Genomic DNA, 70887 nt, shown 5'->3' with positions numbered 1-70887 from the left:
CTAGGTAGGAATGCTCTCACTACCAAATGACACCTGTTTCCCATGGGTCTCTTCAGCCTGTAGGAAAAATGTTCTTTCCCCCTAGCTCAGCATGTAATTTTGCTGGTTTTTAGCTTCCTAGGTAGGGATTCTGTCACTACCAAATGACACCTGTTTCCCATGGGTCTCTTCAGCCTGTAGGAAAAATGTTCTTTCCCCCTAGCTCAGCTGCAGGCAGGCATCTCCTGGGGCCAGTGGATCAGGCAAGCAGCTCCCTCTGACTCAGTTCTCCTGCTGAGCTCTCAGTGCTCTCTGCCTTCTGCATGTGCCCCGTTGACTACAGACAGCCACAGGTTGACAGCTCACACCTGACCAATGGTGGATTTTGAGACATTTAGAGGTTAGGAGGTGAAATGGGAACTTGTTTCCTATTGTTTGCCTCCCGTGTTCTGTCAGCATCTCCCCCTCAGCACCCACCCCAAAGTCTCTGCCTGCCAAGCCTCTGCTGTATTCTCTTTTCCCTCTTGGGCAGCTGCAGGTTTAGACTCTCCCAGCCTGTTTTCCTCCAGCAGGAGACAAGCTGATGTGCATCCTGCACAGCCTGTGTCCCTGCAGCCCATCCCACTGCTGCAGGGCACTGCCCAGTGCTGGGTGCATCCCTCGGGGTGCCCAGAGCCTGTTTGCAGCTGAGCTGTCTGGAGAGAGCATTAGCATTGCTGCATGGGGACAGAGGGCAGGCTTGTGGTTGCTCCCTGAGTTGTTCTTTGTGGCTGCTCACTCTGCCTTCATGCCCCAGAGATGTGAGGTGTGTCCCGAGGCCAGACTTTCCCTGTGGAAAATGGGGCAATGGTTCTCAGAGCCTGCAATGGGAATTTCTCTGGGGCATGGCAATGATTTCACCTGGCTGAATGCAGACTTGTGCCAGGTTAAACCATCAGCCTTGAATGCCTCCTCTGTTCTTGTTCCAAAGCAGCTTCTAAATTAGAAATCCTACCACCTGCATTTGATATGGGCAGGGATTTTGCAATACTGGGAGGCTGAGTCAGGCACAGAGGCGAGAGCCATTCCTGCTGCTGAAAGGTTCTGTTGCATTCAGTACCCACTGCAATCGTTTCCCTCCTCACCCCATCTCCCCAGGGGTTGAGCAAGACTGGCAAAGCTGGTCAGCTCAGCACCAGAGGAGCAGCCCTGGGGGCACTGGCTGACTCAGCAGGGACTCTGCTCCCTGCCTGCTCATGGCTTTTCCCCTGTCAGCAGCAGCATGGCCAAGGTAAATTGCCTGGTTTTGGAACAGCTTTGGTTCCTGCTGCTGAGATTGGCAGCCTCTGAACCTTTCTGATATAGCAGCAGAACACCATCCAGGTATGGAAAACAGGCTGACCCTCTCCAGTGGTCTGCCACGTGTGTGTTACATTTACTGATCCAAATTTCCCTAGACGGTACCCTGAAGGGAAATCATCTGATTCCTGTCTTTCAGATCCAGGCCCCTTTGCCAGTTCCCACTTTTAAAGCTTCCCTGATAAAATCTAATGGAGCACATTCAGGGGTGGCTCATTCAGCTGTGGGAAAGGGTCTTGTAAAAAAAAGAGTGCTTAGACTTCTGTTATCCTAAGTTTCAATGCTTTCTGAGCCTGGTCTGTGACTAAACCATGCTCAAGGGATTAGTTAAAAGACTCTTATTCATTTTATTGATACTTCTTCTAGCAACTTGTTAGTAATTTTCTGCTTTTGACTCTGATAAATGGGAAATCAAAGAGTTTTATCAGTACAACACATCTATGTTTTGTTGCAGCAGAAGTTCCTAACTGAAGGAATTGTTCTGAGTTTTGTTCAAAGCATTGCTTTGAGCCAAGCCCAGTGAAACCTCCAGCGGATTGCCTGATTTACCTTCCACTCTCCATACACTGCTACACCTGGGATTTCATGCTCTGCTCATCCTGGGCCATAGCTTGATCGCTTTTCAGGTGGTAAGTCCTGCAGCTCCATTAAGGTATGGCTGCTCAAGACAGCCCCTTGAAGCAGTCCACGTGGCTCCTCAGCAGGTCTGCAGGCTTAGAGTCAGCCAAAGAAGGCTCCTGGCACATTTTCCTCTTGAAAGTGGGTGTGAGGGAGGAGGAGGCAGCAGTTATTGAGCTGACAAAATTTCTTGTCTCCTGCCTGAGTCTCTGTGGGCTTCAAAAGAGGGTTGAGAAATGCCAAGTCCTTGGGCTGGCCCTGTCCCATGCAGGGGCTGCCTTCCAGTGTGGCCCAGGAGCCTCTGCTCAAGGTGATTTTTTTTTCAGCTTTTACACCTCTTGTTTGGGTGACTGACATTTTTCTGCTGGCTTGTGTTTTTATGAGGATTCTTCTCACCCATTGGGCTCTGATGACTGGCCACCTTCCCATTGCTGGTGTCCAGCAAAGCCGTGGCAGAGCTGAGCTCAGCCGCGGTGCCTGCGCCTGCTCCGGCCCTGTCCCGGCTGCCTGGAGCTCCCCCAGCAGCTCTGCTCAGCCTGTTATGGCAAAAGCTGAGCTCTCATTCCTTTTCTGAAAAGCCTCCAACCCTCTTGATTCTTTGGGCCAGCTTTGAGCCCAGTGGTTCCTCTGTCTGGACAGAAATGTTGGCCCTCAGTGTCCTCCTTGGAGGTGACATCCCACACCTGAGTCCAGCACTGAATCATTTGTCCCAAGCATCCTGGGAGTGTCCTGGGGCTCTCTGTGTTCCTGCCTGTGTCCAGTTCCTTTGGCTGCATTGGAGATCTTCTGTGTGCTCTTCTTCCCTCCCACCAACTCCAAAACCATCACCATCCTCTGGCTTCGCATGAATTTCTTTTGATTCTCTTTCCTGGACAAGGCCTAAACATCTCCACACATTTGTGCCAACCGATGGGACCCTGGGATATTTGTAGCCTTTATTTCTCTTTATCAAACCCATTTGAATTAGGCAGTGCCCCCAAAAGAAAAAAGCAAATAAGGATTATTGAAACCCTCTCCTTTACCCCATGCAAACAGCCCTGCCTGTGAGGGCAAACAAGTCTTTAGTCCATCATTTTGCTGTTCCACAATGATATCCCCTCTCAGTTTAAAATGTTTTTGCCTGGTGGCAAATTATTAAACAGCTTTTTGAGCCGACTTGCACCAATTTCTTTGCCAAACTCCTGCCATTCCTACCCACTTGGGGCTGATGCTGGTGGTGCTGAGCTGCTGGAGGCAGGGATGTGCCTGATCCCTCAGTAAAGCCTGTCCTGGCATTGCACAACGTGCCCGTGCTGGGGGGCCATGCGCAATCCCTGCCTGGGACAGATGTCTGAGCTGGATCCTGCTGGAATGACGTCAAAGGCTGCAATATTGTCCCTCTCCCTGGGGCTGGCAGGGCCTGGCCTGTGGGGCTGCCACTGCCTTGCCCCTCCATTCTTCTGCCACCAAATGGCAGCACAGGTGTCCCCTGCCCCTTGGCACGGTGGGGATCTGCTCACACTCCCAGGTCTTCCTGCAAATTCCTGCTACTCTGGAAACCTCTGACTGAAAGCAAACAGGGCTTGATTTTAAAGGGAGCATCCTCCATTGTTGACCTGTGAGCAGATAAAAGTTCAGCAAACTCACAGCCTTTGCTGTGCCTGGGACACAGACTGGCACAAACAAATGCCACTTGTCGTGGAGCTACGGCAGCCAGCACAGCAGAGGGGATCAGTAAATCCCTGGATGTGACTTGGCACCGTCTCTGTGGCACTGATTAGGAGGACAGGAGTTATCTGTGTGCAGCTATTTTGGATGCCTGTGTGAAAGGCTGCAGAAGGCAGCAGCAGCAGCCTCAGCTGGTACCAAAAAAGCCGTGGTGACATGGGGTGACACACACTGCTGCACCTGACCCTTTGCCACAGTGAGGTTTCCCAGCACTGCAGGGCAGGAGGAGACTGGCACATCCCTGGGGCAGGACTTCCCTGAGGCACCCAGCTCTGCCCTCCCTGGGGGCTGTGGCAGGGCAGGGGTTGTGACAGGACATGATCTATGGTGACCTCCTGGCACCACTGCCAGCCCTGCCTGCTGCTGAGGCACTGCTGGCATTCCCCATCTGCCAGATCCAGCCTGCAGTGGGCTGCATCCAGCCTGAGCTCCAGGAAATGCTCTTCCTGATCTGGTCAGCTACTGGCGCAAGTCATGGTCCATTTTGACAGGAAGGAAGGAAGGAAGGAAGGAAGGAAGGAAGGAAGGAAGGAAGGAAGGAAGGAAGCTTTTCAATTTTTATATAAATGCCCAGACAATTCTTAGAATCTTCTTAAAATGCTGATGACAGATTAAGAACAGCTCCCAGCTTGGGGTTTTCAATTTTTATATAAACACCCAGACAATTCTTAGAATCTTTTTTAAATGCTGATGACAGATTAAGAACAGCTCCCAGCTTGGGGTTTTGGAAATATTGAGGTTTTCCAAGTTGCCAGTCCAGCAGGAGGAGTTCCAGCATGCCTGTGGCTGTGTGCAGCATCCTCTCCTTCAGCCAGCTCAGGGCTGCTGGTGGCAGCTGCTCCCAGGATCTGGCCACATGTAGGGTATGACCTGGGGAAAGTGAAAAAGGAGTGTAACTTTAGCAAGAACATTTTTATTGGCTCATGAAATTAAATAGCTATAAGATGTAAAAAGCTATTAAAAAATTGCTAGCCTTACAAAAATGGGGGAGATTGGTTTTTAACATATAGGTGCAGAGGTATCTTTAAAAATCTGTAATTTTGAGCTAGAAATATGACTGAGACAAGTCTTGAAATTAGGTATTTAATTACCAAATCAATTTTGCTAAAAAGATCCAGAGTTTGCAATTGATTTCATTATCCTCTGCTGAGCCACCAGAGAAACCCCTGGTTAGAACTGGTGCTGCTGTGTTGGTTTGCTGTGGGTCCCATCAGCAAATTATTGTGATTATAACAGACTTTGCATGCTAAAAGTGAAGAACTTGACATTCCAAAAGCAACATCCTTTCTGTCTTCTCTGATAGAGATAACTAGTTTATTCCTAGGTGTAAAAGCAAAAGCATTTTGTGTTGTGTTGAGTGGTTGTGTTAATGTGGCAGTGAGGAGAAGGGCTGGTGTGCAATGCTTCACACTTTGCAGGGCAGAAATCAGCCAGTATTTACCTTAGGGGCTGTGATATTTGGACAGGAATTCCAAAGAGAACCACCACAGTGAACTTCTGCTGACTCTGACATGTTTGCAGGATCAATGCCTCACTGTGGTAAGAGAGATGCTGCTTGCTGATGGCCAGGAGCCCTAATGGTGTCCAGGGAAACCCGACTGCCTGCAGTAATTCACAGGGTGGTCACTGTCACATGCAGGAGTGTGCAAAACCATCTACGTGTGGCTTGATCTTTGGGGTAAATTTGCTTTAGAGCTGAGGGCACTTGCTGTGCCAGCCCCTGCAGCAGACAGATTCCAGGTCCACTTGGACAAAAACTGGGTGATTTGCAGTGGTTTAGAGATCTCTTTTCCCTAGGGAAAAGAAGAACTAGCATGCCATTAAGTAGAAGTTGTGGAAGAATTAAAGCACTCAATAAGATGTGATGTTCTCCCCAGCTCAGTGATTACAGGCTCTTCTCATAAAAGCTGCCATATTCCCTCTGCCTCTAGCACAATTCAGATATCCTGAAAAAAAGCCTTTCTCATAATCTTTTTTCTATATTTTCTTCACTGGGCTCTTGAAATTCATTTTATGAACATCAGTTTGTTCTGTATTGTACTTTGCCAAGATTATTATCCTTAAGGAACAGGAGGTGAAACCGCAGAGCAAGGAGATGAGGTGAGTCACTTCTGGCCATATAGACATTTAAATAGTTGCAGAATTGCAAGGGACATATTTTCCTCTCAACAGTATTTGTGAGGAAAAAAAATATATGCCAGTAATCTGAATTTAGCTCTCCATTTCTGCTTGTAATGCCACCAGGGGTAAATATATTGCTCACAAACACCTACAATTAAGAACATGGGCATCTTTAGATTGCAGGATATGTAATTAATCTTCTCCCAAACTTTCAGACAATATAAGGTGGATGTGAATGAAAACACTATGATCACATCTGTATTTTAAGAAAGAGTAACCAGGTCTGAATCAGAGGTTTTTCATTGCTTACATTGCTACTAAGGACCCACTAGATGAGAAAATAGAAGATTGCATCACAATGGATATTTTTTTATATGAGTGATCCAGTTGTTTGGAGTTTTTTTTCTGTTTTTTATTATTAATTATTCTGCTGAGAATATCTGCCCTGGGACAAACAAAGCAGTCAGCTCTCAACGGCAGCAAAATAAATCTCAGTCCAAGGCAACACAAATTGGGAAGAAGCTCCAGAGAGTGGTGCTGTTTGAAATAAATTGAGGAAATATTTTAAAAGCTTGCATAGAAAAGCAGGGTTTTGCCAGCTATTACAATTGGACTTCAGAGTAACTGCTGAGTGGGTAATTAGTCCCACGGGAACACAGGAGTCTGGACAAATGTAAAAAGGAACAAGAGGGGAAAAAAGCGTATGAAGAATTAACTTTGGAAAACAAGCTAGAACATTAGTCACAGGAGAGATATAACTCAACTTCCATTTAACATTTATTTCTGTGATGAACAGAAACATTGTTTTTAACCCTGTATAGAAGCAGGAAATACAAACCTTGCTGTTTAAGGCAGCTGGAACTACTTTATTGAAGTTCATCTCTTTGATAAGAGGGTGAAGGGGAGGGTAAAGAGATGCTGAAAATACTGCAAACCCAGCAAAGAGGAATTATGTTCAGGTGGAGAAGGGAAAAAACCAGTTGTGGAACTGGTCAAGATATTAGGTGGGGTCTGTTTTGCTCTCAGAGACTTCCCCATCATGAAGACAGAGCAATTAGTCAAGGTTTAAAAGATCATGTCCCCACCAACCTTTGCTCACAGCCTGTCTACAATGCTGGGCTGAGAGCACCCAGCTGGAAGGAGGTGATTTACCTACCTGACATGCCAGAGGATAGCTCTTTGAATAACTCTTTGCTGGGTTTAGAAAGACTTGGTGGAACACAACTACAAAGAAAGCCTGAAGCATGTGAGACATTTCTGAGTTATCTAGTGCACATGTGGTTGGTTCTGCCATTCCAGAGCTCCTGATCCAGTCCTGTGCAGTAACTACTGAACCAGAGACTTATTTATAGAGTTTGTGCACTTGGCTTTTGTGGTTCATTGCTCCCATTATTATCTCAACAGCGGTGATTTGCTAATCAGTCCTTTGTAGGACAGGACTAGTATTGCTTTGGCTGTTTGATGTTTAGAAAAAAAGAAGAATGTAATTCCAGCGTCCCGGAGGAGCAGGAGGCTTTGCAGAATCTCCTAATATATCTGGGTGTGAATCTATGTAAATGGGTCATATTCACTGAACTGTGTGCCTGGAGCAGTAACAGTAACATCACAGCTGAAGGTTCAGGACCAGGCACCAGACCTGCATCTTCCTAATTTTGAGGACTTTTGTGCTTTCTCTGCTCTACAGCTTCCAAGGAGGTTGAGTTGACCTCCATGCTGGGCTCTCACGTTTCACTGGCCAAGTGATGGGGTCCCAGCTGCCAGTTCTGCCCAGGGACCCACAGGAGCTCTGCCTCTTGGTGCCATGGGGTTGCATTTCTGACCTGGTGGTGCTGCAGCTGTGACCCGAGCCAAGGTTTCTGTGTTTGCATGTAGGCTTTGTGTTTGCTGTTTAAGGTGAGCGAGAGGCTCCGAATTCCCTCGGTTGGGTCACCCTCTCTGTTTCCCAATCCAGTGCAGATGGCCAGACAGGCGGGCAGCTCTTCCTTGAAGACATTACAATTCTCCAGAAGTGTGCCAGTGTCTGGCAGCCGTGGTGTTGGCAATGCACGGTGGACACAGCGTGGTCACAGCTGTTCAGTCTGTAAACACTGTCCTCAGAGCCACCAACTCCTCTCAGCACCTCCCGGAGCCACTGCTCAGCACAAGGATCCTGCACGAACGCGCCCAGCCCTGGCGTATTCCTTCCAGGAGAGGGCAGGGGAATACAGTTTATCGCAGATCCACTCCTGAGCTGGAGTCAACCTCCATCCAACCCCACATCTTCCTCTGCGTCTTTTCATTTTGCTTTCCTAAACTTGGATGAGCAGAATGGGTTCTGACTCTCCTGCAGGTGAGTCAGTGGGTTTTGTCACCTTTACAGACCTGCCTGTCCCTGAGTCATCCTCGGGAGGGGCAGCTCGGGCTGGGCTGTGCCCCTTGCTCTCGAACCCCTTGCCATGAGCCTGGTGTGTTCCACTGAAGGCATCGCCTGCTGGGCAGCTTCAGGAGCAGGATGTAAAGAACCGAGCCCCAGCTCTTGTGCTTCAGCTCGCCATCAAGCCAGGGGAGGCAGTGACGGGACAACTCGTGTATCACACCCCCAGCACACCCCAGTCCCTGCAGAGGGGTCTGATTCCCTCAATGTCCAGGGTGTCAGCAGGAACAGCTCTGCTCCGTGGGTGCTTTTGCCAGATTAAAGTTCAGGGCTTGCACATGGAAACCCGAGGCTGGAGCTGGACTGGCTAAAGATGGCTTAGAGAAATGCAGCCAGAAGGTCAGCTAACATTTTCTCTCTCAGTATATTAACGAACAGAAAGTTTGGGAGAAAATCAGAAACTCTCCCCAGGTCCCCCCACTGTCTTTAACAGTCAAAAGCCTAATAGCATAAAAAATCCTAAAATTACTTTCTTCCAACTTATCTCCCCCTGGACCTATGATGTTGACTTGAAAAGACAACATAATTTCCAAACCAGTGGAGGAAAGAAAAAAACCCTCAAATCAATAAACTGTTGGCCCTGGAGCACAGATGCCCTGGCAAGGCCAAAGAAATTAAGTCCTGAGATTGCTGTTGCTGTTTCCACCTTGTCCTGCAGAGACACAGCCAGGGATAAACATATTCTTTGTGTCAATATTTCTGTAGTACTGAGAGAACTTACAGTCCTTATCTGTGAGTGTCAAGGACTGCTAAGTTAATGTGATCATAACATTACTGGAGAGTCTGACAGGCTTTTTTGTTCCCTGTGTAACTGTTCTGGTGCTGAAAGCTGAAGCCCACTAGAGCTCAGCTGGATGTGACCATGGGCTTTGTGGCACATGGAAGGGATCCATCTGCAGGAGACTAACTTAAAAAAACCAAAAAAACCCTCAAACAACACACAAAGCCAACAAATAGAATTTGAAGTTCCTTTTTATTTATTTATTTTTCTACTCTGCTTGATTATTTTTTTTCTTTTTTCAACCTTGATTTGTAAATCAGATGGAAATGTGTGAATAATCAATTCAGGCTGACTAACCCTTGTTTTGCCAGGTGGCTGGCTGGCTCATCAGATTACTAATAGTTTGCTGCTGCAGTAAATGGGAAATGGCAGGGGCTGGGGCAGAAATACCACAGGTGACCTCTAAAGACAGCAAAGCACTCACCCAGTGCAACACAATCCTTCTTTTTGTCCATCCATGAAGTTCACTTTTCTTTCAAGTCCCCTTAAAAACGAGGAGTAATTTGTAACTCTGAACTGTGCAAGCAACATACAAAAGAGGAGAAAATCCGAGGCAGGAAAAGTCAGCTTCTAGAGCATGAAAGGAGAGGCAAAGCATGAGCAGAGCCAGGCAATTCTAGGTGTAAACTGCTGAGTGTGGAGGAACCTTTGCTGCCTTTCCCACCTTTAAAGGCTCTGTGCTATGTGGCACAGAGCAACTCATGAACAGCTCAGCCTATGGCTCCTTTTTAACTTTATAAAGCAGGGCAATTATTATCTTCAGGAAAATTTTTTAAAGCTGGAATGCTGAGGCTTATCTGCCTTTCCTGGCTAGATCTTTAGCACACAGCCGTCAGAAAAAAGCCAGTTAAAAGGACCTTAACTCTGTGTTATCACCAGTGTTTGACTGGGCTGTGCCAATGCCAGAAAGGCTGTCTGAGCAGGGCAACCAGTTTGACTGAAGTTCTCTCCTGAAAGGTGGCAAAAGAGAGAATGGAAAATGCCCAAGTAATACCAAGGGACAGAAGCAGCAGTAGATTTCCAAAGGAGTTGTTGAAGGGGTGAAAAAAAGAAGGAAATCTCTTCCTGATGCACAAAATGGATGGGTTGGGAAAATTCACGTGTATTTCACAGCATGGAATGAGGACTCAGTTGTGCTGCAGTACCAAATGAAGGACGCTGATATGAGACATCAGTCACAGATGCACAAAAATTCATTCCCAAAATCTTGTCCCAGCCATTGCTGGTTTTCATGAAAAGTTGGCAGAAAAAAGGGATCAGAAGTAATTATATTTGTCTAGATCTGTGCATTTCCCCTGCTGTTAATAAAGACTTGTAGTGTTTCCAAAGCCTTGAGCAAAACTTAGATGTGTGTCAGCTTGCTTTCACTGTCGTGGGGCTCAGAGGAATTAAGCAGTTCACAGCTTGAGAAGTGCATGCAGAGATCACGGAGGGGTGGAAAAGGAGCTGAGTCAGCTCAGAGGCTGGCACCTGCCACTGCAGCTTGCAATCTTCAGGTTTGGGGTTAGGCCCCAAAGTGGCCTGCAGACCTTAAAACCAGGCCTGCAGTTTGAGGCACTCCCAGCAGACGTGGATAAGAAAATATGTTCTAGCTGAGAATGGAAGTTTCTCTGTTAAAATGTTTGCTCAGGAAAGATGCTGTAATGGATGAAGCTGCAGGGATGCTTCAGCAAGGACATCCCCAGGCTGGCATTCCATGAAACAGTGACTTTTGTGCATTTTCCCATTATTCTCTGTTGTAAGGTGACAGGATTGTGCTGTAGTGCCATCATATATCCTGTTTGTTTAGTTTTAACATGTCCTTTTTCTCTGTCTAGAAATTCTGCCTGAGCAGAAAAAGAAGACTTTGGATATTTTTCTTGGGTGTATTGATGTCCAGCAGCCTGGTCAGGGCAGCAATTTCCACAAGAGCTCTGCACACGCAGGAATGCTGAAGGCAGTCACTGAGCCTCCACACAAGGGCCGTGCCGAAGATTCCCATGGATTCTGTGTGCACAGCAAAGGGGATCTGGACATAGGTAAAAGGTGCATCCAGGACTTGTCACACTGTGTGTCAGTGAGCTTGGGTCAGGGTTCATTCTGTGCTCTGCACTCCCTTCCCAGGTGCTGTGCACTGCCTGCCTGCATTTCTAATATTTTTTTTTTGCTGTTTTTTTCCCCCACAGGGAAATCTCAGGGAAAATTACAGATGCCTTAGTTACACTTTCCTCATATTTCCATTACATTTCACCTCCCAGCAGTATTGAAAGCCTGAGATGCTCAGTAGGGTTCTTCAGATGTGAAAAAGTACCAGGTCCCTCCTCCATCACAACATGCAGCCACACGGGGCAGGTGCTGCCACAAGGGATGGAGGCTGTGCATCCCCTCCCACAGCAGCACCTTTGGATCTGCTTGAGCCCACTGCAGATTCTCACCTTCCTATCTCCAGCCTCAGAAACAGCCAACAGCACAGCCCTGATGCTGCACAGTGGGCAAAGGACCCAGCCTCCAGTAGTGCTTTTAGGGAACTGAAAAGGTTGTGGGCCCAGTAAAACAGATGAAGCTTGTAAAGCAGAACTGGGAAAACACCGTTTTATTTCCACATAAGGTAAATATGGGACTTCACTGCACCTCTAGCAATTTAAAGAAAGTTCAGAATAACTGTGACTAAAATATGAAGACGTTGCCTTTTGCAAGTAAAAAAATGCAAGTTAGAGAAATGTCTAACATGTCCCTGTGCCTAGGTAGATTATAATAATGGTGAAATTAAGATTGCAACTTTTGGTTGTTTCCATATGATAAACATTACAAGGGAATTTTGTATGTGTTCAAAATCCATTAAAGCCTGGCCTTGTTGGCTCAGATTTTAGCTGTATCTAAATTTCATGTCCTTTGCATTGCTAAATCACACTAAACTTCACCTACTCAGGAAACAAAGGGGTTTTAATTGAGAAGAAGCAGTAAAGCGAGGTTTGCCAAACATCTATTTTGGGTAAAAATATTTAAGGCCAGCATTTTTACCAACGTAATCCTTTTTACGTCAGTGAAGTTACACTAATGCAGAATTTGGCCCTGATGTATTTGTACAAATATAGAATCTAGGATTTTGATGAGTACGTATTCATGCATTATTCATTGAGACAATGTGGAGAGGAAGAATGAGGTCTGTGCATGAGAGCAGAGCCCTGAGCTCCCCCAGTTCCTTTGATGGTCCCCAGCAGGATGAAGGAGCACCTGTAGGGTCACCCCTGTTCTGCTGCCTGGTCAGGACTTGTTGAGGCTGAATGTCCTCTTGGGAAGAGACTGGTTTATGTTTGCCAGGTTGTGGGGTGTGTTACTGGCAATTCTGAAGAAATGCAGATGGAGGATATTTTTGTGAGTTTAAATTGAGCTGGATTTGAAAAGAGATGAGACTGCATCTTGGTTCTGCCACCTTTTGTTTGAGCCTTTGTGCCTCTGTTTCCCCATAAAATGAGAATAGTACTTCATTTTCCCTTCAGGACAGCAAGGGCTACTGTGGGGAGAAAGGAAGGGTGTGCTGTCCCATGTGCCCTCACAAAAGGATGCACAGACCTGTTGTCATAGGACTGCATTCTGATATCCCAGGCTGCACGCTCCCAAGAAAACTGAAAAAAGGCAAAACTGCATTTGGAAAACCACTGATTGAGCAGAAAACCTGACTGCTGCTGCAGCTGGCCCCACTGTGAGCTTCCTCTGCAGGAGCTGAACATAGATCCTGATCCATACCGAGTATTGCATAACTATAGTGTGTTTGTGTGTATACGTATGTGTATATATATTATGTGTGTTTGTATGAAGAACTGGTGATGTCTGTAGTAACAATGGCGTGTGTGTGTGGGACACACATCCAGTGTGTTGGAAATCCCCCATCAAGCTTTGGCAGGCAGGAAAGGGGCAGGAGAGAGGGCCGGGGCTCCTCACACCTCCCCAGGGACTCGCTTATCTCCAGGAGATGTCCAGAGGCTTGCACACTTACAGCCTCTCACGGTGGTTTGGGCTGGAAGGGACATCAACAGGCCACCCAGCCCAGCTCCCGGCAAGGAGCAGTGACGTTTCCAACCCGATCAAATTGCTCCGAGCCCAACCTGACCTGGAACGCTTCCAGGGATGGGGCATCATCAACCGGCTCTCGGAGCAACCTGTCCCGCTGTTTCATCACCCTCGCGGTAAAACACCCTTCCCCACACCGGGGAAGACCCAGCTCAGACCCATTCCCGGTGCCGGGGCGGCAGGTCCCGGCTCCGCGGCACCGCCCCGGGGCCGAGCGCGGCTCCCATTGAGGCCGGCGCCGGGCCGGCCCCCGCCGCGCCGGGGCCAATGGGGGCGGCGGACGCGGTCGAGCCTCTCCCCGGCCTCCCCCGCCGCGGCCGGGCTGCCGTCATGTGAGGGGGATATAGTACTACGGGAGCGGGGCCGCGCTCCGCACCGCGCACCCGCCTCCCGGGGGAGCTGCGCCCGCCTCCGCCGCTCCGCGCTGCCGCCGCTCTGCCTCTGCGGGCCGCTGCTAAGGCTGCCTTGGCTCAGTCCCGCGCTTCACTGCGCGCCTGTGGCTTTTTCAATTTTTCTTTGATTTTTTTTTTTATTATTACTATTCTACAGTTATTTTCGCCCTTTTAATTTTTTAAATTTTTTTCTTTTTTTTTTTTTTTTTTTTTTTTTTTTTTTTTTTTCGTGGCTTGGTCGTGTTGTTTGGGTTTATTTCCCCCCCCACCTCGTTTTCGCTGTTGTTGTCGCGTTCTTCTGGTCGTGCGTGGCCTTTGCTGCCCCCCGGCTCGCAGAGGAGTTCAGGTAAGGGCGGGATGGGGGCTCCGCAGCCCGCGGGGCCGGGCTGAGCCCCGCTCCGCACGGCCGAGGCGGCAGATGGAATTCCATCCCGGCTCGGGGCTGTTTTCGGGCGGGAGCGGTGCCGCGGAGTGACAGGCGGCGAGGGGGGGTTTGTTCCCGGTCATCGCGACCACGCTGGTGGGGGGAGAGAGGGAGCTGGGACCCCCAGAGCCTCCTGAAAAGGGATGGGAGGAAAAAGCAATACATAAAAAATAATTTTTAAAAACCCTGTACAAACGGAACAAACAAACAAATAAACCACGGTTAAAAATGCCCCAAACAAACATGTTTTGCAGCCATGGAAGCCTGGCTGTGCTCGTGCCGGAGTGGGAATTCCGTGTGTGTGTCCCGGCACCCTTTCCCTGCACAGCCGCTGGTGCCACGAGTTTTTTCGGGGCGCCCTTCGCTGCTGGGGTGCAGAGGCAGCGGGGTGCTCACTGCCTGTGCCCGCTGCAGGTGAAGGGCTTCCTCCCGTGGAAGCCAAAGTTTGAGGCTGGAGCGGGATAGTTTTCGGAGAAGAAAGCTTTGGGAATGTTTCTGCAGCTTCCCAGGAGCAACGGGTTTGGAAAAAAACAAACCTGAACACCCCACTGTGTCCGGGGAGCAGCACAGCCACCTTGCGGAAGAGATGAGAGCAAATGGATTTACTCCTGGCTCACGGCTTCTTTTTATTATTATTATTTTTCTCCCCCTTTGCGTTTCTCTTTTAATTTCTTAGAAGCTCTGGGCCTGCTTCATTGCCTTGTTTGTGGCTCTGTCTGTGAAGCAGAAGTCAGCCTGAACAGATTTAGAACAAGAGAAAACCCTGAAGAGATTAGTCTTAAAGTAGAAAAAGCTATGGCAGTAAACATAGGAAATGACTGTCAGAGTCTCATATATGCTGTGTGATCAGTTGTGCTGGGCTGACTGTCCAGAAATGACAGGCTGGGAAAAACATCCCCGTGTTTCAGCAAGTTCCCAGCACTTCACATTTTAATGTTTCTCTGCGTCAAAATATGTCTTCTCCGATTTGCTTTTTGTCATTATTTTTTTTTTAGCTGGCAATTAGATGGTCAGGTTTTAAAGAGAACAACATGTTTTTGGCAGAAAGGACATCATAACAACCCAGGGAACTCTTAAAAAAAAAAAAAAAAGTTGGAGCCGGTGGTGTTGCTGAACAGCTGCTGTATTTCACTCCAGAAGTGGCTGTTTCCAGTGGCTCAGGCTCTGCGGTCCCACTATAGGTGCTTACATTTCTAACGTGTTTTCAGCGTTCCTAGAGATGAAAGTGTGTTATGGAAACAGCATCATTAGTTTTCACAGCCTTCACAGCCCCGGCTTTTTTTGGTTTTGTTTTCTAATCTTCTGTTTTTGGCTGTGTCTTCAGGCAAAGTAAGGATAAAAGTATTTTGCTTGTTAGCCTGGCCTTTAGGAAAAAAATATAGCCAGAGCCCGATCCTGCATTCCAGGCATTCTCCAAAATCTTCTTGGCTGTTCTGCAAGCTTTGAGAGTGCACAGAAAGCAGAACTGGCCCGTAATGTGCCTGCATCTATTTGGCTCTGACAGTCCTCTCTTAAAAAGCCTCTGGTTACATCGAGTGACATTGTTCCTTGTCAAAAGAGATGGGAAACAAGCCTGCTGGCTGTTTTCTGCTGAGGTAACCGGCCCACAGCAATTGCGAGGGGTTCATTATTGTTTTTTTCCCCCCTCATTTAAGTCCTTATTCAAATTACAGTTTAGTTCTATTCCCAGGGAAATATATGGATATTTTGATTTTTGGCTTCCCAGCTCTTGCAAGCATTTAAAGAAACCTTGAACATTTTATTTATTTTTTTTTAAGAGAACTTCACCAACTGCTTTTGGTGCATGTAGAGCATGCCAGCTTTTCTTAGAAAAGCACATGTTGCAGTCCAGATTTCCCTCACAGCCCCATTCTTCAGAAGTTTAAGCTGGAATAATACAGACATTGGAGGAAGAATCAGAAACCATCTGAGGGCAATTCTTCCTTTCTGCCCTGTGTTTCTCAAGGCAATCACCAGTTTTTGCTGCAAGATAGAAACAATCAGCTTGGGTGAATTCTTACCAGATGCCAATACTAATTTGTCAGAAGCAGATGGTGCTTTCTGTTTCAAAACTGGAATAGCTCAGCTAAGGGACTTCTGCTGGGGGAACTTTGCATCAGCACAGGGATTTAAAAAAAAAAAAAGTGTGTTAGTTCATTTCTTCTGACTCTTCGCTTTTACTATAAGACATGATTATAGGCTAAGGTCACAAAACAGAGCCACTAACCTCTGTTTGAACTTCCTCATGCTCAGCACAGTAGGTATTTCATTATTGGTTCAGAGGCACAGCTGACTGACAGGACACAGCAGGATGATGTGCAATCTTTCTTTTATTCTTTATTTCAACCTGTCCCTGTTTCCTCCATGTGTCTATGAAGGAAGAAGCCATATCTTTAAGAAAAATGGCTTCCCCCCTTCCTGGGAAATATTAATAAATGTTGCCAACTGGACAGAGCTCTTTAAGGGTGTTGTGTAAAATACCTCGCTCTGTGTTCTGCATCACTGAGCATACACACACCTTCTGATTTTTCTCCAGAGAAGGAAAGACGGGGTAAATTTTGGAGATGAGGCTGCAAAGATGCTCTGCAACAGCAGTAACAACCATCCTCTCGCCTGCACAAAACTGGGAGCTATTGACTATTCATGGCAAAGCGTCCAGGGCGCAGCGGCAGAGCCTGTGGAAAATGACAGCGTGTAACAAGATTGACTGGCATTTCCTTCACGCCGGGTCACATGCCTCCTAATTCACACACACACACCAGCTCATAGGCTGATCGAATGACTTCTATCTCTGCAGTCCACATACCTTCCACAGAAAGAGTTGTTTTATTGTGCACATGTACAGCTCTGTTTCCAATCAGTCACCTTGAGCGAATGACTGAGGGCCAGTGTTCGCTCCATGCCGAGCCCTCTGCCTTTGCTCTCTAAAGGGTATAATCTCCCTCCGTAAGCAATTTTTGTTTTTTTCTTCCCTTGGGGAGGTGGGGAAACAAAATCCACGCAAATGTCCCTCCTGCCTGTCCCTCCCCAGCAGCCTTTCAGGGAAGTTTTCTTGTGTTAGCGGGTGAGGCGCAGGAGAACCGCGGCTCTCAGCAGCACTGGGCTGTGCTGGCCAGGGTGGGCTTTGCTGGGGGATCAGGGCCCACGAGAGCCTGGATTTGCGGGATGCTGCCCCTCTGGAGCAGGTTGGGATGCCGTGGCCGTGCAGCTCAGCCCCTGGAGCCGAGGGGTGAAAGCAGCCACCAGCTGGCTGGCAGGGCATGGTAATTAGCTCAGTGCAGTGCCAGCCTTATTAAGGACAGTGCAGGTGATGATGACGTTGGCACACTGATTCATTACATCTGGAGGGGAAAATCCACCTAGTAAATGCTGAAGCACAGTAAATATTTTTGGCTCCTGCCAGATTGATCCTTTCATTATGCTGAACAGCCTATATTTGTAGAACTGAGGAAGTTAAAAATAAGGTTGGTGGAAAGCTACAAGATAGGGAAAGGATTTGCATTTTATGGTCACCAGCAATAAACTTTTTTTATTTGTTTCTTTTTGGTGGTAAAAATTTCAACACTTTATTTTTTCTTTCTCATTCCCTTCTTTGGCTTTGGATTTCACTGCTAGGTGAAAGCTTGTTATTTATTTTCTCTTGCTGGTAATATTCTATAAGGGAGCTGTAAATCTGGAGCACACGCGGTTGGGAAATGATTTCTGACAGCATTCTTTTGCAAATATGTGGTGCAATCCTGCAAAACGCTTCAGCCCTGACAGTCCTCGGGGGGTGGTGCAGACATATCAAAGCTTGTAGCAGCCTGTGTACCCAGGGAGGCTGGATGCACTGGACTTTCCTGTGGGCTAGAGGGCTTTACGAGTTTCAGTTCATGGAGATAAATGATTAAACCAACTTCTGACTGCTGCTGTTTTGTTTTTCCTGCACTTAGGCTTTCACCTGAACTTTGGCTGCCTGGTATATGCTGTTGGGATATCCATAAGAGATCATCCAGGAATGGTGGATCACTTGCTGCCTACTGATGAATCCTTTTCATCCACAAGATCTTCTCTTGGATACTTTGGGGACATGACAGCAGGCGTGAGGTCCTACCAAATGCTGCCCTCTCCTCTGTCAGAAGATGACAGTGACTCGTCCAGCTTTTGTTCTTGTTCCAGCCCTGACTCCCAGGTCCTCAGCTCCAGCTATGGAAGCACATCCAGTGCAGAAAGTCAGGACAGTATCTTAGACTATTTATTGTCCCAGGCATCTTTGGGGAACACCACTGCATCATGGTGGGACAAAAGGAGACTTCAGCCAATAGTGAAAGAGGAGTACTTTAGGTTGCCTGAATTTGCCGTGGATATGGAAGACTCAGGACCATTTCAGCCCACGCTTGAGGAAATTGAGGAGTTTTTGGAGGAGAACATGGACTTGGAGCTCAAAGAAAGACCTAAAAGCGAGACCAAGGACTTGAGAGCTTGCAGCCAGGTTTCTGTTGCTTCGCTGCAGCAAAAAGACCATGTGTTACCCAGTACTAGTTTAAAAGAGAGTAAAAATGAGCAGTTAACTAGCTCAACGGAAGGTGGCCAAGCTTCAAATGGAGCAATGACCCTGGAGAATGGAATACCAGTTATGCTCCAAATTCAGCCTGTGCAGATCAAACAGGAGTCCAGCACGAGCCCCACTTCCCAAGGACCAGCACAGGAGAACATTAAAATTGCACAGCTCCTAGTCAACATCCAAGGACAGACGTTTGCCCTTGTGCCTCAGATAGTTCAGTCGTCCAATTTGAACTTGTCCTCTAAATTTGTCCGCATTGCTCCCGTCCCCATCGCCGCCAAGCCAATTGGGCCAGGAGGCATGATCCAGGGGCAGACGGGAATCATCATGGGTCAGAAATTTCAAAAGAACCCTGCAGCTGAACTCATTAAAATGCATAAATGTTCTTTTCCTGGTTGCACCAAGATGTACACGAAAAGCAGCCATTTGAAAGCCCACCTGAGGAGGCACACAGGAGAAAAGCCCTTTGCGTGCACGTGGCCGGGCTGTGGATGGAGGTCAGTATTGGGGTGCAGCTCTCCGTCCCCCTTCCCCTTTCTGCTCACTTGGCCTAACTTGCTGAGCAAGTAGGTTTGTACTGTGATTTATAAACTGTTTCTATTGCCAGAACTTGTTTGGTTGGTTTGACAATGAAGACCTTTTTTTCTTCCTGTTAGGTAACCCAGGGGTTTTGATACATTAAATAGGACAGCATCACCTGCTGGCACCAGCAGTTTTAGTGTCTTAAAAAAAATAAAATAGTCTGTCATAATTTGTATTTCATTCTAGAGGGTCAGATTAAGCTTGTTACCACAGGTAAGAGCTGGTGTTTGCGTTGGTGTGGTTGCAGCACAGCAGCCCCAGCAGAGCCGTGGCTGGCACCAGCTGAGGCTGAGGGAACTGAGTGGTTGAGGGCAGAATTGCTGTGCACAGCCCTGTGTGGGACTAAACGTGGCCAGTGAAAGGCTGTGATAAGCAAGTATGGTTAAAAGCAGTATTCTGTGCACTTTCATAGAAAATGCACTCCATCCCACTCCTTCTTAAAATGCTGGCAGTGACACTCTGGCATACTCTGGGTTTTATTCTCCGTCTTGATTCAGAAAAAATGCGTGGGTGCCACTCAAAGTTGCAAAAAAGCTGTCAGATGTAACAACATAACCAGAAGGCTGAGGTGGAGTTAAGCATTGCTTGAATGAAAGATTGCAAGTTTGATTGAGAAAATGTTTGGCAGAGGGATTTTTAAAATATTTTATTTTATTTTTAATATGAATTGAAAAATTTAGTCTTTTTTAAAAATATCAGCTTTTTATTTTAAGGAAGCTTTGACAGGTGCCTTCTTCCCTCTTTCCACTTAGCTGTGTTACTGGCTTGCCTGCTGGCAAGTGCTAATGTACAGCACCACAAATGATGATGGGAGAAAATATAATCTTAACTACCTTGTGTTAAATTAAATTGAATTTCTTGCAAATATATACTGCAGAGCTTCAGTGAGCAATGTGTAATGAGAAAATGGGTTGTGATCATGGGCAACAGATGAGGTAAAAAGTAACAGGAGAATGTTGTGTAAAAATGCAAGTATGTGAGACATGCAGCAGTTAGAGATGGCTGGGTTGGTTTGAGGGAAAAGGTCACAATGGAGCTGAACCCTCTCTTCTCCAGCTGGACCAGTCTGAAGTTTGTTTCTCAGAAGGGCTGAGAAGATCAGATGATGGTGGCTCTACAAACTGGTCATGATTTTTTTCCTTTTGCCCTGGCAGCACCTCTCATGGGCTCAGTTTGGTGAGAGGATACCCTGAGGTATCCTCTCACCAAAGCTGCATTTTTCAGCTGGTTGGTCCCAGAAACTGTGGGCTGGTTGCTCCCAACCTGCAGGACAGGCACCTGCTGCTTTTGATTTGGTTGCCAGAGTATGTGTGCACAGGCAGCAGATGTGCCTGTGGGTGTCATGCTGGCTTTCCTTGCATGTGAGCACGGCTCTCCTTTTTGTGACAAATGCATGTGGCACGTGAAGGTTTGTCTAATCCACACTGAGATTTGTACCAATGCTCCCAGGGACTTCTGTGGCTCAGGATCAGGAGCCTGAAGCATTGCCTGTGGATGACCTTCTCCAGCTCTGTCTTATCACAAAGCTGGTGTTCCCCAAGATATAAAAGCAAGGGGAACATTTAGGAAAAATATTAAGTGATAAAAGTTGATTAAATTTACAACAGGTGCCTCTCTTCTTGAAATGTTGTGGTGAATGATTTGCTTCATTGGCTGCTGGTCCCACAGCCTGGAGCACCCTGAACTTTCAGCCACCACAACTTTTTAAAGATGAACCCAACAGGAAGGAGAAATTAATCACCTTCATAATGAAGAACATGTGTCTTGTCCACAAACAGCTGCTGCAAAGGGCTTTTCAAACTCTTGTGCTGTTTGTCATGTTGAGTTTCACAGCCTGGGCTGTAGTCTCAATCCCCAAAACCCCCAAACTTTGGAAGTGCTGTGCTAAAAGATTCTATAGCCAGCAGGAGAGGCTGTGTTTTGGGGAGAGGCCTCCCGTGCTCACAGCAATCCTCAGCACCAGCCTGAGATTGCTGCACATCCCCTGCGTGCTGCTCCACATCAAAGGCCAGACCCAACTGAGCATTGAATTACTCAGTCCCCTTTCATCAATAAACCATGTTTACCTTTTCAGAAGTTCAGCGAGAGCTGTGACTTAAGTCTCACATGACTTAAGTCCACTGCATCTGGCCACTCTGTTTGCTCCCACTTCTACATAATCTCAAATGAATTTAAGCACTAAAACACTGCTGGACTCTGCTTTCCCCCTTTCCCCCTGCATTCTTGTGCTTGTGTATTTATTTTTTCACTGAAGACACTTAAGAGCTGATCTCACTGGAGATAGTAATTTCAAAACCAAAACAAAGTGTTGCCTAGCACGAAGTGCCTGAGCTCAGTGGGAGGGTTAAAGGTTCCTCAGCTCTCTGTGCATGATGTTTTAAATTCGCCAGGGTTGGAGTGTGCACCCAGCAAACCCTTTTGCCAACCCCTAGGATGGCTGGAGACCCCTGGCACCTCCCTGATGGAGCTGAACCCTGCTTGCTTGTGCCCTTCCTAGACATGGGGCAAGGGCTGGTTTTGGCAGTCTGCAGAGTGGTGCTCATCTGGCAGTGGCCAGTGACCCGTTGTGCTCCCTGGACGGGTCAGGGCACTGATCTGTGTCCTGCCACCTTCTACCTTTGGCACCCCAGCCTCTGGTTAGCACTGCTCAGGCCAAAGAGCTGAGCTGCAGGGCCCAGCAGCTGTGCTATGGCACAGAGCAGGAGCAGCTCCTGCTTCCCCTCCCTGGCACAGCCCTGTGCAAAGCTGCAGCTGCTGCAAGGCTGGGGGATGAGGCAATCGCCTTTAAATGCCCCACTGCATCTTCTGGCTGGTGACAGCATGAACCATAAGCTCTGCAGGTTTGGCAGGGAGGGTTTAAGGGCTCGTAACACACATGGCCATGGGCAGTACCACACACGGGGCAGGGCAGGCTTCTTGCATTGGCTTTTCTTGCTGCTGCTGTGCAAGGGGATGGCAGGTGCACAGGAGCTGTGCTGGTTCCTTGTAGGAAAGGACTGGGGATGGGCAGGAGGGATCTAGAGGCTTCCTCCACTGGAGGAGAGGTACAGCCTGAGTTGGCATCAATGGCTGGTGGCCATGGCAGGGACAGGAGTACCAGACTAAAGCTATTGACCTTTCTGGCTCCATGAGCCACATAGGAATGTCCCCATATGTCTGGGAGACACAGGACATGTCCTACACATCAGGGAGCTCTAGGACTTTTCTTCAAGGGAGATATAGTTACAGTCCCTTGGGGTCCCGCCAGATAGAAGGATGAAGAAGGCTCTTTTAGCTGCTGTGGGATTTCCCAGATCACTTCACTTTTCTTTTGAAGGAGGAATCCTTCTAGAAATGGCAGTGACAGAATAGTATTCATTGGTATTCCTTTTTTTTTTTTTTCCCTTTTGAATTTTGCATTCCACAGTGGATTATTTTCACTTTCTTTGGGTTGATCTCAGTGCCAGAGTGTGTTGCAGATATTTCACTGCAGAGCCAGACCGCCAGATCCTCCCAGCTTCCTTGTCCTAACCTTTGCGTTGTTTTTTTGTAAACACACAGACAGCTTGAGGTTTATTTCTGTGGGCTCTGTAAGTTGATCTTTCCGTCACTGCTGGGGAACAGTGTTGCAACATTCCTGCCTCTTCAGCTAAGGACATGGTTATGAGGCAGAGTGTATTTTTATCGGATGAACTCATCCGAGCTCATTCCTGACATGTGCCTCTTTCTCCCCCACCATCCATGCAATTCCCCTCAAAATGCACTTGTGAGCTCTTGTGCAGGATTAGCCAAGTGCTACTGCACTCCTGGTGCAGATGGTGACCTTAATGGCCAAGGACATAGGACAAGGCAACCCAGCCACATCTGGTTTTTCTTCTTTGAAGTCTGTATGTAAGAGGATGGCTCTTTGCAGAAGTGCTTTTCCTCTTTTCCCTGGATGTGGCACAGCTCTGTTCCTTGTCCAGCACTCAGTCCTGTTGAGGCAGTCTGCACAGGCAGCATCCTACACTCTCCAGGCCCACTCACCATAGCTCTACAAGAGCATCCCTGCAGGGATGTGGCACTGGGACTAGCTCACTGCTAAGGACCTGGGAGAAATCCCTGACCCTGCTGCTCCTGGGTCCAGACTGTGTTTTTGGGAAGCTGTGGCTGAAAGGACCAGGGGTTTTAGAGAAAGCAAACATGCAAGTAGAAGGCGTGAAGAGAAACTTCTGCCACAGCCTTTATGAAGAAGAGTCATCCCAGACAAGGAGCAGGTGGACAGTTCCATAACAGCTGCCAGTTCATCATGGAGAATTTGACTCTTTAGCCATGAGGATACAGAGCAAGGAAAGGAAGAAAAGCAAGTGGATAGGTGAAAGAATCTCCCCTAGAAATGCCCCTGGGACAGATGCCCACACCACACCTTACCTGTGGTGAGTGCCTGGATCAGCTTTCCAGGGGCTGAGTGCTCTCTGGGGAGCACGACCAGCCTGAAGAGCTGCAGCAACTGAGGAAACCATTACCAGCTTTCCCAGTGCCTATGCCCTGGTCCTCAACTGTTGGCAGGAGATCAGAGCTAATTAAAACCTTTATGTGGAAACTTACTTTTCTTGCATGAGGGATTTATTCATAGGAGCCCAGCAGTCCTGTTTTCTCCCTTTCATAAAAATAGCGTATTTGCTCTGTTGGTGATGTGATATTTTGCTCCAGAAGAGCACATTTTTCTACATGTTCTTTCCCTGATTTGTTCAGCTAGTGCCCATGACTTCACTTATTTATTGTAAATAAACAGCTGATACCATTTCTTGCAAGCTCTCTTTCTGTGCTGCTCTTTGTTACTGCTCTGGCAACAAAACACTTAATTGCCCTTTGTCAGGCAGCAAATTTTTTGTACCCATCTGGACAGGGCTGTTTTAGCGTGACATTGTTAATTAACCCTCTGTCTCCTAGTCATGTCCAAAGTGGAAATAGAGACAGCCCTGCCCTTAAGGCCAAAGGATTAGCTCATTTGGGTTCAATATAGTCTGTGGGATTCATGGTGGCTATTTGGGGATTTTTCTATGGAGATGGAAGGTGGAAAATATCTAAAATTCAAAAGACTATGGAATACAGTTTTGGTAATTAAAGACTCATTCTTGATTTAATTTACCCATTCTAACTATGCAAATTACTATGCAAATGACCATTGGGACCCACCTGAATTTCAGCTGTTGGGATGCTGAGCATCTCTGGTACTATTAATGACTCTTTATGTAGCCTGCAGGAGCACACATGGAAGCCAATTTTTCATCTGGATCTAATAAGTGATGTTGTTTCTAGGTATCTGTGGCTGGGTTTATCTGGAATCCCTCTCAAACTGGGTGCAGTTAGGGGTGTCTGTTGTGCTTGCGTCAGTGGGATCTTGAAATAGACCTCACCTGCAGGACAGTGGTTGTTGTCTGTGCTGGAGGAGCCTGTGCTTGGATCTGCAGGGAGAGATGGTGGGGGTGGCTTTGGAGGGACTGCAGGGGGATCGAGGGCAGCACTGGTTTTGTCAAGCCATACCCATGTCATGGGGTCCAGGATGAGGCTGCTACCAATGCTGCCTCCGTGCATTGCCCTGAGTCCAGGGCTGGTAGCTCTGTGTTCCCATCACTGCTGCTTCCTGTGAGCTGCGACCAGCCCAGCCTTGCTGTGTGTCCCTTATACCCCCTCAGTGTCCTGAGGGGACTTTTTAACCTCGCTGTGACAAACTTAGCGTAATAAACCCGCATTTATCTGAAAAGGCTTCTCCTCTCTTGCAGGTTCTCCAGGTCGGACGAGCTGTCCCGGCACAGGCGCTCCCACTCGGGGGTGAAGCCCTACCAGTGTCCAGTGTGTGAGAAGAAGTTTGCTCGCAGTGACCACTTGTCCAAGCACGTCAAGGTGCACCGGTTCCCGCGCAGCAGCCGCTCCGTGCGCTCCGTGAACTGAGGGCTCTGCCTCCCCTTCCCGCCGGCCGTCCCGCACCAGCCCACCACAGCACTTTGCTCACGATGGTTCTAGTGATAATTTATCTGTCACTACGTTTCTAGTGATAATTTATTTGTCTCCACAGAACAGTCAATGCTGTTACTTGACACCACCATGTTTGAGTGCCCCATGTCCTTCAAAGATGATTTGGGAATGAAGCTCTTTTTGGGTCAGGGGAGCGGGGCGCTTCTTCTTTTTTTTTTTTTTTTTTTTTTTTTTTCTTTTAAGGATATTATTTTCCTTTCCTTCTATCTGTCTCTCCTTTGCTGCTGCTGCTTCTTTTGGAAATTACAGTGTTTTATTTTTAGCTGTTTTCTGCTGCACAGGAAAATGTAAAAGTTGCTTGCTGCTAGTTAATTATAGCCCGGCATTCCTGAGGGCTTTGCTCATGTACAGGCCACTCATTGTGAGTTTTTATTAAGCTGCTCTATTTGTCCAGTTTGGAAACAGCAAATTCCTTTTGAAATGAAAACAACTTCTTTGTTTTTGGGTTGCCTGAGCCAAGGATTTGTAGGAGCTGGCCATAGGAGGAGGAACAGTGGGAGTTGGGGATAGGGGGAGACAGGGCTTGGAGAGCACTGGAATGTGCCTCCATGCATCTCTGATTTTCCCAGCTCGCATTTACCTTTCCCTTGGCTAGGGCTATATATAAATATTTATGTATACATATTCATTCATACATACATATATATATATATATATTTAAGCAAAGACACATCCCAAGCAAACCCAGAAGCTCAGGCTGGATGGAATGGCTTGGAGTGAAGCCTCTGGAACTGTGTGCGTGCTTCTGTCCTGTGCTGCTGCGGGGTGAAAGGATGCCCAGGTTCCAAAGGACACTGCTTTCCTTTGAGGCTGGTTTGCAGCATCACTGTCTTTAGCAGAAGAGCTGTTGTCTGCCCACAAGGCAGCACAAGGGTGTTTGTGAGAGCCTCTGAGCTCTGTTCTGTCTCTGCTCCTGCCCTCTCGTGCGACCTGGGGCAAGAACGCAGAGCCCCAGCCCTGGGGGTGCCTGGTGAGCACTGGGTACCCCCACACCCACTGGGAGTCAAGGCTGGCTGGTGCAGCTCAGGCTCTCTGGGCTGGCAGGGTCTGTAGGGTGTGCCTGTGCCCAGGGAGGGTGGGAGGAACCACGACCTGGTGGGACAGCGCTGTGAGACTGAGGTCTGGGGGTGATCCTCAGTGCTGGTCCTCTCCCTCCCGACAGCCATGTCAGAGCTCCGTGCAGCTGGGGTGGGAGAATGGGTGAGAACAGCAGCCAAAAGAAACAAATTTGTGTGATAGCTGGCTAAGAAGGGAATTAAAGCAAATAATCAGATGGTAGCAGGCAAGAGATTTTATTTCTGTTTCTTCTTGTTTTGTTTTTCCTTTTGAACTCTGGCGATTGTAAGAAGCTTTAGAAGAAAATAGGATTCAGTAATTAGGAATGATTTTATAATGGATGTTGCATTTCCTTTCCATTCGCAGACGGCATCTGTTTGTCTTTTCTGTTGGCAAAATGGGAAGTAGGAAAGTGTGATCCTAGAGCTGGGCAGAGCAGGAGCCCGTGCTGTGTGAGAACAGCAGGTCTGGCTAAAGTGAATGCATTCCTTTTGTCCTCTAGAAATTAATATAAATGAACTATCATCTATTGACTGGTTTATATCACATCCTATGAATGTATGTAAATAAAACTGTACATAGATGCATATCTATATAAAATATCTTTTAATAACGTATCAAATTTGTGTAAATTGGAAACAAAAATACCTATAAAGCCAGTGTACATAAGTTACAATTCTGTATATTTTCTTTTGTTCTTCATAAAAATATATTTACTTTGACAATAAAATGAAAATGGAAATTTTAAATCCCTCCTTGAAATTATTATTCATTAATTTCCTTTATAGCCAGCTCTGTAATCAGGACACTTGAAATTTTGATTCACCTGGATGTAACTTTTCAGGTGCTGTGTAACAGGGAGATGATGGATCAGTTCTGATGTTTTTCTCATCTCAGAAAGTTCTTGGGAGGCAGGAGATGCCTCAGCTGTCTCTCTTCACTGGAGCCCTCACGCCTTGCTTGGCAGCCACGCTGGGACACAAACGCCTTCCATGGCTCCTGACTGCTGTGGAACAGGTCTACAGGTGCAGTAAATGGTGGTTCATAAAGTAGAGCAAGCAGGTTTCAGATGAATTCCAGCTTTAGTGGTTAGTGTGGAGAAGGAAGGGCTTCAAATTCTGCTTCAGACTGTGGCTGACCCAAGACAAAGGACTCGATTGCCTTCTGCAGTTCCTTTTCTTGTAAAACGGGGATAATAACACATGAAAATTATACTGTGGGACTTAATTTGTGTTTGTATGATCCTTGGATGGATGGAGCAAGCAATGAGACTGGTAGTCACAGGATTAGGTTGTTAAAGAAAGGTCCAGCATGATGGTCTTGGTGCCAGGGCACCTCAGTTGGCTCTTCTGTAAATCCCACGCCTGAAAGAGTGATGTGGAGGAGCTGTGCTAGGAAGAATTGCCTCAGGCCTAAGGAGAAGAACGCCCTGTTCTGCAAAAGCCATTGCTTCCATTGTAACAACAGGGGCCTGAACACCATGCTCTTGTGACCTGCAAGCTGGGACATGCCTTGCACTGTGCTTCTGCTTGCCTTGGCCTCCGCTGGAAGAAGAAACCAGCACCACGACTGGTGTTAAAGTCACTTCTGAGTCTCCATGGGAGCAATGGTGCAGTGGCTCCAGATCTTCTCCCAGCAAGAATCATTCTGAGACTAACAAGCACTGAGGGATTAAAGTCTCTCCCTGAAGAACAGCTACCAAAAAGCGCCAGCTGACGAGCCAGGGCTCTCTAGACCCCTGATTATTTTTCCCAGAGAATCCCTTTGAGTCTGGCAAGAGGACCGAGGGATGAGGCAGACTAAGTTCTGTGCAATCCAGGTTGTTGTTACCTCCTCAAATGTAGTTTGAAGACCAGAGTGCTCAGGACAGTGGTTTTAAGCTCTAATTAGCAGGCCTGCACCAAGAGGATCTGCAATTCCCTTCTGTTCTCACCCTATCCACTTCATCCATTAAACCAGCTGCTTTTTTTAACCAACATCTGTCTCTTCCCTGTCTCACCTGGAGTTCTGATATTGCTGTAAAGTTGGGCAATTCACCCTGCAAGGCCTTTGGGGCAGAAGTTGCTATTTTTCTGCAAGAGGTAATACTTAAAGCTGAAGTGGAGTAATGCAAAATGCCCACTGTTGGAGCACAGCAGGGCAGAAATCCAAGATCTAAGTTTTGTTTTAGCCTGTAATATTTTCCATGAAATGTGTATTCTCTCTCTCTTTTCCTTTCTCTCTTGTGTGTTTTAAGTGTGGGTTTTGAGTGTGAATTGTGTGGGTTTTTCTAGTTAATACCTAAGGAAATATAAGTTTATATAAAAATTGCAATATTTTGCTGAAAAAAGTAGGGCCATGTTTGCTGTGAAAGCAGAGTTAGTTCTGCTTGAAATGATTGACATTTTCAGAGTTTTGTCCCAAAAAAGTAGAAATTTTCAAAACAGATTTTGATGTTTGTTTTGTGTGGAATTACTGGCTTGGCTGGACTTTGCGGATTCATGAGGAAAACGTGGCCCTGCCTTAAGCCTGACTTACTCCACCTGAAGATAAACATATATTTAAGTGTTTTGATGCCACAACTGGATAAGTTGTCCCAGCTTCAGCAACTCTACACGGCAAAGCACAGCATTGCATGATTATACATATGCCTGTCTCATTGACTTCAAGCCTCTGTAATTTGGTTTCTGAGGTGTGAGTGGACATGTGTGCAGAGGAACAGCCTTCACAAAATGATCGTGATCTGGCTCCTAATGCTTTGTGTGTTTTTAAAAAGTTTGTGGTCCCTTTGTCAGAACTTTGTCAGAACTCTGGTGAAGGAGCAGTGTTAGGGCAGGTGAGGAGCTGTCAGCTGGGGAGGTTGTACTCGAGGTAAGGACTAAGCAGGAGGAATAGGAGTTAAGTGATCTTTCTGTGAGGTGACCGGACTTGTGTGACCTGTGGCTAAACATAGTGCAGTGCAGTGATGTGTCCGAGACCACAGAGCAGCACGGAGGGGAAATGGGAGCGGAACCAAGATGTCCTAAATCTCCTTTGCCCCAGACAGTGGCACAGAGCACATGCCAGGAACACACAGGAGGCAAACAGTAATGGCACACGTGAGACATCAGATAAGCAAAGAAGGATAAGGACAGGACATAGGTAAAGTCAGGTTGCACTGATAATGTGTGCTTTTGGAAAGGATGCCAAGGGGAGAGGAACGAGATCTTGCTTGCTGGTGTGCCACACGTGGGAGTCACCAAGGTAAAGCTCCCTAGGAAGAGTTCTGCCCCCCTGACCTGTGTTGTGTGGGGGCTTTTTACCCTGCTGGTTTTGAGGAGAGCTGCACCCCTGTGGAAAGCAAACCAGCCCGTGGAGCAGGGTGTTGGGATGGAAGGCAGCAACTCTGGCTCCCTGGGGGAGTGCTTGAGTTTAGATCCTGTGATATTTGCAACAGTCTTCTGCTTCCCACCCTCCCTGGGGGTTGTTTTCACTGAAGTCCTTGTGCCCGGAGCCTTCTCCTTGCCTAAATGGCCACTATACATTTAATCCAAACAACCAGGTGACTCCAGCACAAAGGCAGTGGCAGTAATCCAGCGTTAATGATTACCCTGGGCCCTTGGGTTATGTAAGCCTGGATGTGCTGTACTCGGCTCTCGGCTGGGACCTGCCCTCCCTGTCTGGCAGAAATACCAAGGACCTGCCAACACACATAGAAAGCTCTTTGGAGCCAGCTGGGATTTTCCTTTTGACAGCACCTATGAAACCCGTTATTCACTCAGTTCAGCGATTGCCATGCCATGCTTGCTTGTTATTCAGAGACGTTGCTCTTAAAGAATGAGTTGTGCTAAGCTCCCACTGGCTTCAGCACAAGCCAAAGACAGTGACTGCCATGGCTTATCCAGGGGAAAAATTTCCCAGCTAAGGCAGGAACTGCAAATCCCAACAGGTCCTTGGCTTCCCTTGCTCATTCCTGCTGGGACATTTGTGTTTTTGTGGCTTTTAATCTCTTGTTCCATGGGTCTTAGTTTTTGTTCTTGGCTATTTTTCGGGGGGTGTTGTGGGAGGGANNNTGGGTGGGGAGGTGTTTGAAGGTGTGTGATGTGTGAAAAATAGGTATTGAAGAATATTCAAAGGGTTAAGACATAATGCCTCTTCTGGTTAAATCATCCAGATCATGAGGTTTGCAGCTCCTCAGTGCTCAGTGTTTCACAGGTCTAAGCTTTCATCTGCTCTGCCAGATCAGTGCAGGTCTTCCTCCAGCTGGAGCAGGAGCATATCCTTCATCTCTTGCCATGTTCCTTACTATGCTCTACTTTTCTGGTAGTCTTGTGGTTAGGCTGGCTCAAAGCACATGTAAGTACTTGATGTCCTACAGAGATAAGGCTGGAGGAACCTCTTAGCTCTTGTAGAAATTGTTGCAGAGAGCTTTCATCAGCTCACCCATCCTGCCTGTGGAACGGGTGTGCCTTGGCCAGCACCTCACTGAGCCCCAGACTGCTGTTCAAATCACCCTGAAGACTAAAGCAGCATCTGACAAGGGCTTGGCCATCACGAGAAGAGGGCAGCATTTGCATCTCTGTCCAAGCACAGCAAGACAAGGCATCAGGTGGGGTGGGAGTGACATACAGGAGTGACAAGGGACTGTTGGGAAGGCCAGCTCTCCTCTTGCTCACACTGGTGTGCATCTGGTAACCCTTGTCCTGCTCGTGTTGGATTCAAAAGCATGCTGAAAGGGAGAGAAAATAGAGGTGAATGTGGCCTATAGTTTTTTGTAAGGGAGCTGAGGAAGGAAAACAGAAGCTGGAGCAAGTTATGGCATAAGAGGCACTGTTCTGTCTTTTCCAGTAAAAAGAGAGTGATGGGCTCTTTTTGCAGAAAGGGCTCTGCTGGCAGCCAGCGTCAGAGCAGCTGCTGTGCACTGCTCTGGGGCAACAGCAGCTTTACATCAGGAGGTCTAGTGAATAATAACCAGAGGGTTGTGCCTTGCACTGTTGGCAGTCACAAAGAGAAGGGTTTGGGATTGCTTGCTCTCGGTCCCTCAGGTCCCTTCCTTGTATGATACTGCTTTTCTCCTGAATCTGTAGCTGATTCTCGGAGTGGACTCTGGGGATTCTTAGCACTTTCCAAAGCTGACATATTATTTATCCATCCAAACCAGGAACGTCCATAAGCAGTCCAAGGCATTCAGTAGAAGGATCTACCCAGGAATTGTTTTGCATGTGACTGAGGGTGGAGTCCAGTGGCCCACAAAAAGAGAAGTAAAAAGAATTACTGTTATGTATCTAAAAAAGATTCTGGCATCTGCTTTCCTACTGAGTCCAGTGGGCCCCAGCATAAGCCCTGTTACTTGTTCCAACATTTTGGTTGCAAATACAGGAATTGGGCTATTGGGCTGAAAAGCATCCAGGCATTTAAAAACTCACCTTCCATAAGGGAGTGATGTGAATATTTGAGTTTGGCTGCTGACTGCTGACTGTTTCTGAGAAGTCTATAAACAGCAGCCAGGTAGTCTCTCACTTTTTGTTTCTCTGGTGTGTGTTGTTTTTCCATGGACAACATGTTCTGGACCTCAGAGAGTTGGCTGGAGCTAGATTCATTCAGATCCTGTGTCCCTGGTGGCAGATAATGCATCAGGGAGGGCAAAGGGCTTGGAAATTTTGTTATGCCAGAACAGTGATCCTGCAGCCAGCATGGCTGCAACAACACCCAGGCTGTGCTGACGGCGGCAGCGCTGGAGCAAGAGGCCCCATGGACCCCTGCCCGTGCTGGACCTCAGCTCCCCTGGGCTGGTTCTCAGCTCTGACTGGGATTCTGTGTCCCCATGGAACTGGGAAGGGCACGTGGGCATCCAGGGGCAGGGCTGATGTGGGAAGCTCTAACGAGACCTCTGCCTCGGCTGATGTAGGAATGGCCTCTGGTGTGGGCTCACCACTGCTGCAAGTGGCAGATGCTCCTGGGGCAGGTCCACTGTGGCTGCAAGGGGAGCCCAGGATGATGAGAAATCTGTGCCCTCTCAGGAAACCGAGTTAGTTACAGCTGACAAGTTTGCTGGTAGACTCTCCCACTTGCTCCTTAGGAATTAATGGCACAACTGGAGGGTGTTCATTTACCTGCCACCCAGGACCTTTAGTCTCCTTGCAGAGTATTGGTATTCCAACAACTGATAAATAAACACACATTAGTAAGGCATTGGGTGGATTTTGTTTGGTATTGAAGCTCCAATTGCCCTTCTCCAGCACGGCCCTGCCTGGGCTCCTGAGGACTAAGCCCCCACTCAGTGTCCCTGGCACTGCCTGGTACATAAAACAGGCTTGAGATCAGTAATGGCAATGAAAGTTTAATGTGAATCAGTCTCTCTCATTCCTAAAGGAGAGATTACCAAATTAGAATTGGTCCTGATGACTTCATGCAAGTTACCTGATACCCCGTGACTGATCCCTGGAGGGTGGAGAACCGTGAATCCATTGAGAGCTGGAGCAACCTCCTAGCTTTGCTTCTGCATTTTCACGCCAGTCTCATTGTTGAATCAAATTTGCTGTTCTAAATCAATAATGGTATTTGTCAGCTCTCTAGCATCTTCCAGCTGAAGAGCTGAACACACTTCCCAGTGGGAAATTAAGCCTTTTCTGCTCCTTGAAGAACAGTTGTCACTTTCACTGTACAAAGTCAAAAAAATAATTTAAATTATTTGACCAATAGTCCTTGGGGAGCTGTTGAGGAAGTCTAAATGTACCAGCTCCTCCTCAGACCCAGACATCAACCACAGCTGAATGATTTGGAGTGATTTGGAGCCATCTACACACTGATGTATAGATGCACACTGGGGGAGAAGTGGGGATGCTTTGTAGACCTCTGGATAAGCTTAAGACTTGCATGAGGTGAAGTGCAAGAAATGAGAAACATTTATTTTGCTGATGCAGCAGGAGTGATGTTGTGCAGGTGTGGCCCTTGCAGCTTGTGCAGGACCTGGGGAGCAGAAGGGGAGCAACTTGGCTGTATCTGCTTGTGACTTTTGAGTCATTGCAATGGCCCTTGGTGACTTCTGCAAGACAGGGTCATGTTCTTCATCTTCTGTGGAAACCTGTTGGCTCCCACAGCAAGTAGCAAGAAATTAATCTCAGGTTTTTTCCTTGCCTTTATCACCCCTTGAAGCATTTCCTTGCTGCTGAAGCTGTCACCCTTTTGGTGTGAGCAAGAGGAGGCTGATCAGCACCCTCAGAGGTTTCCTTGCACTAAAATTCAACCTGCACATTCTACCACCTTCCTAAACATCTACATACACTCTTTCTTCCTTAACTTTGATACTTTCAGCTTACTGTTCTCAAGCACATTTGTTCTAAAGAAAATTACCTGCTGATGCACGAGCTGTTATCTATTAACCCAAACATTTTAAATTGCATAAGAGTGCATTTAGAGTGCATAAGATAGTACAGAAGAACTACTCCAATGTAATCTATGTTGTTTATCCTGCTCTTTTATTCAACTTCTGGAACTAGATAATTTGTGTGGGAATTAATAAACTATACTCCTTGTTGTGATAAGTTCTAATTATTGCTTTCCAGGCAGTTTGTTTGATCAACAAATAACCAGTCACTAGCTAGGGCAATATGCTGTTGGCAGAGAGAGGTTTCTACCTTTTAGTGACTAAGGAGGTGTTTGTAACCCACAGAGAAGCCTTGCAAATAGGGTCTCTGCAGTACATTTGCAAAGCTAATAGCCTGAGTCAGCTGGCAGTCTAACAAGATGCACAGGACTTATAAAGCACATTTGGGGCTGTTGCGAAAAGAAATAAATTCTTTCTCATTAGAAAAAAAAAATTGAAGTGTTCACAAAAGAGCAAGGGAGACAAGAGGACTGGTATGTGGTGGCAGGCAGTCCCTGGGGGTGCTGGCTGTTGGTCCCTCACTGTGGCAATGTGACACCCACACCTGCCTGTGTTGGGTGGTTTGAGGTGGTGCTCCTTCTTCCTCATTTTCTTTCCACTGAGGCTCCCCTTGTGAAATGAAGAAGTTGTGATTTTGCCACAAGGGCTCTATGACTGAGCTAACGTTAAAGACAAATAAAGTTTCTAGTGTGAAACATGGCAGCCAGCTGGGGATTCATTTAAGTGAAGTGCTGTTTGAGGACTTGTTGTGGCCACACAACTGTGCAGAGACAATGAGGAGAGGAATCTTCTCTAAGTTTGTCCTTGAAGACTCCTCATGAAGCCATAGCTAAGACTACATTAGCAAAGAGAAAAACTCTGGAGAGAGGAGATGTTTAAGTATTCCAGGTGATATTCCTGGTCATTCCTGAGCTCGGTCATTCTCTGCCATGCTTTGCTGTGTTTGCTCAGCTGTATCAACGGGGCAATGCAGAGACATTTGCTCCCCTAATTTTTTGGATGGGCACAAGGACAGAGGTGAGCCTCCCTGCTAAAGCTGGAACAGCAGCTTTTGATGTCCTGCCTCATGTTTAATGTGGGATCCTGACAAGCAGCAACACATGGATTTGGAGCCTCTCCTGTTCAGGCTTTGGGCCTGTGTTTAGTCAGAGGTCTCAGCTGAGGAGCTCAGGTGAGGGGTGGGATGGTGTTGGGGTGCTCGTGGCTGGCTATGGAGGGAGTGTGGGTGCAGAAACCTTCAGGGAGTGATCAAGGAGGGAGACTACAACCAGGAGCATCTGGCCTGTGTGCTGAGATGCTTTGAGGAATGAGCCTTCAGTAGATGCTGTCTAGGGAAGGCTGAGATTGATACGGTTGAACCTTTTGGGGTTTTTTTGAGAAAATGGGTTCCATTCAGGTGTGCAAGGGGCTGAGGCTGGTGGATAAAGCCTGTTTGCTGGTGTTTGAGCCCAGGCAGTGATGAATTGTGCTTGGCTGGCAGGAAGTCGTGGTGCTCCCTCAGTGAGGTGTTTGAGCTTAGTGTCCTGTTTGTGTTTGGCTCTGCCCAAGGGTGTAGGATAGGGCCCTGGCTCAGCTCAGATGGCTGAGCCTAGGCTGTGCCAAAAGTCATGACTCAGGGGATCGTGCTCCTTTCTGGACCTGTTCTCATTTTTCTTCTCCTGGCACAGAAGAGAGGGCTTCCTCCTTCTCCAGTGTATTTTCTTCTTCTCTGGATTAAAGAGGCTGTGCTCTGAACCACAAAGACAAGCACACAGGCTGTTTTTTTGTGAGGCAAGGAGGAGCAAACACAGTTTTGCCTCTGAGCTAGAGAGTTTCCTAGTACAGGGCACGGTCCAGATTTTTCCACGTGTGGGCTTGAGCCCAGACATCACCCTGACAACATGTGGGAACATAAATACAAACAAAAATAATTTCCAGATGAGGGATGTATGCAATGTTTTCTTTTACTGGCATTTATGCTTGCTTATTTGGCTGGAGTTGACAAGCAACTCTGCTTGTTGCAACAGGGCAGCAGGAGGATGCTCAAAACAGTGAAAGTGCCTCTTCAGCTCTGTCTGCATCCCCAGAGGGATCCAAAACCCAGACACCTTGGGGAGGCTCTGTGCAACTTCAGAGGGACACAGGGTCCAGGAAGCAGCAAGAATGGTCTTGTCAAAGCACAAGCTTTTGGGGGACCCCGACTGACCCATAACCCTCCAGCAGCTCTTGCTCTCATCAGTGTTTCTTGTCTGGCTGTGCTGTGTTAGGCCCCCTCCTTGTGGTGTGTCCTCATGGGTCTGGGTAGGATTCCATCCTCAGGAAGGGAAAACAGTGCCCCAGGAAAGGAGGTTTTGCATTTTATCCTCTTTTACTTGTGAATGACACAAGTGGGTTGTTCAAGGGGGTTTTTACTGCTGGGAGAATCCCTAAGCAGCCAGGTCTCAGTGGGATAAGGATTTGTTTGGGTTGAATGCCCAGCATCTCTCAAGATGTCTTATGGGGGAAGAAGGGGAGAGATACCAAGGGCTGCAGCCCCTTGTTTTACATTGGTACCAACTTCTCCTTCCCTTCTGCTTTGTGTGGCTTTCTCATGGGCTACCTGGTCTGCTTCTGATGCCCCCTGAAGCTGGGGATACAAAAGCCAAATCTCAAGCTCCTTTTTGTAGCAGAAGATGAAACCATGGCCTCTCACATGTGTCTGTATGTATTCCCATAGACAGTACAGAAAGTTGCTGCTCTAAGCAATGCAATCAGGATGCCCAGACATGATGCTCCACTGCAGCCCTTTGAGGGGGTCCTGGTATACCTAGGCACTGAATTTCTTTCCAGCTTATCCCCAGGGCACCATTAGGAAAGAAAATAAAGACAGCAACATTAAAATTGGTGAGTAGAAAGCAGGGCTGATTCATGCTGGCTGCCATTATAGCTACGTCTCCCTTTCTTTTCTTTTTAAAATTTTTTTCTTTGCTCTCTCTGTAAAAATCAGTCTTGAATGTAGCTTCAATATATTACAATAGTCAGCCATTAATGTTGCTGCTTTCAGGCTGTACAGCTACCAATTCTAAAAATAACTAAATAAATCACTCAAATGAGGCAGTAAGCAAATAGATTTGCCCACCTGTTTATTAATAAACACATGCACATGAACCTATATTTCTATATTAGAACATGGCTCTGCATCTCCTCTGGGTATAAAAAGAAAAACACCTGGCAAAGAGCGAGGGCAGTAAGGCAAGTACAAAGTTTCCACAGTAAACATATTTGTGTTTGCTGAGCAAGTGTTGCCTTAGGAAGGCAGCGAGGGCAGCAGCTCCTGCTGCTTGCAGAGCCTCGGATTACCAAGCACAGGGAGAGGGATGGCTCCCTGACAGCTGCAGGTGTGCAGGCTGCAGTGGGATCACACAGGGCAGTGTTTCAGAGATGGGACAGGCAAGAAATCCTCCCCAGCCTCTCTCCATGCTGACTGTACCTGTGTAAAGTCCAAATGCATTTCCTCCTTGGAGTGTGCAGCTTGGAGAAAGCAGCCAGGAGATACCAGCACCACAGCTCACCTTTGCTGTAGCGCTTTGTTTTGTGGAGGATTTTTAAATTATTATTTTATTTATTTGTTTTGGGGGGGCTGTACCTTGGGAAGGCTCAGAGCATGCCTTGCCCTTGCAGAAATATCTCTGCTGACTTGCAGAGCACTCCTTTAACAGCATCACTGTAAAGGTGATTCAAGCAAATCTCTCCTGGTTGGTTTCGTGGTCATTTCTGTCAAAGCTGAACAGAGGGATAAAGGATGAAGGAGACACAGGAGGAAGTTGGGAGAGGAGTGTGCCCAAGCCATGCCAGGCCCTGGCAGAGGATCTCTGGGAAGGCAAGATCAGGGTCTCATGATGACAAGTGTCATTCCTGTGCTGTGAGGTCAGGGCGGCTGAAAAAACTCTGAGTGGAGATGGATGCATCCATCACCATGGCTCCTGCTCTTCCTTCCCATTCCTGTTTGCAAGCTGTGGTGTGCCACCCTGCCAGCCACACTGCTATTTCTGCTCCATCACAGGGTCAGCTGAAACATGCTGAACAAGGGGCAATAGGATAGCAAAAAAAACTGAAGCAAGGTACTGTCTAACTGGGACACGTTGAGACGTGTGGGTGGGTGTCTCAGGTCTTTCTACACTGCTTTCTAGCTCTGCAAGAGACCCAACAGTTTAATTAAGGATGATGCCTCTTTAGAATTAAACAGATAGTCTTGCACTGGATTAAGACCTAGCCTCCCACCCCACTGCCTCCAGCTGTCCTGGTGCAAAGGCAATGTCAGGTCCAAGCCTGAAAATGGTGTGAGCCCAGGACAGGCAGTTACATCTGGGCTGGGCTCCTTCAACATATTTATAAAGCTTTGAGTCCTCCCACTCCATCATTAGTGGCAATAAAGATTGTGAAGCCGTTGGGTAACATAATCAGCTTCACAGCTTTACTTAAATAGTGATTTTGCTGACCACTAATGTGCAAAACCTGAATGTTGGATTTATTTGTGTGGTCTTCACTCTGGATTTGACACCTAGGGGAAGGAGGATCAGAAGTACAAGACAGTGCTGTGGTTCAGTGATGTGTATGTCACTGCACTGGGTTGCATGACCTGCATTCTTCTGTCTGTGATCTGCTGCTGTTTAATCAGAATTACAAAATTATGTTCAATTAGGTCACAAATGGCAGTGAACTGTCATTTCTTCTGTGTATTAAAAGCCTTGAATAGCCTGGAGAAATCCCATGAGGTAGGCTTCCCATCTGTCCTGAGAAACTGCCTTTACCTTGGGACAGGGCAGGCTTGAACATTACTGTCCAAATAACTTCTGGTTGTGTGTAAATGAGTTGTATCAGCAGCTGCTACCTGCAATGAGATCTCCCAAAAAGAAACTGTAGGCAGAGAACACACCCAGAGCTGGCAGAACCCTTCCCTGACCCAGGACTGCTGGTAGGAAGTAGAGAGGCATTTTTTCCTTCTAGAGTTTTCATTAAAAGTTTTGTTCAGTAGGGATGGGTGTTGTCAGAGACGTGTGGGACCTGGTCTGGCCATGAAGTCACTGAAAGCAATGGTCTGCTGGGGTGCTTTGTCATCTGTGAACTGAAGAAAATGTGTATGTTCCTGAAGTAGGAGCTGACCAAATGAGGGCCATCTTCAATGTGTTCTTGCTCTGCTGGTGGACAAGCCTAAAGCAGCCCCAGTTAATAGGTCCTTCCTGGCTGTCCACAGATGCTATTCCATTGAAGAAAACCAGCAGCTAGCACTGAAAGCTGTGCAAAGAGTGGCCTGCCAGGCACTTGAAACAGCAGTGAGGAAGGCTAGACATGTTTAAGCAATAGTAGGGGATGGGTCATGTAATTTTGCCACAGAAATCTATTTCCATTTGGTTCTGCCTGCTGGGCCCAAGACAAAGCATAACTCGCCCCTGGAACAGTTGTCCAAAGCACAGAATCTAGTGAGGCCAAAAAAGGATTATGCTCCTTTTCTTCAGCTCTTAAAACAAAATAATGTATAATGCCAATAAACTGTGGAAGTCATTTGAGTGACAAGTGAGTGTCAGACACAAAAGATCAGAGGAAATAGGTCTCTACCTAAGCAAGTTGTTGCATGATTTCCGATAGGAAGCAGCTTTCAGAGCCTGCCCCATTGAGGAACTGGACATTATTTTGGGACGTGTATGAAAATTTTGGTCATCTCATGGTTCAACATTTATTTTTGCAGTAGGTCCGTGAGGCAGCTGCTAATACAAGTGAGATGCAAGTTTTTAAACAAATAAGAGAATTTAGGTTAAATATTAACTTTTGGTCATTTCAACTCTGATAGCTTTGGCCTTCAGGCTGATCATTTAATGAGCTCCTTTCTGTTGCTACAGCAACTGCAGCCCTGGAAGACCTTGATGTTCAAGTCAGGGAAAAAAAAAAATTAAAACTTGTTCTGAAATTTGCTTAGGCTTCTATTGATAAGTGTCTGTGCTCAGAGTCAATTGTTCAGACAAACAAGGCTTGGAAATGTACCACAGGGCTTAATGCAATCCTTGCACAACCCCATTCCAAGCCATGGGCTCTTGTGTGCTGTTAAAATAAAAACAACACAACAAACCAACAAACCTTAAATTTTGTGCCCTCTTCTGACATGCACAAAGCCATTCAGTGGTGTTGTTTTAAGAGAGCAAACAGACTGGTTTGTTCTTCTTGCAGAGTTACCTTGGTCCACCCTGCAGTTGTGGCCTCGTGTGCTGTGTCTGAGGTGTGGCACAGGCTGACTCCTGCAAGGACAGAGCTCCTTCCTCTGTGCTCTCTTTCAGCACGTGCTGAGCATGGCACACAGCTCCTTGCCAGATCTCAGCTGCTTCTTTTCAGTCCCTTTCACATGCAGCTTCTGGCTAGAAGGTCCTTTCTTCTTGGACCTCTCCCAGACTTAAAATATTCCAGTTTCCCCCGAATGCTGGTTCTATTTTACAAACACTTTTTGTGATGACTTCTAAGCAGGTGTAAATCAATATCACCTGCTTGAATTCACAGCAAGTATGCCACTTAATACCAAATGAAGTTCTGGCCACTTGTTTTTGCAGTAATAGAAACCTCCTCAGTTCTGTTTACTTCTTTGAATGTTTGTCTTTACAGTGTTGTTTGAATTCTCTGATTTTCAAGGTAATTTTTTTCTTTGTCTGAGCAATTGCATCTCCATCCCTGATATATAGGCAGAGGTCTAGAATGAGACTGTGAGCACTACACACATTTTTCTTTCTAGGCAGAATGTTCCCACTCTTTCTTAGAGAGGTATAAATATTTTAATGAAATGTGGAGTGCAAATGTACAGCTGAGTGCTCATTGAAGCTCATGACAGAGCTGCTGTTGTCTTTAGTGTGCAGCCCCGAGGGCATCTTGTTTGAGTCATGTTTCCCAATTGGTTTCAAATGTAAAGCTTTATGGCCCAATTTAAAGTACAGCTGAGAGGAAACACTTTTTCCTATCCTGAAGAACACTTGAAACCTTCAACAAATAGTCCTGCTCCATGCTGAGATGGACTGACAGCTCCCAAGCTGGAGAGGAGAAGCAGCCCATTATATCTAGTTAAAGCCCCAGTAATGTGGACTCTCTTGGAGCAGCTGAGAGGTGTTTGAATCCACAGTCTGAACCCGACTCAGCCTGCTGCCTCGGGGTGGATGGCCTGGCCAAGAGCACTTTGCTACTTCATGTTTTCTCTTCCAGCTCTGGTTCTGAAAAGTACATCGTGGACCTGAGATAACAACAGCGTTTTCACTGAGCTGTCACTGTGAAAGCTATTCCCAGGAACTGGTTCAATTTTAGCGAGTCTGCATTTTCTGTCAAAATAACATTTTGTCAAAAACCTCCAGACTGTTTCTCATCCAAAGCCTGCTCAAGTCAATGAAAAACATATTTCTTCAAGAGAATTTAATTACTATTAAGAGTACCAGTATAAAAGCATAACCACATTAAAAATTTGCTCTCTTGATGGAGGTTTATATTGATTTTTTTTGTTTTTCTGGATTACTGAAAATTAGGAATGGGGCTACTGGATAATGATCTAGACTTCTTCTTTGAAAAATGGAAAAATGGGGTATGAGACCAGTCCATCCATGCCTGCTAGAAAACATGTGTTTCTTTTATTGCTGCAGCAGTCTAGCGAGGGGCAGGCTGTCATAATGGACAGACATGACCACAAAGCAATACCCTGGTCAGATGTGTGTTAACAAAAATTCACTGTCTTTTCTTTTTTTTCCTTTTTTTTTTTTTAGCAAAGCAAAATAAACTATCAAACAGGAGCACAGCCCTTTCCTCTTCCCTTGAATCTTTTGGCTGATAGAGCATCAAAGATTTTAAAGATGACTGAAAGAAATTCAAGAGGAAACAGTTTCAACACCACGGGTTTTTTTTTTTAAAGAGTATCTAGTTAAGAATGCATGACAATAAAAGACAAATGAAATCACCTCTCCATCTAACTCCTTGCAGAGAATGCATGTGTGTGCTCACACAAATATCTTGGTGAGTTATTAGCCTGGAAGTCACTCAAGTCTTAGAACGATCCAATTCTCTTGAAAAGAAGAAGAAAGTAAAGCTGCCAACTTCATGCTTCAAGTGGAACAATAATCCTGAACTAAGAGAACAGCTTCCAAGTCTTCAGATGGCAAATTATTTATCTGCTGACACAGAACAATGCACACTTTGTGGTTGATGTATGAGGTTCTCTATGTGCACTGCATTAGAAAGGAAGGGGGTGTGGAGTTATACAATTATACTTTTTTTATTAATGGGGAAACACCCGCTCCCTCAACAGCTTTAAAATCTGTAATTAGTCACAAGGGAATCCAAATGCCTTTGGCAGTCCCTTTTGAGGTGTTTGACTATTTTGTTACTCTGACCAAAGGATGCTGCTGGCAAAAGTTTTCAAAGTCAAAGCTCTGGGATTATCTGCCAGTCCCCAGGACAGCTCTGGCAGAGTGTCCCAAAGGACCCCAATCAGTGCACTCCAGTTGCTTTTTAATTTTTTCAATTTTTTTCCATTTTGTGTTCTCTTATTTCTTTAGCTTTTTATTTTGACTGTACGTCTTTAATGTGGGGAATCTTGTCTCCAAGACTGTCTGTGAAACACCTTTTTACCACTGTGCTGTTGGGAGGATGGCAGAAACATGGTTTGTTTCTCAGCAGGGAAGAGCCATTTTTGAAAGCCAGTCTTTGTTTTAGGATTGCCAAACCTTGGCCCTGAAGCTGAGGTAACAAGCCAGGGCTCTGCCTAAAGGCAACTGCTTTGGGGCTTTCACTGCCTGAAGGCCTCTCTGAGCTGAACTGGGCTCATTTCTCCCAGGAACTCTCTGAGCTATCATGACTTTGCAAAGTCACCACAAAATAAAATCTATATAATCAGCACTGGTTATCTAGAGCCAAAAAGACTTTGTATCTCAGCACGAAATGTTTGATCCAGCTTTGAATTGCTTTCACCTTTGTTAAAGGTAAAGTTTTTCTGTGGACTGCTTGCATCCTTGTCTATGATCAGGGAGTGGGTACTGCTGTCTGCAGCATCCTCAGAGCAGGCAGGATGCTGCTGCAGAATTGCCAGGGGCTAGCCCTAATACCATCCTTCCATAACAAGCCCCCACTGTACAGATTTCCCCCATGGTTTGCAGTGCCAGCTTATGAGCCATAAGAAGTCCTTTGGAGATGTTTAGCAGTGTTAAACAAAATTACCTCCTGATGGAAATGAGTTCACCTATGCAATTAATAAATGTCTTCTGTCTGGTCATCAGAGTGGTGACATTACCTGGCCTCTGTGCTGGCTCTGGCCCTGGGGGGGCCCAGTGCTCAGCCAGAGTGGATAGCCCTGGGGTCAGGGCCAGGGCACGTTGTGCTGCTGTTGTCTGTTAGGGAGATCAATACGGGACTTGTGCACCTTCATTGGAACAATCCTCACGTGCATTTACCATGTGAAACAAATCCAAGTTCCCATTCAGGGCAGCATGTGTGTCCTGCCAGGTGGCTTGCACCGAGTGGTTCCTGTCTGGATGCACTGCCTCTGCTCCTGGAAGTTATGGCTTCTGCTGCTTATCCCTCAAACTGGAAGAGCAGCATGAAAAAACAGCCCTTAGTGTGTGGGGGAATGAAAAGAAGAGTGAGGGTGTAGACCCCATCTTATGCTGAAGTGTGAATTATCTTAATAATCCATTTCCAGAGAGCAAAGTGAAGTGTTTTTTAACCAAAATCCTGTGGGCAGCAGGAAGCCACTGTCAGCTCTTGCAGTGTCATTCAGAGCAGGAGAAAGCTTCAAGGAAGCACAAGACAAATGTGGTTTGGTGTTGGTGGTTTGTTGGTTTTTTCCCCCCTCCCTGATCTAATGTTAAGACTGGTTCTCATGAACAGTCTAGTGTTTACTGGTGCTGAGTTGGCAAGACTTTCTTTCCTTAAATGTTTAAGACAGAAGACCAGTTCCAGTTATATTAACCAGGCCAAATGTCAGTGAAGCTGATTAAATCCATTCCCTCAAGCTCAGCTCCCTTGGCTGTTCTTTTGCAAAGTATTGATTACGATTATTGCTGATTACATTTTTTTTGATAAAGGTATTAAAAGCCACAATTTTATCAAGAAGTATTAGCTTCAGCAAAGGGAAGAAACACAGACAGGAAATTTTACACTGTTTTCTGTATTTAGTCAGCCAGCTTGATGCAGTAAAAGAGCTTAAATCAGTGTCCTTTCAGAGCCTTTGCTTCCTTGTTTCAGCACTGCAAACACCTGCAAAACCCTTGGCAAATATCTAATCAGGACCTTCAATGTGACTGAATGGCAGGACCATTCCCAGACTTCATCACCTTCAGTGGCCTGGCCAGGGATTACCAAAGTTGCTCTTTGCCTTCACTTTCTTTGAGCTTACACAATATTGCTGTTAAGCACATTGCAGAACAGCCTGGTGACTGATGAAATACCTTGCAGAGATGACAGGACACTGCGTAGATCTTCACACTGCACTCTCCCAGGAGAGGAGTGCACATTGCAAAGGGCCAGGGCTCGTCAGAAAACTGCAGAAGTTTTGACTGACATATTCATGCTGCAAATGATGTTGTGGTCTGACGTGTTGAGCAAGAAAAACTCTGACCTTGAACTGAATTCAGCTTTGCATTCAGAATGGTTTTTCATTTAGGCCCTAGAGATTTTTGTCTTAAGAGCTTTACATCCTGTGCAACTGGGATCCCAGCACAGCAGAGGCATTTTGTGGTACATGCTCAGAGTAGAATCAGAGCACTAAGCCTAAGACAGAAGTTTGGTTTGCTGGCACCATGGAAGGCCTCCTGGCTCTGTAGAGCTCTGTACATATAGGTCTTGTTCTGTCAGAACAGGGGTTTTGGCACACAGCCACGCCTGTGCTGTGCTGGTAGGACCAGCTCTGCTGCAGGCTCTCAGCAGGAGCAGAGTGTGCAGGAGCTCAGCTCCACACTGGCTCCGTGGCATTTTGGATTGTACTGCTTCTTACACCCTGCCTCACCTGGGCCTTTTGAAGGTGCTAAAGTGAGGAAAGCAGCATTTTGCCTCCTTGGAGATACGTGTTTGGGGGCTAAGAAGGGAAATTCCTCAGGAGCAGGAGTTTGCACAAAGGGCTGAGGAGCTTTTGTTCTTGTGTGCCAACCTTGCCCAGCTGGTGACATTTCCACACACAGAAAGTGGGCACAGGAGTAGCTGAACCTGATATTGTGTTTGTTCTACCATTGCTGCAGGTCACTGTTTGGTAAACACTTCAGCTCTAAGAGAAGGGGTTTTTTCTTCTCCCAGCTGCAGGTTACTGCATGTTGTAAGATGATCAAGCAGGAGCTTTGCCCTCAGTAAGAGAGGGACAGGGCTACCTAGCTTGGCCAAGTACTTGTTTCGATAATTTTTAAAAAGATATTCTGTTCTGCATTTATTTAAAATATGGCTAAATTATTGGCAATGAAACAGTTCAGTTCTTGCTGCAAGGTATCTCTGCATATGTAAAATAACACAGGTCATTCCATGATGTGCACCTTAAGCTGCCTTTTTTTATATTCAAGTGGTATGAGCATGTAGGCACCCAACTCCTAAGAGGTCAGACAGTCTGAAAGGAAAAGTTTTTTCTCTTTGCCTTGCATTCTTTCCTTCATTGCTTCCCTTTCCACTGATCTCAGTCACTCCCTGATGTCTTTGCTGCCAGCTTCCTCTGTGCCAAAAAGTAGTGATGCAGAGGGAGCAATGCAGCCCTGTGGCCACCAAAGCAGTGACAGCACCTGTCAGCGTGGCTCTGCTGAGCAGCATGTGGCTCTCAGCAGACCTGGGACCTCTTCCAGCAGCCATGTGGGTTGTGGTGTTGAGTGGAGCTGTTGCAGGTACTGTGGCAATGCCAGGCATTGACAGATCCAGAAAACCTGATTCTGAACTTGGAGGAGAGTGTGTGCCTTTCTGGGCTTGGATCTGGTAGGAATCTGATTCCCAATCAGCATAAAAGCAAAGCATTTGTGTGTCCAATACCCTGAGTTTTGGAAATCTCAGCCTCTAACTCTCCTTGGTGTGTGTGTCAGTTGTCCCAAGTGAGGCAGTGCCCTGGGACAGCTGACAGGGTTCACTGAACTGGAAACTTGACCCTCAGTAACTCTTTTTGGACCCTGCAACTGCTTAGCAAGTCTTCCATTTTAACCAGTGCACTCATGTGGCACACTTTTAATCCTTCATTGCTTCTGGAGAACGGTCATTTAAAACGAAATCCTGCCCTCAGAGGAGCCACTGGGAATTCTGAGCTGCCTTCTGCCAGCCCCAGCTCTGCTGTCCCCACAAGGGCACAGAGCCGAGGGGCGAGCGCAGCAGAAAGCAGGGGGGCAGCAGGAGGAAGTCAGGCTCTGAACTGTGCATGAATCTGCTGCTGCTGCTGCTGCCAAGGGCCTCCTGCCAAGGAGGGGAACATGCCCTTTCCATGCCCCATGCACACAGTCTCTCCTTGCTCAGCGTCAAGGCCACAGCGTACCGAGCGCTGCTCTGAGAAAGCAAAATAGGCAAGTAAACAGCAGCTGCCTTTAGCTCCCAACACGTCTCGGTTGGTTGCTCCTGTTTTCTTGTCAGGGGAGTGGTTCAGCTAAGGGAAAGGTGGTTGAACCATTACCAGAAGGGAAAAACACCTATTAAAATTGAAATAATTCAAAATACTGGAAGTGGCTCCTTTACGTGAGCATACCTGTTCAATTTGGCCACTGACCAGTCCTTAGCAATCCTTTTTTTTTCTCTGCTGCTGACAAACCCATGTTCAAGAGCTGTAGGGTCATTCCTGACCTGAAGGGAAGGAGAGCTGGAGAAGTGTCCTTGTCTGTATTGGCACACAGGTGAGTTGGGACAAACAGTGACAGTGACAGGAGGTTTGAGCCAGCTGCAGGGATCTGGAGGCTGTGAGCACTGAAGGATATAAGAAAGGAAGGGAATGGGATGCTAAAACTGAGCAATGGAGACTGTAGATCTAAATGTCAGGGTATATTTCCTAATAGTAATTTCTGTCAAGATGTTGGATAATCCCAAAGGGAAGTGGTGGAAATCTTGTACATGAAGATGTTTCTCAACTTGACTTTTGATGAAGGCAGCAGAAAATACATACTTACATAAAAACTCAGTTGAACTAGATAATCTCAGAGTATTTTCCCATCTCTAAAGTGTGATTTATACTATAAACACTGCCAGACCCTGCAAACTAATCTGTTGTACTAAAAGTGACTCAAACACGACTGCTTATATTTTTATACCCCTCATGATGTTAAACATTTGGTTTGCCAGGATGAGTGGGAGTATCCAGGACACACTTTACTGTGAATGGATTTCATGAACTATAATTACTAGGCAATAAATCCATACAAATGGGAAATGTCTCAGGCCTTGTGCTGGATAGTAGGAAAGGACAGGACCTGATTGTTTTGGGGATCACATTTTTGTGTGAACTTGGAAGGAATTAAAACACCAATGCTGCTTTTGAAGGGCCAGTTAGGGCAGGGGCCACAGATTTGTTCTTTACATTAACAGTAAAAAATGTATTTGCACAGCTATTTCTTGGATGGGAGCTCTCATAGAGACAGCTGGTTTTAATTAGGCAAACAGATGCAATAGCTGTGCAATTACAACTTGATCATGAGCCCATGGAAGGCGAGGGGATCTTTAGCAGTCTGCACTTAAACTGCTTGTGTTGGACAGGATTAGACCTGCAGAGGAGAAACCCTGCACTCACCACAGCAATCCTAGGAAGCTGCTGAGAGTAGGATTTACTTCCCATGGCAGACTCCATTTGTGCACCAACATTCCCAGTTCTGATTTGGTGGTGGGCACTGGTGTTGGGGAACAACCAGTTCATTGACTCTGTTGTCATTTCTTCCTGTTTTCAGTGTGATAAAGGATGGGAGAATATTATTAGTTCCCTGAGCAATTCCCTGGCATCATTTTAGGGAAGAGTGCAGGTATTTCTTGTATGTTACCAGAGCAGTTTGCAACTCATCATTACAGAAATTATTACCAGTGGTAATTATTACAATACTCAAAATGAGTTTTGTATTACTACAAATGGAATAAAAAAATATTCTCTTGCCAAAAAGAAATAAAAATACAATCTCAAATAAGGATCTATGAATCTGTGACTGTTCGAGGCAGAGATCCCCACAGTACCAAAGAACAATTTGGGCTTTTCACCCCACTGAGGGTAAAAGTACTTCTGGTTTTAGTGGCAACACAAGGGCTAAGCCCCTACAATCTGTGACTCATTATTCAGTATTTAAGTATTCTTTTCCTCTCCCCCTTTTTTACAGGGGATGTGCAGGGTATCAATAGGTGAGCATATGTATGTGCACATCTGTGTGCATGTATAAGTGTGAGAACATACACTTACAATTACTTTCCAAAGAAGTAATTATAAGCTCCCAGCAGTCCAAACTCTGCATTATCTGACTGTCATCAGCCACTGGGCTACAGTAGAATAACAACCTAGCACTGCTGACAAGGACAAATAAAAACTCAGCAAAGGAAAGACAAGCACTTGTTCATTCAAGCAATTGTGGAAACCTCAGCTTTACCTGCCTTTCATAAAAAGCCATAAAAAGCTTCTGCAGGGGGTTCCTGTCCCCCCTGCCACATCCTCAGATGGAGAACAGTGCAGAGCCTGTTCACTCTGTCCAGTAGAACTGAGGGGAAAGTCTCCTAAGTCAGAGTCCAGCCCTCAGGCTCTGGGTCTGACCCTCAAATAGCAGCTCTGGCCCCTATGAGGCTGGGCCTTTTTGCCTCCTCACTCTGTTTAACATCACTGACAACTCTGTGGAGGAGGAGCTGCTTCTGGCATGTACAAGAGTGCTCACAAAGCTCTGCTCTGCTGATTAAAACATGTGCAAAACAAACTGTGTCAGGTCCTGCCCTTCCCTTCCTCGGGGAAGTCTGCCCAGCCAGGCCAGCCAGCTGAGACCCTCTGTGAGCCTGTGCTGGAGAGGAGAGAGGCTGTGAGCCACTGTCCCATGGCTGGGAAGGCCACTTTATGAAAGGTGGAGTCACACATGAGTGTGACTGGGTGGCCATCCCAAAGCTCTCTAATCTGGCAGTGTCAGGCTTGGTTTCTCTGTGTCTTTGTGATGCTGCTGGAGGAAAACCTCCAGGCTTCTGCCCTCAGGCTGGGCAGGCAGCCTGCCATGTCCTTGAGGAAATTACAGCTGCATCCCAGGCTGGCCAGGTTCCCTCCTTCCCCCAGCTGGACCTGACTCGGGGGGGGCAATGCTGCTCACATCTGCCTTGCAAGTGGCTCTCTTTCCTCCTCCTTCTCCTACCCCCTCTAGTTCAGATCCCCAGATCCCTCCCTGTGTGTTAGAGAAGGGAATGTGAGGGTGTCCCAGCCCTTTCCTCCAGAGATGACTGGGTGTTGTTTTCACAGCCCTGATCACTCTAGTCTTGTCTCCTTCTGCACCCCCAGCTCCACTTCTGTCATGACCAAGACACTGCAGTTTCTTTTTCCTTCTTACTCCTGTTTGAAGCTTTCCCCTGACCACAAGTCCTTCCTCTGTGGGTGTCCTCACAAATTGCATTTGCTGTGCTGTTCTAGGCAAGGAAAAGGTACCTGGTGAAAGGAACTGGTTTCACATGCAGGACTCACCAGACTCCACATTTGCTTAATTCTCTGCCACAAGATGTTGGGCAGATCCTTAACCTTCATTCCTACCTTTGTGATGGGAATCATTTGCAGCCCACTTCAAATTATAGTGGGAATCCCTTAATTCCTTCCAGAATTACACCCTTGCTATCCAAACATCCAAAGTTTGAGTTTCATTAGAGATCCTCGACCAACCTTTATGTCATATTGCTTGAATACTGAATTTCTTTCTTTGGCTAGTTGCTTTTTCATTGCAACTCCTGCTATGACTTTCCCAACACTGCCCTTTTTGTCAGTCTGTGTATTTTTCTGGTTGGAACCGTAGATCTCTGAATAAGCAGTATCAAGTATTGCTTTGAATATTGAGCAATTACATGACAGAAAACTCCTCCACAAAGCCAATGAAATGGTCCCTGGTGCACATGCAGATATCAACAGTGCTTTGGTGCTCTGTTCCCTTTTGCTTTATTAACCCTGGCCCTGTGGGCATTGAGCAATGATCCAGATTATATCTGAGCTGCACGTACAGTGCATTCTGCTGGCCACTTCTAACCAGCAAGGCAACACAGCACATTTCTGAGGCCCAGAACTTTACTTGCAAACACATTTTCATCAATAACATAAATTATCTTATGCTTGCAAGCATCCATGGTGCATACATGACTGTTCAGCCAAGAAATGGGCATGCTCACACTAACCTCAATATGGACAAGTTCTCTAAGCAGAGGTACAGTATCCTGCACCCTCTTTAGCAACTTTTATCGCAATTAGTTTTTTAATGCTTCTTTCAAGTGAACTCTATGGGATTTGTGGTTTGTTTTAGTGAAAAGAAACAAGATATTTTCTTGAGAAGGATTAAGAGAATGGTAGGAAAAAGAGTTCTCTGACACTCTCGTGCAGAAAAGATTATTTCAGTATCGTGCAATGGGCTTTATTTTTACTTCTGATGGCATCTTTGGGGCTTTGTTGGCTACATGACAGCAACAGATGAATAGTGTGTTACTCATCAAAAGCTACCTGGCACAACTAGCTAAAAAAAGAATAGAGCAGTGAACAAATACAGCAGAGAGGGAAGTGATGACAGCAGCCACATTTCAAATAAGATCATCTTTGTCTAAATGGTGTTTTGATGAAGAGAGATTAAATGATGTGCTGGAATGAGTGCAGTATGACTAATGAGAGGATTCACAGTTATAAGTGATAAGAGAGAAAAGTATCAGAAGGGACATAAACCATCAGGCATCTACACACTGGTGGGTTGTTGGGAAAAAAAATTTGCTGATTGGCCAAAGATATTGCTATTGGCTGGGTTTTTTTTTTATCTTTCTCTGAGATGTTTCAGCCCATTAGAACTATCTCCAGAGGATCCAAAGATGAAAATCTGTGACCAGAATTGTTTTGCAGCAGCTCCAGGCTATGACTGCATGAGCAAGATAAATTTGGGCTGATTTCTGGCTTGTCCCAGTAAGAGCCCAGCTGCCCACTATGACTGCAGAGGGTAGAAAGCATCTTCCTATGTTTCCATGGCCAAGGAAGCACACTGACATCTGTCCAAGGGGGCCAGTTTGCAGGATGGCAAAGTCACAGGGAGTTGTTTTTGTAGCTGTACTTGAACAGGAGGGAACAACAGTAACATCACAACCCCTCTGGTTTTCCAGGGGAGCTGAATTTTTCAATTATGGGATTAGTATTAACATTATATTTCAAGTCTAAGCGTATTTCCTCATGAATTTGCCACTATTTATTAGGCCTCTTAAGATGGGTATAAATTGTATTAGTGACATTTAATAATTAGTTCTATTTTTACAGAAAGTAAAACTGCAGCAGAAAAATGGCCTGGCAGGTGCTTAGCTCAGGGCTAGAACAAAATGAGTCCCCAGCAGCTGCCTAAGCAAGAAGCTTTACTGCCAGAGTCCTTGAGATGACAGAGGCATTTTCTTTCCAGTAGTTTCAGATTTACACCTCTCCACTATTTTGTTCTTGGTGTTTCCTTGGCTAAAGCAGAGCATAACAGTGGAGGGGACTGAGAAAAGATTCTGGATGGCTGCTCCCCATGCAGTATAAGCAGTTTTTTATATGAAGTTGTTCAGATAAATACCCAGAGGTCACTGCCCACGCTGACCAGTGGAGCTCAGCCTGTTTCAGTTGGATTTGGCAGAGCTGGCCATAGGGCTCCGTCCTTGCTCCGTGCAGTACAGGCACAATCATGTTGGGATTGCAAGGCCTTGGAGAGCCCACAGCAGAGGGAAGATGGAGGCACAGCACCTGGCAGCTCGAACCAAGCCCTAACACTAATCCTGAAGTGACCACACACAAAACAAACCACCTTTCCTTTCTGGCAGGGATTTTGTCCACTGATCCTGATGGCATTTGACATGCAAAGGATTCAAATAGCAGGAAAAATGCTGAAAGAGAGGGAAGAGGTTTCTGCATTTATCAGTTAAGTTGTTGTATTTCAAGATTTATCCAAAATCTAATGGATCAATGGGAATCTTTCCAGTAACTTCTGCTGGGAATTTATAAGGCTTTAATTAATGGTCTGGATGCTGTGATTGTGAGTGTTCCTCTCACAGTACCACTCAGAGCTGAGCCTCCAAAACAGACTTGAGCAAACAGGGCTCCTCAATCAACATTTTGCAAATGGCAAGAAATCAACTCACTTGGGAAGTTCTTGATAACAAATATTTGTCTCCAACTGTCTGAAAGTTGTCTATTGTAAATGAAGGGTAAAGAAGCCATTTTGGACCCTGATTCTGACTGAGTTCCAGCTGTATTAGGTTTAAGGCTGGTTTTCTGATAAGGGATAAATATTTAATATTAAGAATAAAAATGTCTTAGAAATAAGGAGCTCATAGTAGTTAATGTGAATGTTTGGCTCAGGACTGCAAACTGCGTCTGACTTGGAGGAGAAAGAACGTGCTCTAGTGTAAAGGTTCAGCTTCTCCTGCAGTTCAAAATTTTCCCTGATTCCCCGAATTTCTTTTTCCTCCTTTTGCATTTTGAGGAATCTGTGCCCTCTCTTTTTTGACCACACTGCTTATTTGCTGAAAAAATTCTCTGTTTGCCCACCCCATGTCTCTTCTCCAGCAGCCACAAATTCAGATACATTCCTTAAAAGCCAGGCTGGGCTTTAGTAACCAGCTAGTCAAGAGAGGCTGGTATTGAGTGGCAGCTTGTGGGTACTCATATACCTGCTTGCACCCACAAACAAGGCCCTGCAATCTCAGCCTTATGTTAGAAAATTACTGGGTTTTAAACCACAGAGCTGCAGACACAAAGCTGTGATTTGGGCTGGGCTGAAAGAGCAGTGCCTGTCCTGGAGAATGTCACTTTGTTTACAACTGACTCTCTGTCCTTTCAGTGATGTGTGAGAAAAAGTGGTAGCATGTACTCTGTAGGAGTGTGTGTATATGTGTGTGTGCACTCAGAGACAGGCACATTTATAAACAAACCACAGAACACATTGCAAAGCTTGAAAACACTCCAGTGTGTCTATGGACATCTTGTTCTCTCCTTCTGTCCTTGAGGTATCAGGTTTCCTTGTTTACAGTCTGCCTCATTCAGGATCTGGAATTCCTAAAGAGCAGCAAAACCCTATCATGTGACTGAGGAATGATTTCCAGGAAAAGTGGAAGGAGGTTTAGGAAAGGTCTGTTCTCACGTTTTCAGTTGTTCTCTTCAAGAATACAGGTTAAAAAAGATGAAGTCAACATGAAGTTCCTGATCCTCTGTCTCTTTGTTGAGCCTGGAGTGAGATCTAAAGGAAAATCCAGTGCTTAATGCAGAGTTCCTTAAGCTCCACGTACTTTCCCCTCTTTTAAGGTTTACTGACATGGGACATTTCACACAGAAGTGGGATTTCTGCCTCCAGGATGTCAGTCCTCCCAATGGCTTCTTTATCTTCTGAAGTGTTGTTTTAGCATGTGCTGTCACAAGTGGTCATAACCCTGCTTGTGACACCACTAACAAGAACAAGGCTACAGTACATGTAGGGAGAACTACATTAACGTAGTAACAAAGAGCAAATAAAGAGGAAACTGCAAACAAAACCAACAGCCTCAAGGTCACATATTCCAAAAGCATCAATGACAGCGTTCCTAAGCTTGTCCTGTTGGGCAAGAGCAGGACCAATGAACATTGATTACATGGGGTTATCCAGATGAATGGTGTCTGGATCTCTGGCCTGGGCTAGCTTCGAAGACCCTGCATTATAACGTGGCTGTAGGGCCTGACTGTGCCCCACGGGTCCCAGGACATCAGAATCCTTCTCTTTGTGGTGGGACATGCCTGACTTACTGCACTGTGTCAGAGTTTGTCCTGGGTGAAGCCTTGGGCCACGGGTCTCTGTGCTAGCCAGAAGGCTGATGTGCTGCCAGGCTGCAATTCCATGGCAGTCTGAACCAAGAGATCTGACTTTTTTTTTTTTTGCCTGAGATCTCATCTGGTCTGCTATCAGCTTGGATGCAGCCTGGTGGATCAATGAAAGTTATGACACCGTACAGATTTGTTTTCCAGTGGCATTGATGAAGCAGTGTTGCAAGATCCTCAGCTCAGACTCAGAGTCTGGCTAACGGACGGTTGTGAAATTTCCAAAGGCGACAAGGGAGAAAAAAGCAAAAAGGAAAAAACCACTCTCCCCTGTGTTGCAACTCTAACTGCAATCAGTTGCAAACAATAATCCCCTCTTTGGACACTCAGATTCATTTGAGTTGGGTCCACAGAAAGTAATTTCTATATATATCAGCTGAATGTCTGACCTGAGGGTTAAACCAAAAAATATGCTTGCAGAAAAGTTGTGAATGCCAAATTCTGGCATGGCAGTCCAACTTCTGCCTTTGACTAATATAGATTGTCTCAAAATTATGAGCATGTTGAGCAATTGTTCAGGGGAAGAGATCTTCTCCATTCTGAAGAACCTCTATAAAATAAAACACCAGCAATAAGAACCAGAAATGGAAATACTTGGTTAGAGGGCAACACTGTAATGAAGATTTTTACTGTGAAATAACTCCTGAGGCTGCGCTGGTGCTTCAAAGCATTCTTCCTCATCTTCTTGGGCAGCTGTTGTTTTAGTTGCCCTGTGCCATTGATAAATGAGAGGGCTCCATTGCCCTCCATCAGTGTTTCAGCTGCTTGTTTTGACTCAAAGTGTGGACTACTGGCTGAAACACAAAGGTACAGTGTCCTATTAGGTCTGATTCCCACACTGAATACTCTGGTATTAGTGCCACTTCAACACCCGAACATGACACAAAGTCAGAAATGTTCTAATGAGTGTTCTGAGATGGTGATTGATTATGGCAGAGCGGAGGACCCCCAGTCCTGGGCTGTGAAGGGATGTACAGGCAGGGCACATTCAGGCAGTCCCTACCTCAACAAGCCTGGCAAGACGTGAGGAGGACTTCCTCTAAACACTCAAAATTCATAGAAGGAGGCTAAAAGAAGAAGAATCAACACAATTTGCACCTGGGAGTTGAGGAAACAACAGAAAATCTCCAGGAAATTCTGCTCCATCTCTTTCTCCTTTGAAGAATGGATTTACAATGTGAATTCAGGTTCCCAGAAATCCCCCACAATATAGGCCAGAAAAAAATTATTCTAATCCCCTCCCTTCTATAGTAATTTAATTTCTCACTATAAAAAAATGTCTATAAAAACATTTAAGATATTTTAGTTCTTTTAAATGTCTACTTCCATGTTCATGTCATGCATACCACTGTATATGACATTCTTTCTTAGAGGAATTTTCATTTAATTTAACTGAGATAAACTGCAAGAGGAAATGCTTATTAATGATAGCTACACCCAAGAGAAGCCTCGTGAAGATTTTTTTTATTAGGATCATTGTCACAACAATAGGATTGTGCCATGCTGTGATGATCTAATGATCACCACTTTACTCACTGTGGAATTGCCACTGTGGGTGACCTTTCAGCAGTGGTGAAATGTAGCACAGAGCAGGATCCTGATTCACCTTCCCTTACCTCAGTGGGCCTGACCCCAGTGACCTTTCCAAGGAGGAGCTAGACTGCTCCCTCATCTGAATCTGGAAGAGCCCTTGATAGCTTTTCATGCTGTAAATAATGTTTCATAAGCAGTGTATCAACCACTGAGAGCAGTGCTTAACACCTCAGGTAGTTTTCCATTTTTCCTTGACAAGCACCTTGGTGGTCAGACTTCTGTATTGTAACTGATGCTACATTGGACTCTGAATATCAAAACTAAAGCCGAAGGAAAGTGACTCAACATTTTCATCAGTGCAAAGCTGACTGACCCTGCACCAGCCAGGGCAGGAGTCTGATCCCTTTGCACTTCAGATACTGCTTTGAACCATAAAATCAAATGGGGTCATGTAGATAGTGAGGTGCAGAGTAAAGGTGTCACAATCTGGCACGTGTCTGCAGGGAAGTCCTCCAGAGGGAGGTACAATAGAAGGGTGAAGTGTTAATAGTTCTTTGAGGTTTTATTACTCCTGTTTTACAAAGAGTGGTCATGTGCTGTTGTTTTGAACTTTACTCATGGTTGTTTTGTTTCCTAGATCTTCCTTTGTGATGGCCACTCCCAGAGCAATCAGCCTGGAGGAAATTAATGTCTGAACTGATGAAGCTCAGTTTTATTCTCAGCTTCTCATTGGAAATATGGACGTTTTTCTTCCATCTGCATTTTTCCCAAGGTGTTCCTAATTAAAGATCTGTGGTTAATTCTGGCTGCTTTGGTGTCAGCTCTTCCATGTCATCAGCACATATCCTGTTACTTCTAGGATCAAAAAAAAAAACACATGTGAAATGTGCCAGGTTGACTTTCAGTTGCCTCATGTACACAGGTCCCGTGTTTAAATTCTGAGCCAGGTGTGATCTCAGTGAACCAGGAAGCTGTGATAACACCATAGATAGGGACTATAGAAAAACTCATTTAAGCCAAGAAGAGCTGAGTCTGCAGCACCTGGTGCTGTTGAGACTATGCACTAACCCCTGGTGCTGGGCTTGCTCTTTTGAGTGGGTACAATGTTAGGTCAGTGTTAAGATACTGAGGATGGCTTGTGTCCACACAGGGTGAGAACACAAGTATTACATGTTCCTGCATTTCCCATTTGCTTGCAAAAAATGTTTTGGGACTCTCTTCTGCTTGTTTTGAAGAGGATTTTGATGAGCTCAGCCTGGTTTCTCTTTCCCCTTCCTTAAAGGATGGTCACAGAATGATATTTTAGTTCTGGAAAGAGAACCTTTTACATTTCCCATGTTAGCTGTAGACAGTGTCAGCAAGAGAGGATGAGGTCTGGGGTTATGAAAACATCCACTCAACACCAATGAGTCCAAGAGTGGACCTCAGGAAAGTTCTGTGACCCTACAGAGACAGAACTGACATGGCTTCACACCAAAGCAAAGAAGCTGGCAGGGGCAGGAACAGCACATTTTTCGATGCATGAAGACTCCACATCATGACAACCTTCCCAAAACAGGAGAAAAATAAAGTGTTTCAAAATGTGAGCCCAAAGGAAAAGCAAATTGACGTCTAACAAAAGACTTATTTTCTTCTCCATAGAGAGGTATCTGCCACTTACTCGAGCTGGCAAGGCAGCGTCTCAAAAGGCAATTTAACCAAGTTGCATAAGGCCTTGGCTGGGTGGCTGTAGAAATACAGGGCCTCTTATCTGAATAAGAGCTGGCCACAGCTGTTGCAGATCTTGAAGGAATTATTTCTGTGCCTGTCAAACATCTGCTTTGTAAGCAAACAAAGCGGCTGAGGCGCTAGTGGTGCACATGACGTGCTGCAGCTCACGGGACAGAGCCAGCAGGCAGAAAATGAAACTTTTATTCCCCTGGCATCAGAAATATGATTTCCCATGAGTGTCTCAGATGGACAGATAGGCCCTAAACCCTTTGTGTTATATAGACCTGTGTCTTGTCTTGGGAAAAGAGCCAGTGTGGTCCAAGCACTGATCTCAGTGTCTGGTAAGATATAATTCATCTACAGCTGTCAGGAACATTCTGACATATAGCCTGCAGAACTACATTTATCTGCTTTCTCACCACCCAGGAATCATTCCATATAAACATGTGTCGACCCAAAAAGGCTGATGCTAAAAATCAGGGTGTACATTGGAGCCCTTTGACATTAAATATCTTCTTCCTCTCCTGTTTTTCCTCCCTTAGTCATCGCAATATTCTTTCTCTACAAAACAGTCACAGTGCATCCTCTGTTAGCCAAACCAGCTGCCTTTCTGTATCTCTGCTAGTGTCCCCATTACCAAAACTCCCACACTATACAATAAATGCCCTCTGGGAGCCTGGCCATGGGGAGTGGGGGATGACTGTACACCGGGTGACCAGAACACTGTGCTCCCCTGTGTGTTTTTAGGCTGCCACCAGTCCCATAAAACCCCCTGATAAGAGCCTATTTCTGTGTTTCTTTGCATGTGCAACATGAACCTGGGTCTGGAACGTGAACCTTCACTCTCCCAAAATGTAGATGTTGTGGGAGAACCCAGTCCAAACATAAGGACTGGCCACCATACAAGGATACTGATTTTGTGTTTTGTTCACTTAAATCTTTCCTTCTTTGTCCTCTGCCAAAACCCACTAGCACTTAAAGAGGAGGATAACTGTGAATAGATGAACAACCAGATGAATGAATGTAAAAGGTTGACCTGAGGTCTCTCTCTTCTGTTTTTCCCCTGGCAGACTTCCAAGTGTTCTTGCAGTGTGTTCCTGCAGTGTGTTCCTGAGCTGTTTATCCACGTCTTTTTGAAAATATCCTAGTTCAATGTGACACAGCTCCACAATTTCTTTATATGTATAATCAAATGCAAACAATTAAGATTGCCTAACTGATCTCTGTGCCAACAGGTAACTACAGTTCAAACGGCCTTTTACGCACTTAACACGTTGGACAGCATTTCCTCCACACCCTTCAAAAAAAGTTATGGTGTAACACCTAGCAGAACTTTCCTGTCAAAATCTCCAGTTCTAGGCTGAGCTCTCAGGGCAACTGCCTGAGCCCCCACGTGGTGAAGAACACCTGTAGGCTGAGCAGAAAATCAATGCACGAAATTCAGTTTTCAACTGAAGAGGTGGGAATGGATCCATTTCAGGCTCCATGCAAGGCCAAAAAGCAATTGCCAGTTCTCTGTCTGTCAGCTGGAAGCTAACAAAGCAGTATCACCTTGCACTGAAGACAATCTTATCAAAGACTTCCAACTAATTTCCATTCCAGTTATGTTGCCGCAATTTTTATCTGGTTGTTCTCAATGACACTGGGCAGAGGAGGTGTTAATATAAAGGAGGAATGTGTTTTTAGTCACAGCTTAACACTACAGGCAGAGAGAGTTGGGTTTTGTTATGAGCTTTGCCATGGGCCTGGGTTGATTAGCATACCTTTGACTGGTGGCTTTTAAACTGCAGTATGGTGTGAGCAGTGACACCTAACTGTGAATTTAAAATCATTACTATATTTGAAGTTCTTTTTCTGGAAGATGCAGGTGCGGGTGGCTTGGCTACACTCGTCCTAGGAGAGATCACCTCCAAGTGCCTGCTCAGACACTGCATTTCAAAGATTTGCATAGTCAAGTTTGTGCTCATCATTCACGTGGGTAGCTGGGTTTAGCTTAGCTGGGGCTGGAGGTGGTGCTTGGCCAGACTGGTGTGAATGGAATGTCAGTCTTCAAAGAAAGGAGAGCAGCAGGGAAGGGACTCAGCCAAGGACTGGCTGTGAGATGTGGGGTTTTTCAGCTCCCAGGTTCAAATCCAACGAAGTTAATAGAAATCAGATGGCTTTCTTGCCATCTGGCAGCCAGTTGTTTGCATTCTATAGGTGAATTTTACTATTAAGTTACAGGATAAATGACTTCATCAGCTCTAAGGACAAGCTGGGAACGGTGAAGAAAACTGAATAAACTGCATCAACCTAGGGCAGTGGTGTGGTATTTTAAAGGAGTGATGTGTGGGAGGAATGAACTAAGTCTTAGTCTTATAGCTTCCTTTTTTCTTAGTCTTATAGCTTCCTTTTTTAGCAGAGGAGGACAGACTTTACAACACCAAGGCTTCTTCCTGGGAAATTGAGAAGGTCAGAGCTTTCGGTCAACCCTGTGATCCTTTCCATGAAACTGATGATTCAGATGCATCAGGGAAACTCACAGCCCTAACCACACATTTTCTTTGGTTTGAGAAGGCAGGTGAACCTCCTCATTAAACAAAGTTCCATTTATTCTTCATACTCACAGTAAAGATGGATGTGAACTTGGGGGAGAGGCAGAGGCAGTTTTACAGGATGGCCAGAGCAGGGTGTAAAATCACACAGTGACTTGTGGCTGTGCAGAGATCCTGTAAAAACTGCATTAATGGTGTGCTCTGGCCTCGTATCACCTCATGCTTTTCCTAGCAATACAGTACCTCAGCTAGTGGCCATTTCACAGTAGCCCATGGCTTCTTCTGTACTGCAAGAATACAAGCCTTGAAATGCCTGAAGTACTCTGCTAACTTGAAAACAGATCCCAAGACACTTCACAGTTTACCAGGAGGAGAAAGGGGCTTCCAAATTTATGCCCATCCCCTTTCAGCCCTGGGCAAAGCTGTCATTTCCCCACAGGGTCCAGATTCTGCTTGTCAAAAGTGCTGAGGTACTTCTCTCAAGGAGTAAATTAACAGTCCTGGGCAGGACACAGGGAGGAAGGTGACTCTTTTCATGCAATTTCTCACGTTCCTTCTTCCCTTGTGAGAGCTGAGGGATGGTGGCTGCAGCTGCCAGGGGCTGTGACTGTCTGACTGACTGTGGGAGCTGCTTCTTTCACCCTCTGGGTGTATTTGGAGACCTGAATTGGCCCAGCTGAACTGGAGCTCCTGGCATGTATTTCTGTGATGTTAGGTTGTTCTCTTTTATTTGTATTTGCTTTATCCATCTTAGTTTCCTGTTTGTCTCCACTTACCTGGAAACTTGTAACACCTCTTTTTGTTCTTACAGCAACTCCCTTTCCATGGGATGACGTTCACATTGTTGTCTGGCTGGAAGTGAAGTACCAAGAGGTTGTTTGGTACAACTGCATTTGCTTTATCCATCCTAGTTTCCGTTTGTCTCCACTTACCTGGAAACTCGTAACACCTCTTTTTGTTGTTACAGCAACTCCTTTTCCATGGGATGACGTTCACATTGTTGTCTGGCTGGAAGTGAAGTACCAAGAGGTTGTTTGGTACAACTGATGACAAGAGAAAGGCTTGGCTGTCTCAGCACAGTATTGGAGGAGCTTTTCTTTCTCCATGTTTGCTTTATGAATCTCTTTACATTTCACAGGGGTTATAGAAGCAGAATTTGGCTGATGCAACTGGCATGGTTCTTCCACATGAAATTTTATGGTTGGGAGAAAATTTCTGGGCATTTTCAGTTGGAACTGGATGTCCCAAGTAAAGGCTGGGGCTTCTGCAGTGTTAAAAGGAATAAAAGTAAAAAAAGAAGACAGAGTGAAGCACTAATTAATGGGAAGTGTCCCAGATTAAAAAAAGAAAACAGCAGCAGCACCACCTCCCAGACTGCTGTCATCCACATTCAGTACTGGCAAATAAGATTAAATCTTGTAATTGTGTAACTGAGGAAACTGAGGCAGGGAGTGCCCAAGAAATCATTGAGAGACCTTGGAATGTCACCTAAGGTTTCAGGGTGGGACTTCTAGCTAGAACTGATGATTCTGGATGTCTCAGTGAAAGACCTTTAATAGAATCTGGTGTGTGTTTTTTTGGGTTTTATTTGTTTGCTGTTTTGGGTTTTTTTTTGCATCAGCCCTGTCTGTGTGCCCCATCTTGTTCTCTTTCTGCACTGTAGGTGTGCACTCCTCTCTGTGAGGTTTGTGGTGCCTTTTCATTGCACAATTCCAAGTGAATTGTCTGAATAATATATGTATTTGAAAAATTCATACCTTGCGTCCAACTTAAGCAAGAAAGAAAAATTCTTACCTTGCACCCACCTTGTTCCTTGAGTTAGAAAAAACTACCTGCGGGAAATAATTCCACCTACACGTACCCTAAAGCTAGAGGCTGATTCGGAGAAACCTACTTAGCTTTTGTCTGCTGTAGTGCCCAGGTGAGAATGGGCTGCCAAGGACGTGATTGCTGTTTCTAAAATATACAAGCCTTGTGCGAGGAACAGCAGATGTAGCTCCAAACCTGCCAGAACTCATCTTGCTCCGTGTGAGTGCTGTTGAAACTGGGTCTCACTTTAAGGCAATAGCAGATGGGGCTGAGAGAGGGACAAAGAGAAGTAAACCCTGGCGTGTTTGGCATGTTAATGTGGCCTCTGAGAGCTCTAAAGGGGCTATCCCAGAGGCCTGTGTTGCTCTGCAGTCTTGGCTTGCCATAGGTAATAAAAGTCTGCACTCATGAAGAACTAAATGTACAAGTTTATTAAAGCACGAGTGGACTGCTGTCTTTCTCGAGGAAAATTTCTCGTCCTCTTTCATCACACTTTATAGAGCACGCTGAGACACAATGGAGAACACTGCTGCTCTTGTTCGGGAGCAGGGAGTGCTCCTGTGAATGGGAAAGCTCCATTTGAATTAATCATGGCTGATTAGGCATCTAATAGGCTCCGCAGCTCTTTAGATCTGAGGTCCACAGCAACAGCTGATGCAAAAGTTGTGTGATAGTGAGTAAGAGCATAGGTGCAGCTCTCTCTACAGGCATGCACAGGGGTTTTGTTTCCATGGCCTTGCAGCTTCATACTTTGACCAGGTTATGTCTCACAGCTGTCTGCACCATCACTTATTCTTTCCCTCAAAAACAGGGTTAGTCAGCATTCTCTGGGCTTTTTCTGGGAATTGCAATAAACAGTGGGGTTGTCAGGAGAGTGTGTGTCTAGCAATAATAACAGTAAAATCATCGCCCAGAAGGAAAGATTGAAATTCACAGGATTTTGTGTGTCTGTGTGCTTGTTTTTATGAGCAAAGAATGGATGCATTAAATAAATTAACCAGACACTGCTGGGAAAGTGCTAAGTGAAATCTGTGTTGCTCTCTGTGTGTAAGTATTTGTCTGGGTGATTTTAAGTGATGGGAGAAGAAAACACACTGAACCACTGCTTTGTAGAAGTCTCCCAAAGCCTGTTTCAGATCTAGGCCTGCTTACCAATCTATTCATCCCCTCCTCTGGGGAGTTCCATGAAAGAACTTTTTTTCTGCTGGCCATCTCTCTTTATGCTGCTCCGTGTACTCATTGTGAGGAAGAAAGATCGTGTTGTCTCACATCTAAATATCTATTTCAAAGTGAAGTAAAAAGCATGAGATGTCTTTTTGTTCAGCATTTGTACAGCTCCTGCTCAGCAGGACTGCTTATGATTGAGATCCTTGATCTCTATATCAGTACAGAAAGCCAGTAAAATAAGCTGCTACCTGGGGCAGGCCAAATTCCTACATCTGACCAATGCAAAAAAGCAAAGCTCTTCCAATGTCAAATAGACCATCTGTTAATGTGCTATGAGTTTCTGGAAGACCATCAATGCAACTCAGACTGTAAAACTATCTAAAACATTGAATGGCTGATTGTTTGTGATAGGAAACTCTAAAGTTGTGAGTGAAGCTGTTAAGTCCTGCAGTGGAAGTCACAGTGTCTGGGAAGGGAGAAGTCACACAACAGCAGTTCAGCTGAGTCCCCTGACTCCTGCTGATGCTGCTGGACATGTCACAGGCCAGCCACTTGAGGAGAGGCAGCTGCACTCCAAAAAGTCTGTGCAGGCTAGAATGTTCTGCTCAACCGTTCTATTCCTGTTCTTGGAGAGAAACTCTCATGAAAGTACCTTTAGTGAGACTCACTTGAACACGGTGAGTCTGCTGTAATGATTCATACACAGGAAGGCACAGATCCTTGATCCCCTCTGAGTACTTGTTTGCATCCTGATGGCTTTTAAGAATGAATAGACTATGAGGTGTTAAAAGCTTAGCCCAGGCTGAGTGGGTGGAGGAAAGGGGATATTGCTAAATGAGTGCTGTGCTATTTATTGCTGAGTGGATGCCTCCCAGATTGTGAAAAACAAGTCTTTTTGTTGTTTTTTTTTTTTTTTTCCTTCAAGGCTGCTTCTGGGTAAGATGCACCAGGATAAGTTCGGGCCTGACAGCAGTGAGAAGGTGGCCACAGCACCTGCTTAAAATTGCTGCTCCAATATGTGAGCTGGCATTAGCAATGCTCTAGGCTGGTGCTCTCCATGTGAATGCTTATTCTTCCCTAGTTCCCCATTGCTGTGATTATGACCCTTTGGCGTTTTGCTGTAATATGTACTATATTTGAATACTTATTAAAGCATCCCATGTGGATAGAAATGGAAAGCCCTTCAGACTGCAGATTTTCCCCAAATTAAAGAACAAAATTACACAGATGTTGCAGATCCATCCACTGTGGCTTTACCAACAGGGTTGGGGTTTTTTTCATACAGTTCTGTTTCGATTTTGTGACCTTACTTTGCTCACTTCTGTCTTGTGGAGAGAGATATTTCTCAGCCCTCACTCCAGTGAGAAGCCAGGGCTTTGGCCCTGGATCTTCAGATGGGAGTGTGCCTACCCTAGTTTCCACAACTGTGCTACAAAACCTGCTAGTTTCTGTGCTAAAATTAAGTACAGGCCTATGTGTTTGTGTAATTGGGGCCTGAGAACTGAAGCAAAATGTCCCAGAGAGTGTGTTCTTCTTCCTTTGTAACCCTCTGATGTGTATGTGCTTTAAATTTGTTCTTGAAATGCATCCACTTAGCTGTAGCTGAGTGGGAGTCCTTTTCCAAGGAAAAAAGGAAGGAGGACAAAAATATTTTAGGTTGTGATAATTGCTCTTGACAGGGGATGGGATCAATTTCTAAAGTGACTCTGTGTCTCACAGGGTCTTGTTCAAACATCTCTCAATGTAAAGGTATTTATGGGCACAGATCCTCAATGTCAGCTAAATACTGGGTGTCCTAGGGTCATCTTGGATATCTAATGAATGTTTGCTGCTTGTTTCCAATAATACTGGAAAAAAATGTTGTCTTGGATTTTAGAGGCAGTAAAAGCCTGTGGAAGGTGTTGATGCTTCAGAGACTTGAAGACAGATCTGCATTGTACTCTGTCAGTCAAAAAGGTGACAAAGTTAGTTCAGACCACTCCAGAAAAGAGGAGTGATTGTGATATTTAAATCTGCTTTCAGATATTTGTTTCCCCAAGTTTAGGCATTTACATCCAGTTCAGATGGAGCTATAGCAGTTCAAAGAAGAGAGACAGCAGTTTCCTGCACCAAAACTGTTCACTGCTCCTCCTTGAAGTCTGGCAGAAGTTGTCTTTGAGCTGTGGCAATCCTAGTTGGAATGAGGGCATGGAAACAAATACCAAGGAGTGAGCTTTCTGTTGCTTGCACATTGGTTTGTTTCCTGTTATCTTTTTAACATGTGCTGTTCATGGCAGACACTTGTGACCAGGAAACACCTAAATGGAGTCCAGGTTGTGTCACTGCTGCTCAGAGTGCAGCAGGGTCTCCTGGTTGGGCAAGAACGTGTGTGAGCTCCTCTCCCCATCTCCTGCAGTCACAGGCATTTGTGCCTGTGTGCTCTCAAGCTGCAGAACCCTCCTCACTGCAGAGCATCTGTCATCATGTGTTCAAAATAATTCAAAGCTAAAATGGGAGCATTCCCTTTCTCTCCAGCCTGAGCCCAGAGCAGGCAGCAGAGTCTGTCTTAAAGACTTGCAAGTAAATTGTGCAAGGTCTTGGCACTGAGGGTGTGTGGTGTGTGCTGCCACAGCTGGGGAGCTGCTGTAGGAAAGGGTCAGGGGACCCTCTGCAGGACTGAGAAAGATGCCAACATAGAAGCCCAGCCTCTATTGCCAAATTCCTCTCCCCAGTGACTCCTGGGCTGCTGGAGGAGTGTATGTATGGGAGCACTGATCTTCAGATCTGCTTTCCTTAGAATGGGTTACGTCAAGCCACAAGTCTTCAAATGATGCAGAGGAATAATTTTCCCAAACTGCAGGCTTCTGTTTTCCAGTATGCATCAAGGGGAGGTGAATGGCAAGAAACAAAGCCTGTTTAATTTCATGGGGACCACATCAAGGCAGATGGCTGCTGGTGGATCACTGACTGCAGGCCTGAGAATGCCAGCCTCTGGGTGGAGATGAGAACTGAGAAAGTGCTCAGTTAATCTCTCTGGAGGCATGAGCTGCTGGTGCTCCTGCTCACTGGTGAGCAGCTGTGGGAACTCCGCTGTGGTTGTGAATGTGTGTTGTCTCTGAAGGTGCCTGTACAAGAGTGATTGTTCTACATATATACACCTTCCCTCTCAGGCAAACAAAGCAATTTGTGCTCAGACAAGTATTTGCAGTTGTCTCCTTTTGTAATTAATTTTTCAAAATGTTGTTGCCATTCAGCTGTGGAGAATAAAATATGCCATCCACCCACAAAGAAAGGGCAGCAAAGGGTCCACAATCTCTTCAGGCTAAAAATTGTTTGTTCAAAAGGTTTGGCAGCTGCTTTCAAATATCAACAATCTCCACAACAGCATAGAATGAGTGATAATTGGTGTGAGGTGTTTGGTTGGGTTTTTTCAGCCTGTTTCCCTTGTACTCTTGACCTGCCTCTGTGCTGTACCTGCCCTTAATGTGCACATCTCTGAAAGACATGGCCATTGCACATGAGCAGCATGTGTTTGGTGGCACAAGTAAGGGGAATGTTTTCTTTTAAGGCTGGTAGATGCTGCCTTTGATCTGCTTGCCTTATACCACTGTAGATGAAATGTTCTGATTTCTCCTGAATATGGCAGTGGGTGAAGGACTCATCAGTTACCTGTATTTATTTATTTGGGCTGTGTGCAGCACTAGACAGCAGCAGCAGCATGGTGAGACAGGTCCAGAAAGCTCATCTCATCACAGAGCAGTAAGAGGACAGCACAGACTCATCTCCATGCTGCTGTCTGCACTGCAGTGAGCACGTTTTGTCTGAATTCCTGTGTGCAGATCTGCAGGTAAAGTTCCTCCCAGCAAGGTCTTGCCTTCTGGTGCACCCACTCTTTCCAAACACTTTGTGCATATAATCCCTTGCTGCTTTTTTTTCCCCCTAAATATAATGAGCAAATTTCCTGCTAATTGTAGCAAAATTCAGCAAGACTTTTCCAAAATTCTCTCTTTCCTTGGCTTTGATTCATGGCATTTCTAATTTGTCCACAGGGAACTGTAAACTGAGCTGGACTTAATTCATTAGGTGCAACCCTTTAAATTGCTACTTGCTACTGAAGTCTTAGCAGTGCTGGGAAGCACAGGCCTGTTTTGAATGACAGGGTTTAGTACAGGAACAAATTTCAAATGGAGATGGGAAGAGAATATATTGTATGATTTTTGTGCTTCAGAAGCAAAATGGCTACATACAACTTGAAGGTTGTTTGAAGACCCTGCATTATTTTATTTTATAGCAGTTTATTCTGTGTTGTATCTTACTGTGAGGGATAAATTGTTAACCAGAGTTATGAGACTTGCAGCTGGGAGTGGATTCAGCCCACTCTGGTGTTTAAGGGTGAGTGATACCAACTGGTCAAGTCTCTTCTGGAAGGGCTGCTGGTCTCCCACAGGAGATGTGGATGTGGTGTCTCCTTCCTGCTGAGCACAGCTGGTGGGAGTTCAGGGCTTTCTGCTAATTCCACTTCACTAAATACCTTCCTGCTCTACTACAAAGTAAGAGTAGGCAGGTGGCAGGAGCAGGGTGTTCCATCCTGGGTAAATTCCCTGTGGAATCTGGGCCAGCTGAGGAAAGGCTCCTCCATGTGAGGAGCTGGGTTCCTCACAGTGCTGGTGCTCTGCTCAGAGCCAAGGATTTCCCTTGGAGCTTGGACAAGCAGGTAGGTTTATGCAGAACCTCAGCATGCATCAGGAGGTGGAGATATTTTCCAGGGAATTTGCTTTTCATGGTGAATTCTTCTGGTCTTTTCCTTAAGCTGCTATACTCCCTGGCTTTAGGTGAAGATGTTTCAGACTAATACCCACAAAATAGCCGCAGCTGTAGTAAAGCTTTGTGTGCCTGAAGCACAGGAAGGCTGGTTTCTTTCTTCCACCTTAGTACAGAGAATCAGCCAAGGGGGGAACGAGATACAAAATACCATGACCAAAAAAGGCAGCTCAAATGGGGAAAATAAGCATGGGCCATAATTCTTTCTATCTCTCTTCCAAATTCTAAAGATTGAAGCTGAGACCTCTTGAAGGCAAGCAGGCTTCAATACCCACACTGAATTGTGAATCTGTGGAGGATTACATTCTGAATTAAACTCAGTGTACGCAATTACGAGTCCAAATCTTTGCTGGTATAAATTATCGCAAGTTCACTAACTGATGGTGACCCAATTCAGATTTGCATCCATCTTCCTTCTGCTCCATTTACACACTGCTGTACCTCAGTTTTATCAGATCTTTGACTGCCAAGTGACAGAGAGAAAGAAGTCAAACGATAGAGGGATGGTTCTGTAGAGGCCATTTGAGTGCTGAACATCAGAAGCTTCTCTGGCTCTTTCAAAATCACACTTACTTTGTAGCATCTATCATTATGCAATGCATTCTTTTCAGCCCTTATAAACCTTTAAGGGTCTATAAATTACTACACAGGGCACAGTAATATATTGCCTGCACCAGAAATTACACAGCAAACTGCTGATGGAATTAGAGTGGAATTCTCTGTACTGTGTGTGCTATGGAGTGCTGTCTACTACACAATAAATCATTTAATGCTTCTGTTTAGCAACACCTGATTGAGCAATAAGGTTCAAAGCAGCACATGATGAGATCATTTTATGTATGATTTAAAACCCTCTAAAGCTATAAGGCAAAGTAGGTATCTTATATTTAGAGTGACCTGAGTCATTCTAAGTAATGCTGACTACCCACATTCCAGAGCTCCAGTCACATTGTAGAGGTTACTGAATCAGGACTTGTCTGTGGATACCTTTGTTTGAGTAATTGCACTGCAGTTAATAACACTTGTTAATAAGGTACAGCTTCTGGGAATTGGGTCAGATCAGGCCTTGTAGGATGTTTTGTATCATAACATGTTGTTCCATTAAACATGAACTTGTGCTGATGCCTTTCAGTGCTGTAATAGCTGCAATTAGTGGCAGCTCTTCTCCCATATAAACATCTGTCTTTCCCATGCAGATTTGCTGGTAAATTCTCCTGTTGATTCTTCCCAGGATGTCTCATGGGAGAGGTGTTCTGCCACTTCTGAGCCAGGCAGATGTGTCAAAACATGCTGAAGAAGCATCTTTATATTAACGTGGTAACAAAGTGTCTCTGAATACGATGCAAAGGTCAAAACTTTAACTCTTTACACTTAATGAACTGAGATATTTGTAAGCAACCAGAACCTGGTAAAGCCTTGGAGGGGAAAGTGTAATACAGATGGGATTAGAAGCAATTAAAACATTTGTTCATATGCATAAATCTCTGCTCTTAAGTTTGTTTTTTTTTTAAGTGGCCAGCAGCAGAAAGAAGTAGTATAACTGGCCCTGTCCTGCTCAGGTGTGTGTGCCTTGGATGAGGCACCAACCACCCTGATGTTCCCCTGACCTCAGGCTGTCCTGGCTCACAACCCTCCATCCCTCCTTTGATTTGGTGAAGGCTCAGCCCTCAGAAGGAGAAGCCAAAGCAGCTCTTCAGTGCAGAGAGGTTTGGAGTCCTCCTCAAACTCTCAAGAAATGTTTGTGCTAGAGGGTGAAAGAGGAGAGTTTTTGTTGTGTTGTTTTGGCGTGTGTCGGTTCACTTGTGACAGCAGTTACACAATTGTCCCCTGCTGGATCCCTGCTGGAATGTGTGGCTGGATCTCAGTTTACCTCCTCTGACAATGCAAGTTCCAGCTTCTCTTGGTGGAAGGAGGCTTCAGGAGTGGCCACTGCTCAAGTTTTGCATTCTGTCTGCTCAGGTGTGTTGTAGGAGCCTGAGGCCAGGTCCTGCTTTGATGGAGAAGCTCTGTAGCTCATCTGATTATCCAAGTGGCTGAGACCAAAGCTGTTGTGCACAGCACAGAGAGCAGAGGTGCTGCAGGAGCAGGGAGCTGCTCTGGGAGGGCCAGGTGTCATTGTGACCTTGCTCCATCACTATTTTGTGTAAGTGCCTTTTGTCAAGCAAATTAATTCAAACACTGATATATAACCAACAGCTGAGAGATCACACCTAGTGTTTGCTTAATCTGCAGGTTTTGGGGTCTGCCTCAAACAGAGTTGATTCACTCCTGAAATGAATACTGTCCAGGTCAAATTGTTTAGCTCCTGGTTTCTGCTGGGTGATTGTGACCCATTTGCAGTGGCCCAGAGGCTTGTTCCAGTGCTTCTTTGAATCCTTTGATAACCTAAGCAAGATGTGTGCACCACAGTGGGAAGAGGTGGGGAAACTGAGGGGTATAGAAACTGGAATGGGAGCATATTAAAGAAGGAAGTGGGAGATTTTCTGTTGCATATGCAACTTCCTGAGGTTACCTGCCTAGGGCAGTGCAAGGGAGGGGGAAAATTGCTGAACTGCATTATAAAGGCTGCTTTGATTATGAACCTGTGTTACACTGACTTAATTCACCATCATTGAGTTCATTCAGGTTCCTACAATGTGCAAAGCCTTTGTAGCCACTGAGAAGTGGGGCTTGCCCTGCTGAATTACTGTGAGCAAAGTATTTAGGAGACACAAAGGTCTCTATAAACTTGTTGAGATAGCTTGTGTACTGTGACATTTGTTTGTTCTCTTCCTTTCCAGATTCTACTGAACTACTGTGAGCAAAGTATTTAGGAGACAGAAAGGCCTCTATAAATTTGATAGCTTGTGTACTGTGACATTTGTTTGTTCTCTTCCTTTCCAGATTCTTGGTCTGTAGTTTAATAAACACAACAAATTTACCTTCCTAGCTGTTTCTCATTGAACTTGGTGAAGAAAAATTACTCTCAAGAAGTAGTGCTGCCTTACACAAATCTGATCTTTCTACTGCATTCATTATTCTCCATTCCCATGTCTGGACCCCTTCAACAAAACATTTTCCTTCATTTCTCCACAGACCCTGCTATCCTGCCTTTCTCCTTAGCAGTCAGAGAACAGATATCTTCAACAAAACATTTTCCTTCATTCCTCCACATTCCTCCTCCTGCCTTTCTCCTTAGCAGTCAGAGAACAGATAAATGTAATAGCTTGCCTTAATTTGATCAGGGAGATTGTGAAATTTTTATTAGCCTTTTACACACCCTCTAAAATGTATTAGCATACAGAAGAGTTGCTCGAGAAGCAGCAAGATCAAGCCTAAAGCTTGAAGTAGTTAGTTAAAAATAAATTGAACAATGGACAGTGAAGAATATATATCTAGGAAAGGAATCCTTGGCAGTTAGGAAACTCCTGACAATTGCTGGTTTTTTTGCTAAGGGAGAAAATGGAGTTGGTTAAACCCAGATGCATTTCTAGGGCCAGGCTGTACAGCTGGGATCCAAGAATGAAGTTTTCCAGAGTCTAAATGCTGCATTCTGGAAGGCTGACTTAGATATTTCTCTTTAAGACTGAGCATTACTTTTTTTCCGCATTTTAATTTTTTTTCCAAGGAGCACATCCCCAGTGCTGTGTTGCTGCTGCATTGGGCTGAATGCAGAGGGAGGAGGCTGCCCTGGTGGATTATTACCTTATCTCTCATTCTCCAAACCTGCTGCAACCCTAAACTGAGAGATCTCAAAGGGACAGGATGGTAAAAAAAGTGCTTAATCAACTTCACCATAGACTTCAGACTAATTTGAATGCGCTTTGTCTCTTGAGTAACAAAAGCACAGCAGTGCTTCCAAGATGAAAATATAGAGTAAATTTTCTAACCAAAGTATCTTGAAGATTAACCACTACCTGGTCCTTGCTATATTTTTATATTTGCAATTGGTAATATGATGGCCAAGGTGCTCACAGTGGGCCTGAGCATTGTGGCTGCTCTTCCTGCTTTGTTATGTGAGTCTGGAGTCAGTTTGTGTTTCTGCAAAC

The 70887-nt window shown here is 45.7% G+C and overlaps 1 protein-coding gene and 1 long non-coding RNA gene across 3 annotated transcripts; both read left to right on the top strand.

Annotated features, from left to right (window-relative positions):
- Window positions 1-13156: 13156 nt before the first annotated feature.
- Window positions 13157-24867, top strand: KLF15 (Kruppel like factor 15). 2 transcript variants are annotated; one of them, XM_039734152.1, is made up of 3 exons: window positions 13157-13745; window positions 17756-18863; window positions 24693-24867. In XM_039734152.1, exons 2-3 carry the CDS (start codon window positions 17821-17823, stop codon window positions 24859-24861), a joined length of 1212 nt encoding a protein of 403 aa, XP_039590086.1. In that variant the 5' UTR covers window positions 13157-13745; window positions 17756-17820; the 3' UTR covers window positions 24862-24867. The 2 variants fall into 2 exon arrangements, with proteins under 2 accessions (XP_039590086.1, XP_039590087.1); XM_039734153.1 differs by lacking the exon at window positions 13157-13745 and adding an exon at window positions 16648-16769.
- A 20960-nt stretch (window positions 24868-45827) lies between these two features.
- Window positions 45828-55644, top strand: LOC120495727. The gene is made up of 2 exons (XR_005626133.1): window positions 45828-46158; window positions 55477-55644. It is a non-coding gene; the product is annotated as an uncharacterized LOC120495727 (long non-coding RNA).
- The last annotated feature ends 15243 nt before the right edge of the window (window positions 55645-70887 follow it).

The sequence above is a fragment of the Passer montanus genome, unplaced genomic scaffold (assembly GCF_014805655.1).
Source record: "Passer montanus isolate IOZ18808 unplaced genomic scaffold, ASM1480565v1 scaffold9, whole genome shotgun sequence".
In the NCBI taxonomy this organism is placed as follows: domain Eukaryota; kingdom Metazoa; phylum Chordata; class Aves; order Passeriformes; family Passeridae; genus Passer; species Passer montanus.
The sequence above is the reverse complement of the archived record's forward strand: the minus strand, read 5'-3'. Positions and strand labels throughout refer to the sequence as shown.

What these genes read in the sequence shown, in the direction of transcription:
- KLF15 (XM_039734152.1), top strand. Translation starts at nt 17,821, where the DNA reads ATGGTGGATCACTTGCTGCCTACTGATGAATCCTTTTCATCCACAAGA. An exon ending in TGGCCGGGCTGTGGATGGAG is followed by an intron (nt 18,864 to 24,692) that starts GTCAGTATTGGG and finishes CCTCTCTTGCAG; the next exon opens with GTTCTCCAGGTCGGACGAGC.